This window comes from Schistocerca americana, chromosome 8, assembly GCF_021461395.2.
Source record: "Schistocerca americana isolate TAMUIC-IGC-003095 chromosome 8, iqSchAmer2.1, whole genome shotgun sequence".
Taxonomy (NCBI): Eukaryota; Metazoa; Arthropoda; class Insecta; order Orthoptera; family Acrididae; genus Schistocerca; species Schistocerca americana.
Window position 1 is genome coordinate 189,825,305 of NC_060126.1, and position 72,089 is coordinate 189,897,393.

General features: G+C 45.6%; 1 non-coding gene across 1 annotated transcript; it reads left to right on the forward strand.

Moving 5' to 3' along the window:
- The first annotated feature begins 39,051 nt into the window (after positions 1-39,051).
- On the forward strand, positions 39,052-39,126 carry Trnat-agu. Its single transcript has one exon. It is a non-coding gene; the product is annotated as a tRNA-Thr (tRNA).
- Positions 39,127-72,089: the final 32,963 nt, after the last annotated feature.

Sequence of the window (72,089 nt, forward strand, 5' to 3'; positions counted from 1 at the left end):
AGCGCATTTTGTTGATTAAAAAGCGCTGCGAGTTGTTTTCACAGCTCTAACAGTTAAATAAAATAACATAAGGTCCGCACCTGGGGGTCTTGCGGTAGCCTTCTCGCTTCCCGAGCACGGGGTCCCGGGTTCGATTCCCCTGCGTGGTCAGGGATTTTCACGTGCCTCGAGATGACTGGGTGTTGTTGTGTCGTCTTCATCATCATCATTCATCCCCATTACGGTCGGAGGAAGGCAATGGCAAACCACCGCTACTAGGACCTTGCCTAGTACGGCGGTGCGGGCCTCCCGCATCGTTCCCCTGCGATCTGTCACGCAGTATTGGACGTCATCATCATCATCATCATCATAGTTGTACCAAGACAATAACGGTGGATATACGACGTTTATACTGTTATTTATTAGTTGTACGGATAGATGACGGAAATGTGCGTCTTGTTTTTCGCGGTATTTCTTTCGTTCTGAGCCATTGTTTTCGCCTGCGGATGGAGCACATTATTGGTATTCTGTGTAAGAGAGGTGCCGCGACGTGGTTTATCTGATGAAGAAATTCCCGACTTGCTGCATTTTGGAGACATTGTCCATGCTCTACGTAGTGAAGATGATTTGGATGAGACAGGTGTCTTTGAAGGCATCTGCAGTACGATGTGTTCAGGCACAGAACTATAAAATTGTGACGGAAACTAATTTTTCATTTGCTCTTACTAGGAGTACCGAATGCAAATTCGTCACACAGTTCATTTCAGACCAAGAACATGACAATAACTAATTTCATTATCAATCTTGCCGAGCCGGCCGGTGTAGCCGAGCGGTTCTAGGCGCTTCAGTCTGGAACCGCGCGACCGCTACGGTCGCAGGTTAGAATCCTGCCTCGGGCATGGATGTGTGTGATGTCCTTAGGTTAGTTAGGTTTAAGTAGTTCTACGTTCTAGGGGACTGATGACCTCAGATGTTAAGTCCTATAGTGCTCAGAGCCATTTGAACCAATCTTGCCAACAGTCCCAAATAACCAAAATGGACTTGTAGGCTGACTGACTTAAAGGAAACTTCCTGAGACATTTACCATCGAGAACCAAAAAAATATGCCTCCCTTGTGTGTCATGTTGGTTCTTCAAAATCAAAGAAAGAAACTGGGAAAGCAATCTCGCAAGGCGACATGTTATCAGTGCGAACAATAATTGTGGTGTTGTGTATGGAACGCTGTTTTATAATATTTCATACGGAAATCGATGCAGAAACTATTATTGTAATTAAATACGATATTCATCACTGGTTATCGTGTATTTATGTACACATTTACTGTAATTGTATGAACGACTTCTTCAACTGAACGAAAACTGGTGTCATATTCAGGGTGTAAATTTTAAGTTGACAAACCAGAATAACTCGAATAATAAGCTTCACTCGAAAAAATGTGTAGAATCCAAAGTTGATTACTTTCGAGGGGGACGTCTGCTGGTGCTAAAATTAGCCCGCCACCCCAGCCCCCTGCGGGTGGGGCGGGAGGCAACTTTAAAATTTCAAATGGGAACACCCATTTTTTATTGCAGGATCAGTTTCTATACAAAAAATTACGTACATTTTGTCTTAAACATTTGTTTTGATTCTTGGTAGTTGGCGCTGTAATTCAAGAAAATCCATGTTCTCATTTTTACGTGGAAAATGGTTACGGATAAACAAAAGATACTTATTTACTTCGTAAATTTTGATTCGCTAAAACTAAAACTCTCCCTCTCTCCCCAAAGGGTGGGGTTAGAGACAGAGGAATTAGAGTTTTACAAATGTTGGCCCAAATGTTAATTTTTTCCGCAGATTCGGATATTTGGGTCAACATTTATAAAACTCTAATTCCTATCTCTCAAACCCCACCCTATGGGGAGAGAGGGAGAGTTTTAGTTTTAGCGAATCAAAATTTACGAAGTAAATAAGTATTTTTTGTTTATCCGTAACCATTTTCCACGCAAAAATTAGAAGATGGATTTTCTTGTATTACAGTGGGAACTACCAAGAATCAAAACAGATGTTTAAGACAAAATGTACGTAGTTTTTTTTATGTAGAAGCTGATTCTGCAATAAAAAATGGGGGTTCCCATTTGAAATTTTGAAGTTGCCTCCCGACCCACCCGCAGGGGGCTGGGGTGGCGGGCTAATTTTAGCACCAGCAGACGTCTCCCTCGAAAAAAATCAACTTTGGATGCTACACATTTTTTCGAGTTATTGTGGTTCGTCAACTTAAAATTTACACCGTGTATAATAATATAATTTGTCCATGTTATATCAGGGAAGATTCTGTTCACAGTTACTTATTAAAGGAGACAGATTGGGCTTAAATCGGCGTTAATTTGTTATTTATACGTTCGATATCTTCCAAGCTATAAATGTTTGAACACAGCTAACACTGCACGGATTCTTCGGACATGGACAAGTGCTGGCCCGGCACTGCCAGTGTTAAGCGCCGGCCCAGCTTGTCAGCCACGTCCGCGGCGTCGTTTTCTATGCGAACTTCCGCTGCCTGTGCTCGTGTGTCGACCGCCCGTGCGGAGGCCGTGTCGCGGCGTTATTTATACCGGTGACCTGCGCGCTGGCTGCTGGGATCCGCTGCCCAGGTGTGGCTGGCTGCACACGCCGTTGACTCACGGGCCCACTCAACAACCTGGTCCCACCAGCCGAGTCCCCAAAGCAAGCGCCGTCACGCCGTCTCACCTCGCCCTCCGCTGAAGCTTTTTCTTCTTTTTTATTTGTTATATCCCCTCTTTCTCTATATGGAGGATGGTGTGGGGGAAGAGCAACTGGCAACGGCCACTGTGCCGCTCTCCAGCTTTCGTTTTACAACGAAAAAAATGCAAGCGTACACTTTCCAGTCACATTAATGTGACCACTGCCTGTGGTCCACGGACGTCAGCGTGCAATAACCACTCACTGACGGCAGGTGGAATCACTGGTTGTGGAGGGTATATGAAGTGTGTCTGGAGGACGCGGAAAACACTGCAGTCGTTGCCGTCATGCGGAAATGGAGCGATTTATCTGTCCAAAAGAGCATGATCATTGGCTTTACCACCAAGGTTTTAAACATTTCCAAAACAGCTTAGCGCGTAAAATGTTCACGTGCCGCCTAGGTTGAAGTATACCGTACATGTTGTGAGGTAACGGGCGAGTTGCGGTGCCCTGGAAATATTCTAAGCTCGGGAGCCTCTCGGCGGACCGCTGCCCAGCAGCAACCACGTGCTGCCGTTAGCTGAGCATGAGGGGCAGCCCCAGCCCGTTTTTCCAGCCGCGTGGGTGGGAATTCCATGGAGTCGCTGTGTCGATGAAGGAGACACGCCGGGAGTGCCAAAGATGGTGGTCTTGGTGAAACCTTAATGGCAGACATTTCGCTGTTCGTATAGAAATTAATAGTAGCCAGACGAATGATGATACCTCAAAAAGAAAAATGTATATTACCATTATTTGGACGATGATTCTGATGGTGTAATCAGATTTTCAATATCTTTATTAGTTTAAAGTTTAGTATGTGACTGTAAATCATACAAGTAACACCCAACAACGAATTTCCAAAATCTTAACGGTTCATAAGATTTTGTCGATCGACATGTGTTTAGAAAGCTATTCACGTAAACCTAAATCGGTATAAATTACAGACATGTAACTTGAATGGTACATGAGTTATTGGAGGTCAAAGTGGCCCATTACTATCAATCGCGTCAGGCCATAAGTACTCCGCAGTTACACGAAAAAACGGTAGCAGCATGCTTATAAATATATTTATTCGTCTATGTCCTTGTTTATATCCGATATACAGGGTGTTACAAAAAGGTACGGCCAAACTTTCAGGAAACGTTCCTCACACACAAATAAAGAAAATATGTTATGTGGACATGTGTCCGGAAACGCTTACTTTCCATGTTAGAGCTCATTTTATTACTTTTCTTCAATTCACATTAATCATGGAGTGGAAACACACAGCAACAGAACGTACCAGCGTCACTTCTAACACTTTGTTACAGGAAATGTTCAAAATGTCCTCCGTTAGCGAGGATACATGAATCCACCCTCCGTCGCATGGAATCCCTGATGCGCTGGCTCTGAGCACTATGGGACTTAACATCCATGGTCATCAGTCCCCTAGAACTTAGAACTACTTAAACCTAACTAACCTAAGGACATCACACAACACCCAGCCATCACGAGGCAGAGAAAATCCCTGATCCCGCCGGGAATCGAACCCGGGAACTCGGGCGTGGGAAGCGAGAACGCTACCGCACGACCACGAGATGCGGGCCCTGATGCGCTGATGCAGCCCTGGAGAATGGCGTATTGTATCACAGCCGTCCACAATACGAGCACGAAGAGTCTACATTTGGTACCGGGGTTGCGTAGACAAGAGCTTTCAAATGCCCCCATAAATGAAAGTCAAGAGGGTTGTAGTCAGGAGAGCGTGGAGGCCATGGAATTGGTCCGCCTCTACCAATCCATCGGTCACCGAATCTGTTGTTGAGAAGCGTACGAACACTTCGACTGAAATGTGCAGGAGCTCCATCGTACATGAACCACATGTTGTGTCGCACTTGTAAAGGTACATGTTCTAGCACCACAGGTAGAGTATCCCGTATGAAATCATGATAACGTGCTCCATTGAGCGTAGGTGGACGAAACTAAAATGAGCTCTAACATGAAAATTAAGCGTTTCCGGACACAAATCCACATAACATCTTCTCTTTATTTGTGTGTGAGGAATGTTTCCTGAAAGTTTGGCCGTACCTTTTTGTAACACCCTGTATACTATTCATGAAGAAGTTGGTCTGTTATTTACCGTGTTTTAGAAAGCACAGAGACATTAGGCTACTAGCCTACTTTTGCTTGCTATTCCTTTGACATATGTTTATTTAATTTGTTTATGTATTTAATAATTTTATAATATAATATTCTGAGGCATCAAGGGATCACCAATTTAGTATTGGAGGGCAGCGTGGAGGGTAAAAATCGTAGAGGGAGACCAAGAGATGAATACACTAAGCAGATTCAGAAGGATGTAGGTTGCAGTAGGTACTGTGAGATATAGAAGCTTGCACAGGATAGAGTAGCATGGAGAGCTGCATCAAACCAGTCTCAGGACTGAAGACCACAACAAAAATTTAATAATGTGTGTTAGAGCGTGTTTATGGTCCAGCTGTAGGAATATTTATTTAATTTCAAGTTATTTAAATGTAAATCCAGTATTTCGAATGTGTTTCGAAATGTTTGTGAGGGTGCATTGGTTTGGACACATGACGGGAGCACTATCGCCAATCACAGTGCGCCTGTGATTGGGGCGACTATTAAGGGAGGCGACTACCGAAGTGAATGGAGGGGGAGTTCTCGATAGTGCGGCGCGAGGGGGAGTGTGGGACAGGACACGGGAGGTGCTGAACGCGACGGCGCGACGGACGTACAGTCGCAGGAAAGACTTGGAGAGTGTGGAGTGGTTTGCGCGTGTTTGCGGGAGATAGAAATACTTCGGAGTGCCGACTTGTGCACTTGTGAGATTTCCGTGGTGTCTACAGTGAAGACGAAGTATGCGTTTAGAAATGAATATCTCGCGAGCTATGTTGTCGTTCATAACTAATTACGTGAAGTAGGAATCTATTGGTTATCACTGTTAGCATTCAACCGCGATTCTTATACATATATTTTAACAACGCGTTTCGAGAGACAATGCTCTCATCATCAGGTTGTAAAGTCTATGTCATGAAATTAAACGGACTAAAAGGACAAAATACCATCACAAATAGTTGGGAAGGCTATAGAGTAAAACAGAATTAAAAGTATATTGGACTGTGGGTCCTCGTCCTACATTGAAGTTGTTGACACAAGTCGATGGCCGTCCCATAGCCACCAAATATGCTGTCGCACTGTGCCGGCTCGGGAGCTGTTGTGGACTGACGTGCCTCGGTGTTGTGGCGTGGTTACAGCCGTGTGCTTGACGGTAACGCTATGCTATTGGGCGCCTTATTTCCTTATTGTATTGGTCTGCCATCGTTAGCCTCTCGCAACTCCGTCAGTGACATGCTACAAGTTTAAAGTCGCATACCTACCCTAAAATAGTTCTAAAAACCCGCTAAAAAATCTCATTTCTTTAAAATTATCTTGTGCATTTAGAATATTGCTTTGTTTCTTTTCATCGATTGCTATCTCGAATTCCTCTAGTAAATCAAGATTCCTCCTTTTCTTTTCTACATGCAATATTTCTACGTTATCTTCTATGCTATTAAGGGGATGGCCTGTTTCATATATATGGTTCGCAACAGCTGATTTGTCATAATTTCCTAACCTGAACGCATCTTTATGTTCTTTTTATACCGGATCGCGAATGATCTTTCTGTCTGCCCTATATATTTTGCATCACAAGTTCTGCACTGAATCTTATAAACTCCCGATCTTTCAAACTTATTTCTCTTCTCGCCAATGTCGTGCTTAAGGCTATACCTCACTACGTTATTAGTCTGAAAAGCTATTTTAACATCGTAAGGCTTAAAAATATTTGCTATCTTTTGTGAGACTGTTCCGTAGTATGGCATCGTGGTAATTTTCACTTTCTCTCCATCAGGTTTTTTCTTTTTGCGCTTATTACTTTTCCGTAACAGTTTTTTAACCATATCTATTTGTGATGATATTTTGTCTTTTTAGTCCGTTTAATTTCGTGACATAGACTTTACAACCTGATGATGAGAGCACTGTCTCTTGAAACGCGTCGTTAAAATATATGTACAGGGCTATTATAAATGATTGAAGCGATTTCATAAATTCACTGTAGCTCCATTCATTGACATATGGTCACGACACACTACAGATACGTAGAAAAACTCATAAAGTTTTGTTCGGCTGAAGCCGCACTTCAGGTTTCTGCCGCCAGAGCGCTCGAGAGCGCAGTGAGACAAAATGGCGACAGGAGCCGAGAAAGCGTATGTCGTGCTTGAAATGCACTCACATCAGTCAGTCATAACAGTGCAACGACACTTCAGGACGAAGTTCAACAAAGATCCACCAACTGCTAACTCCATTCGGTGATGGTATGCGCAGTTTAAAGCTTCTGGATGCCTCTGTAAGGGGAAATCAACGGGTCGGCCTGCAGTGAGCGAAGAAACGGCTGAACGCGTGCGGGCAAGTTTCACGCGTAGCCCGCGGAAGTCGACGAATAAAGCAAGCAGGGAGCTAAACGTACCACAGCCGACGGTTTGGAAAATCTTACGGAAAAGGCTAAAGCAGAAGCCTTACCGTTTACAATTGCTACAAGCCCTGACACACGATGACAAAGTCAAACGCTTTGAATTTTCGGCGCGGTTGCAACAACTCATGGAAGAGGATGCGTTCAGTGCGAAACTTGTTTTCAGCGATTCTTCTGCGAAAAAAACGTTACAGGACACGTGTATCTGGACATGCTGGAAAATTGGCTCATGCCACAACTGGAGACCGACAGCGCCGACTTCATCTTTCAACAGGATGGTGCTCCACCGCACTTCCATCATGATGTTCGGCATTTCTTATACAGGAGATTGGAAAACCGATGGATCGGTCGTGGTGGAGATCATGATCAGCAATTCATATCATGGCCTCCACGCTCTCCCGACTTAACCCCCATGCGATTTCTTTTTGTGGGGTTATGTGAAAGGTTCAGTGTTTAAACCTCCTCTACCAAGAAACGTGCCAGAACTGCGAGCTCGCATCAACGATGTTTTCGAACTCATTGATGGGGCCATGCTGCGCCGAGTGTGGGAGGAACTTGATTATCGGCTTGATGTCTGCCGAATCACTAAAGGGGCACATATCGAACATTAGTGAATGCCTAAAAAAACTTTTTGAGTTTTTGTATGTGTGTGCAAAGCATTGTGAAAATATCTCAAATAATAAAGATATTGTAGAGCTGTGAAATCGCTTCAATCATTTGTAATAACCCTGTATAAGAATCGCGGTTGAATGCTAACAGTGATAACCAGTATAACGACAACTGCTACCTCGACTCCATAATGGATTATATTAAAAAGGAATCTGTTGTTTCCCTGTTATTCAACTTTTATTTAATTGCTGGTCCATCTACACCAATAACTGTTTTGCAGAAATATACCACATTGTCAACAGTACTTCTACAATCGTACTAGTCATTTAAAGTCATTAAGATAGTACATGCAGATTTTATTTAATTGCAATCTTTCATTTATAAATTTCTACGTTACATTCGCAATTGCTGAGTGATAGGAACCTTTGACCATTTGATTCATGTGTATATTCATATTGTATACTGTAGACTCACCAGTATTTGGCTTGTAATGCGGCAACTACGTATCCCAGCCCCTAGACAGCGAAACCAGCCAAAACTCTGAGTCAGAGGGTACGTAGTTGAGGGCCATCAGCATCATTTCATTTTTCTGTTTTGAAAGCCCGCAATGTCAAAAGGCACCACAGGCCATAGATTGCAGAGGTGGATGACAGATGCGGAGATGTGTACGAGAAAATAGGTGTCAACTATTGGGCAACTGACTGGCCAAATGAACCAAGGGGCGACCAACAGTGTGTCCTCAACGACCGTTCAGCGAACGATGTTGCGTATGTGCCTCCGAAGCAGGCGTCTAGTTCGTGCAACATGCGAACTGCTGTTCTTCGACGACAAGGGCTGGAATTTGGACGTCAATACTCAGAAGCTCATATCAGCTGTAAGGTGGGTTAATGACGTCACGTTGACACAAAATTTCACTGCAGTTCTGCCCAACGCCATCGTGGGCGTGTCACGCCATGGGATGGTCGTTACACCACCTCTTACCACATTTCATGCCTTCTTTTGAGGCCCCGCGATAGAGTTCGGATCCTCGTCCCGCAGCATTGAAAGCACGCGCTTTTCTTATGGATGGCCGAGGAAAATATTTCAGACTCCCCGCCGCTGGGAATCGACACAAGACGACCCGAGGTGGTGGCATAAAGGGCGTAAATACACTGAAGAGCCAAAGAAACTGGTACAACTGCTTAATATCGTATAGAACCCCCGCGAGCACCCAGAAGTGCCGCAACACGACGTGGCATGCACTCGACTAATGTCTGAAGTAGTTCAAATGTTCAAATGTGTGTGAATTCCTAAGGGACCAAACTGCTTAGGTCATCGGTTCCTAGACTTACACACTATGTAAACTAACTTAAACTAACTTATGCTAGGAACAACACACACACCCATGCTCGAGGTAGGACTCGAACCTCCGGCGGGAGGGGCCGCGCGGTCCGTATCAGGGCGCCTCTAACCGCGTGACCACTCCGCGCGGCTCTGAACTAGTGCTGGAGGTAAATGACACCATGCAGGGCTGTCTTTAAATCCGTAACAGTACCAGGGGGTGGGGATCTCTTCTGAACAGCACACTGCAAGGCATCCCAGATATGCTCAAAAATGTTCATGTCTGGGTAGTTTGGTGGCCAGCAGAAGAGTTTAGACGTAGAAGGGTCTTCCTGGAGCCGCTCTGTACCAATTATGTGGGTTGTCACATTGTCCTGCTGGAATTGCCCAAATCTGTCAAAATGCACAATGGACATGAATGTGTGTAGGTGATCAGACAGGATGCTTACGTACGTGTCACTTGTCACAGTCGTATGTAGACGCATCGGGGGTCCCATATCACTCCAACTGCACACGCCTCCACCAGCTTCAACAGTCGCCTGCTGACATGCAGGATCCATGGATTCGTGAGGATGTCTCCATATTCGTACACGTCAATTCGGTCGAAAAAATTTGAAACGAGACTCGTCCGATCAGGGAACATGTTTCCAGTCATCAACAGTCCAATGTCAATGTTGACGGGCACAGGCGAAGCGTAAAGCTTTGTGTCGTGCAGTCATCAAGGGTACACGAGTTGGCCTTCGCCTCTGCAAGCCCATATCGATGATGATTCGTTAAATGGTTCGCACGCTTCCAGGCGCTTCAGTTTGGAACCGCGTGTTCTAATCCTGCCTCGGGCATGGATGTGTGTGGTGTCCTTAGGTTAGTTAGGTTTAAGTAGTTCTAAGTTCTAGGGGACTGATGACCACAGATGTTAAGTCCCATAATGCTCAGAGCCATTTGAACCATTGTGTGTGTGTGTGTGTGTGTGTGTGTGTGTGTGTGTGTGTGTGTGTGCGTGCGTGCGTGCGTGCGTGTCAGTGTAAACTGAAGCCCTCGGGGCTAGTTAATGGAAAGCTACACACTGAGCAACATTGAGATTTCTTTCGTTATGATATCTACCAGACGATGACAAGCGAATGGTAGAATGGTTCAAATGGCTCTGAGCACTATGGGACTCAACATCTGAGGTCATAAGTCCCCTAGAACTTAGAACTAGTTAAACCTAACTAACCTAAGGACATCACACACATCCATACCCGAGGCAGGATTCGAACCTGCGACCGTAGCGGTCGCGCGGTTCCAGACTGTAGCGCCTAGAACCCCTCGGCCACTTCGGCCGGCGCGAATGGTAGAGGAGTATTTGAAGAAACCAAGAAAAGGCCGCTCACACTCTGTTGTTATGGTCAGTGAGGTGACAAAAGCCGTGGGATGCCTCCTAATATCTTTTCGGACCCCGGTTTGCCCGGCGTAGTGCAATAGCATGGGCTCGGGACTCATCTGACAAGGCCAGGATTTTCCAGTCGTCTCGGTCCAGCCGATATGCTCACAAGCCCAGGCGACACGCTGCGGGCGATATCGTGTTATTAGAAACGCCACTCGCGGTGGTCGTTTGCTGCCGTAGCCTATCAACGCCAAATTTCGCTGTACTGTCCTAACGGATGCGTTCGTCGTACGTTGCACATTGATTTCTGCGGCTATTTCACGCAATGTTGCTTGTCTGTTAGCACTGGAAACTCTATGCAAACATCGCTGCTCCCGGTCGGTATGTGAAAGTCGTCGTGAGAGGTAATGCCTGAGGTTTGGTATTCTCTCCACACTCTTGACACTGTGGATCTGGGAATATTGAATTCTTTCACGATTTGCGAAACAGAATGTCTCTAAATCCAACTACCATTCAGCTTTTAATGTCGATTAATTCCCGTTGTGCGGCCGTGATCACGACGGAAACCTTTTCGCATGAATCACCTGAGTTCAAATGACAGTTCTGCCAATGTACTACCATGTGTACGCAATACTGCTGCCATCTGTGTGTGTACATATCGCTATCGCATGACTTTTGTCACCTCAATGCATAGCTGTAAAATTGCTGTATTGTTCACTGTAGTTTCGTAGGTTCATGCTATTCGTAATCTCTCAATTTTTTTTCTTGTAAGGAAACAGACATAACTAGTAACATAACAAAAAGCCCGCCCGGCTGGCCGTGCGATCTAACGCACGGCTTTCCGGATTGGGGTGGAGCGCCTGGTCCCCGGCACGAATCCGCCCAGCGGACTTGTGTCCAGGTCTGGTGAGCCGGCCAGTCTGTGGATGCTTTTTAGGCGGTTTTCTATCTGCCTCGGTGAATGCGGGCTGGTTCCCCTTATTCCGCCTCAGCTACACTATGTCGGCGATTGCTGCGCAAACAAGTTCTCCACGTACGCGTACACCAACATTACTCTACCACCACGCAAACATAGGGGTTACACTCGTCTGGTGTGAGACGTTCCCTGGGGGGTCCACCGGGGGACGAACCGCACAATAACCCTGGGTTCGGTGTGGGGCGGCGGAGGGGTGAAGTGGACTGCGATAGTCGTCGTGGGGTTGTGGACCACTGCGGCTTCGGCGGGGACGGAGCCTCTCTGTCGTTTCTAGGCCCCCGGTTAACATACAATACAATACAACATAATAAAAAGAAATGCTGCAACAGATGGACATCCTGTTACCTTTCATACATTACAGTTTCGAAATATTTTGCCTCAAATCCTGGTTCAGTTTCCCTGAATCACTTAATTCACGGAGACGTCTGCCTGCCTGATGGCATGACCTGCTTTCGTCTGTAGCTGTGGTGGATCCAACAGAACAGGTTGATGAGTCTGAGTTAGTTGTTGGCTGTATCTTAGATTAAGCTGAGGGAAACGTTAATTGTGGTCAGTGAAGCCATATGTTGGCACTGAAACTTCAGTGGTATACAGTAAAAAGCCAGAAAATTATTTATATTCCTCGTATAGTTAAAATGGTTTAAATGGCTCTGAGCACTATGCGACTTAACTTCTGAGGTCATCAGTCGCCTAGAACTTAGAACTAATTAATCGTAACTAACCTAAGGACATCACACACATCCATGCTCGAGGCAGGATTCGAACCTGCGACCGTAGCGGTCGCTCGGCTCCAGACTGTAGCGCCTAGAACCGCACGGCCACTCCGGCCGGCTGTATTCTTTGAACTTAATATTGTTTTTCTCTATGTGCAGTGGTCAAAAAATGGTCTATTTTAAGTGACAACGAAATCTTTATATATGTTGTAACTTACAGTGCAATAAGCATACCTCCTGTGTCCATCACTTGTTTTATGAAATTTTTTGAGTATTCATATGTCTCTCGTGTAAAATTTAGGTGAATACCCTTCAATAAGTATTGCAACACATTTTTTTTCTGAAGGCAAGTTAGCTTTATTCAGGATTCCAATATGTCATATTATTCCACACGTCTTTGGCTCCAAAACCTTATGTTTCACCATAATCTCCGTTTAAAGCGATGACCTTATGTCGCCTTACTTTGTGGGCCTTTGTGCCCGCATGGTATCACCCTATTGGTTGACGTCACAGACAACGTGTTCCTTCATCAATAGCCTCCCCGTTATCCATGTACTGACCGCCGCGGTGTGCATCTTCCATTGCGCCGAACAGATGGACGTCGGAAGGTGCCAGATCCGGGCAGCAGGATGGATGAGGAAGAACAGCCCAGTGCATATTTGTGAACGCCTCTCGTATTCGCAATGCTTGTGTGAGCGTTTCGTTGTCATGGACTAGGAGAAGTACGTTCCCATTTTGTGGCGACGAACACGCTGTTGTCGTTTCTTCATTTGCTGAAGTTGCGCAATACACTTCCAAGATGGTCATTGCACCATGATGGAGGACATCAAACATTAGAAACCCTTTTGAAAGTCCCAGAAGACCGTTGTCGTCACTTTATCAGCTGGGGCTGCAACTTTGAACTCATTCTTCCAATGAGGGGTTCGAAGTGATGAAGCCCTGTTTCATCGCCTGTGACGATATTCGATAAAAAGATGTCACGATCAGCCTCGTAACGCGCAAGTAATTCCGCACAGATGGTCCTTTGTCGCTTTTTATGGTCTTTTGTTAGGCGACGAGAAACCTAGCGGACACACACTTGTGAGTGCCCCAAATGGTTGACAATTGTGTCAGCACTAGCAACAGAGATGTCCAGTTCAGCAGCGAGGTGATCGATTGTGATCCGTCGATCACTTCGAATGAGAGTGTCCGCACGTTCCAGCAATGCAGGAGTCACAGCTGTGTGCGGCCAGCCGGCGTGCGGAGATCTGACGGTTTTGCGTGACGTTGCGATAGTGACAGATGCCTCGGCCAATGACTCATAATGCTTTATTTACTTCCAGGTTTCCGCAGATATTCTGGAAGGGTCTACGAATATCTGCGTTGCTCTGGTTTTCCGCCAAAAGAAACACAGTGACTGCTCTCTGTTTAGAACGCACCTCCAGTACAGACGCCATTTTGAAAGCATAGCGACACCACCTGTCGTAAGCTAATGAAACTAAAGAACTTGAAGTGGGAATATTCCACCTTGTCGTAAAACAGCTTCCGCATATTTTCAACGGAAATTGGTCGAGGAACGCCGCTCGTACTTAATGTGGCTACCATTATCTAGCCCCAAGCGCCTCATTTTAAGAACGAGTAACGTGTGGATTGTCTTTTGTCACAGCTCCTGCTACGAAGCGAGAGCCGTTAAGAAAGAACGAGCGAAGGAAACAGAGCAGACAGCGAGGGCAGAAATAACAGAACCCGACCGCCCTCTGGCTTCCTGTGCAGCGGATATGCGCCGCTGGAACAGCTGTAGCAGCAGCAGCAGCAGTAGTGTAAAGAACACGAGCGCTGTTCTGCTTCGTAGACCCTGCCTGCGGGCACTCACGGACGAGGTCGCAGCTTCCGCGACTGACGTCAGCTGCATGTCTACCGGAGAACCTGCCTCTCCGTACGACTATTTCTGCAGTATCTAACTTAAGCAAACTATACAATTTCGCAGAGCACTTAGAATAAACTGCAGATGTCGCCCTTCTGTAATAAGCGTAAAAGAACGTACGCGCAGAATTACAGACCAGTATTCTTAACCTCGGTTTGCTGCGGAATTGCCGGCCGAAGTGGCCGTGCGGTTAAAGGCGCTGCAGTCTGGAACCGCAAGACCGCTACGGTCGCAGTTTCGAATCCTGCCTCGGGCATGGATGTTTGTGATGTCCTTAGGTTAGTTAATGAATGAATGAATGAATGTCCCAGGAAGGGGAAACTTTATTGACACATTCCTGGGGTCAGATACATCACATGATCACACTGACAGAACCACAGGCACATAGACACAGGCAACAGAGCATGCACAATGTCGGCACTAGTACAGTGTATATCCACCTTTCGCAGCAATGCAGGCTGCTATTCTCCCATGGAGACGATCGTAGAGATGCTGGATGTAGTCCTGTGGAACGGCTTGCCATGCCATTTCCACCTGGCGCCTCAGTTGGACCAGCGTTCGTGCTGGACGTGCAGACCGCGTGAGACGACGCTTCATCCAGTCGCAAACATGCTCAATGGGGGACAGATCCGGAGATCTTGCTGGCCAGGGTAGTTGACTTACACCTTCTAGAGCACGTTGGGTGGCACGGGATACATGCGGACGTGCATTGTCCTGTTGGAACAGCAAGTTCCCTTGCCGGTCTAGGAATGGTAGAACGATGGGTTCGATGACGGTTTGGATGTACCGTGCACCATTCAGTGTCCCCTCGACGATCACCAGTGGTGTACGGCCAGTGTAGGAGATCGCTCCCCACACCATGATGCCGGGTGTTGGCCCTGTGTGCCTCGGTCGTATGCAGTCCTGATTGTGGCGCTCACCTGCACGGCGCCAAACACGCATACGACCATCATTGGCACCAAGGCAGAAGCGACTCTCATCGCTGAAGACGACACGTCTCCATTCGTCCCTCCATTCACGCCTGTCGCGACGCAGCCCGCACGATGTTGGGGCGTGAGCGGAAGGCGGCCTAACGGTGTGCGGGACCGTAGCCCAGCTTCATGGAGACGGTTGCGAATGGTCCTCGCCGATACCCCAGGAGCAACAGTGTCCCTAATTTGCTGGGAAGTGGCGGTGCGGTCGCCTACGGCACTGCGTAGGATCCTACGGTCTTGGCGTGCATCCGTGCGTCGCTGCGGTCCGGTCCCAGGTCGACGGGCACGTGCACCTTCCGCCGACCACTGGCGACAACATCGATGTACTGTGGAGACCTCACGCCCTACGTGTTGAGCAATTCGGCGGTACGTCCACCCGGCCTCCCGCATGCCCACTATACGCCCTCGCTCAAAGTCCGTCAACTGCACATACGGTTCACGTCCACGCTGTCGCGGCATGCTACCAGTGTTAAAGACTGCGATGGAGCTCCGTATGCCACGGCAAACTGGCTGACACTGACGGCGGCGGTGCACAAATGCTGCGCAGCTAGCGCCATTCGACGGCCAACACCGCGGTTCCTGGTGTGTCCGCTGTGCCGTGCGTGTGATCATTGCTTGTACAGCCCTCTCGCAGTGTCCGGAGCAAGTATGGTGGGTCTGACACACCGGTGTCAATGTGTTCTTTTTTCCATTTCCAGGAGTGTAGTTCTAAGTTCTGCTGCTAAGTTTTGCTGCAGAATTCTTGAGCATAAGGGGGGAAAGTTTCTATCTACAAATTAATACGGATTTAGAAAGAATCGCACATGCGAAACTCAAGTAGCCGCTTACTTAGACGATATCCTGTGGACTATAGATGAAGGTCGCAGGCAGATTCCATACTCCTACATCTACAGAAAGCGTTTAAAGCATGCGTGGGAAACTAGTTCTTATATGTGGGAGTGGTTCGAAGACTTCCAAAGTAGTAGAACCTCGTACGTTGTGGTGGACAGCGAGTGTTCATCAGAGGCGAGGGTTTCATCACAAGTACCACGGGGAACTGCGGAGGTAGGACCTTTTAATACTGGCAACTATTTATTTAGAGCTCGTACGAAGTAGATACGTGTTTCAGAGTTTTACTCACCTTCAAAGTAGTCACCAGCATTGTGTATAACCTGTTACCAGCGATGTGGAAGTCGTAGGATACTCTTAGCAGTGCCAGTTGTGTTCACACTTCGAGCGGCGCGGTCTATTGCCCGACGAATTTGTAGCAGTTCTGAAGCGAATGCCGATAAGTGTTTCCTTAAGTTTAGAAATCGAGTTGAACTCACGAGGGCTTAAGTCAGCGGAGTGCAGTAGGTGGTATAGCACTTAGCAGCCCTATCAGTCAAACAAATCAGTAACAGCTTGCTCTGTACGTGCTTGAGCATTGTCCTGCAAAATGATGGTCAGGTCCTGCAGAAAGTGTCATCACTTCTGTCTCTATGTTGTTCATTTTTGGAACACAACCTACAGCCAGCTTAGAGACAGAAGTGATGACACTTTCTGAAGGATGTGACCATTATTTTGCAGGCAATGCTCAAGCACATACAGTGCAAGCTGTTACTGATTTGTCTGTCTGATGGGGCTGCTAATTGCTATACCATCTACTGCACTCGCCTGACTTAAGACCTCGTGAGTTCAACTCGATTTCTGAACTGAAGGAAACACTTCTCGGCATTCGCTTCAGAACTGCTACAAATTCGTCAGGCAATAGACCGCACCGCTCGAAGTGTCAACGTAATTGGCACTGCTAAGAGTATCCTACGACTTACACACGCTGGCAACGGGTTATACACAATGTTGGTGATTACTTTGAAGGTCAGTAAAACTTTGAAACGCGCATCTATTTTGTACGAGCTGAAAATTAATAGTTGCCGCTATTGAAGTTTCAACTCTCGTATAATAGGCCTGCTCTTGTTCTCTATACTGAAGGCTCAACAGCCTCCACCCCCCCCCCCCCAACGGCACCGACCGACCGCCGCGTCATCCTCAGATCATAGGCGTCACTGGATGCGGATATGTAGGGGCATGTGGTCAGCACACAGCTCTCCTGTCCTCATGTCGGTTTCAGAGGCCGGAGCCGCTACTTCTCATTCAAGTAGCTCCTCAATTTGCCTCACAAGGGCTGAGTGCATCCCGCTTGTCAACAGCGCTCGGCAGACCGGATGGTCACCCATCCAAGTGCTAGCCCAGCCCGACAGCGCTTAACTTTGGTGATCTGACGGGAACAGGTGTTACCACTGCAGCAAGGTCGTTGGCTCTCTATACTGCGTGTTTCACAATTCTTATTACAGGCTCGTAAGGGCTGTAGAGGAGAATTTGTAGAAAGGCTTGATAAGAAACCTTCGTCCGGAAATGTACCGTTTGGATGTAAAATGATATTCAAGAAGGGCTCACTTTCACATCTCTCTCTTCACGGTACGCATACAGCTGAGGGAACGAGTTTTGACCTGTGTGCTCTACTGCGCTTGCTCCATGTTGTGATCCTGCTGTTCATTGCATTAGGTGTATCTGTGACACACTCTTTCGTACACACGGTCCACAAACCCTGGTGCACGTCCATGGAACACCACAGTCAATCCTCTTAGCTGTGAACTTACCAGTTTCTCGTAGCTGTTTTCGTAGTCAGACGAAGACTACGGTGGCGTTCAAAGTGAAAGGAACAATGAAATTGTGCAATATTGCGCTTATTTTGCCACAAAACAATATAAACAGGTGACAATAAAGTAGAAACAATGTAAAGAATACAGAACGTAAACAACTGCAACATTTATAACGGTAGACAAAATTGTACTTCTTTTTTCCCAACTTAACAGATTTGTACACACGTTCCGACAACTGGTTAATGTGCTCAGTATAGCGTGTGACCACTTGTGGTAACAGTACAGGCCTGGCAACGACAAGGCATGCTGTGAATGGTACCATCAATCTCATTTTGAGGCAATAACGTCCATCTTTCCTGCAGACCTGCTCGCAAGTCTTGGAGAGTGGTTAGTGGATGCTGACGTGATGCATTGCGTCTCCCTAGTGCATCCTATACATGCTCTAAGGGATTCGAACCTAGAGAGCGAGCAGGGCACGCAATGTGTGCAATATCATCCGCTTCAAAGAAAATATCAACCACCCGTGCTCTATAAAGTCGAGCATTATCATCCATCAGTACAAAGTCTTGGCCCACGGCACCTCGCAACAGCCGCACATGAGGTGCCAAGATCTCATACGATACCTTACAGCAGTCACAACTTATCGATTCACTCGTTAAATTTCATGAAGAGGCGCTACAGTGTCAACATAATCCCTACCATTAGAGATCCTCCTCGAGATCGGTATCTTTCCACGATGTTTACGTCCCGGAATCGTGTTCCACGTTCTCTCCAGATGTGAATCTGTCGAAAAACACTCTCCAGACCAAATCGGGACTCATCTGTGAAGAGAACATTGGCCCACCGTTCGACCTTCCGGGTGGTATGGTGACGACTCCACTCTAGACGTTTCCTCGTGTGAAGAAGTGTCAGAGGTACTCATACAGCAGGTTTCTGACAATAAAGGCCATTCTGCCGAAGCCTCCTGTACACCGTTTGTCTCTATTCAGCACGTCCAGTGGATACTGCGAGGTCAGATACTGCGAGGTCAGATGCGAATTACCGTGCAATACCAAGGCGGTGTCGTCGTGCCCTTTCTGCAAAGTAACGGTCCTCTTTTCCTGATGCCACACGTGGTCGGGCCTGCCCTGGTCTCCGGGATACAGTTTCGGTCTCTATGAACTGTCGCCACATCCGAGAAACAACAGAACAATACACATTAAGCTATTGGGTCACATCAGTTTTCGTCTGTCCTGCTTCCCTTCTTCTTCTGGCCCTCTACCGCAGTGTCTGGTAGGCGTCTTCTCTGTGCCATACTGCACCGTCTGTGACTGTGTACACAGCGCTTTTGGGTGTGGCACTACCCATCAAACACTACGCCGTTTGATAGATGTCCTGACGTCATCGTTGTCATGGTTATCCAATGACCGGAACGCTGATGACAGTGTGGCTATATCGTGAATTAGATACATGGTTTGTTCCAGATAGTACATTTCTGGATATGGGTTTCTTTGCCAGATTGTATCTCCTTCACCTCCTCTACAACCCTTAGAAGCCTGTGATAGGAATTGTGAAACACCCTGTACACATAAACAATCTTCCAGAGGGGGATACCTGGAATCTCTGAGCTGGAATCTCCTCCTCTCCCTCTCTGTGTCCACCTCTTCCTCCTAAAATTCCAGCCTTAATAGTGAGAGCAGGGAAGCACTTTAATTACCACTGACGCTGAATGAAAAAATGTACAGTATCTCAAGTTCTTACTATAGTAGGAAAGTGGTAATAGTGAATTCTCAATCATACCATTGGAACAACTTAGTAATTCTGGCCTCAACCATTCACAAGTACGGAGACGAGTGAAACTAGAAAATTTCAGTCACAGTTAATGACAGTTGACATAATAACTTAGCTGTTCCATATTATGAGACATTCGGGGGTTGTTTGTTGCTTCAGGAAGTCCTCGGTCCTTGCGTCGCGATAGTACCAATTTTCAAATAAAACATACTCTAATACTTTTCTTGTCATATATTGTGACTGATTACCAAGTACATGGAATATACACTGAAGCGCCAAACAAACTGGTGTAGGCATGCGTATTCAAATACAGAGGTATGTAAACAGGCAGAATACGGCGCTGCGGTCTATATAAGACAACATGTGTCTTGCGCAGTTGTCAGATTGGTTACTGCTGCTACAATGGCAGGTTATTAAGATTTAAGTGTGTTTTAACGTGGTGTTATAGTCGGCGCACGAGCGGTGGGACACGGCATCTCTGACGCAGCGATGAAGTGGGGATTTTCCCGTACGACCATTTAACGAGTGTATCGTGAATATCACGAATCCGTTAGAACATCAAATCTCCGACATCGCTGCTGCCGAAAAAAGATACTGCAAGAACGGGACCGACGACGACTGAAGAGAATCGTTCAAAGTGACGGAAGTGCAACCCTTCCGCAAACTGCTGCAGATTTCAATGCTGAGCCATCAAAAAGTGTCAACGTGCGAACCATGCAACGAAACATCATCGATATGGGCTTTCGGAGCCGAAGGCTCACTCTTGTACCCTTGATGACCCACGACACAAAGCTTTACGCCTCGCCTGGGCCCGTCAACATCGACATTGGACTGTTGATGACTGGAAATATGTTGCCTGATCGGACGAGTCTCGTTCAAATTGTATCGAGCGGATGGACGTGTACGGCTCTGGAGACAATCTCAAGGATCTATGTACGTGCATGTCAGCAGGGGACCGTTAAAGCTAGTTGAGGATCTGTAATGGGATGTGGCGTGTGCAGTTGGATTAATATGGGCACACTGATACGTCTAGATACGACTCTGACGTAAGCATTCTGTCTGATCACCTGCATCACGTCCATTGTGCATTCCGACGGACTTAGACAATTCCAACAGGACAATGCGGCGTCCTATACGTCCCGAATTGCTGCAGATTGGCTCCAGGAGCACTCTTTTGAGTTTAAGCACTTCCGCCGACCACCAGACTCCCCACACATGAACATTATTGAGCATATCTGGGATGCCTTGTAACATGCTGTTCAGAAGAGATCACCCGCTCGTACTCCTACGGATTTATGGACAGCCCTGCAGGATTCATGATGTCAGTTCCCTCCAGCACTACTTCAGACATTAGTCGAGTCCATGGCACATCGTGTTGTGGCACTTCTGCGTGCTCGCGGGGGCCCTACACGATATTAGGCAGGTGTAAGGTGTACCAGTTTCTTTGGCTCTTCAGTGTACGTTGGCGATCCGACAGCCTCCGAAAGACTCTCACATAAACAGATTCCGAAAGACAGTAATGCAGGAGACGGAGCTCTTGGCTCATGCGCCAGTTTCTTTTATATATATATATATATATATATATATATATATATATATATATATATATATATATATATATATATATATATAGTCTTATACATTAGTGAATTTGAATTTACTAAATAACAATTAAAAGTCATGAGATAATTTTGGTTACATGTATGAAAAAAATTGGCCACATATTTCCCTATCAGTTTTGGTATATAACTAGGAAAAGTTTACATCAAAGAACATGAAGTACGATAATATAAATTACATTTTGGTTAATTGCAACCCAGTTACTTTGAATAAAATATTACTAACAGTATTTCAGTTCGCTCTCAAGCAGAGCTATTGTTTTAGTTGATTATAATGAATAAACATCTAGCTTTTCGGAAATAGGGGAGATTTAAATTTTCAAGAATATGGGTTGCAATATGACTGCACATTTCATGTCACGAAATATCAAAGTTGGATTATTAACAAATGGCTTATTCCCCTTAGTTGCTAATGTAAGTCGGGTAGTATATTAATGTGAAAAAGAGCAGTCTTCTGCTGGAACTGGGGATAGACATAACAGTATGAGGTCCAGAAAGTTAAAAATCTGATCCAAAATGTCCTCTTCAGAGTGAAGTTGACATGAGGAAGGAATTTCAGATAGGGATTGTAAGGTAACTCCCTTTCACTCCCTCTGACTGTCCACCTCATCCTCCTAAATCTGTCAACCTTCTCCACCCCCACTTTCTCTGTCTCTTCATTTCCTCATCTTCCTCTTCCTCCTCCTCTCTTTGTGCATTTCTTCACCCCCTCTCTCTTTGACCATGTCTTCCTCCCTCTGCTTCTGACCACACCGTCCTCACCCTCGCCCTCACTCTTTGCAACTCTGCCTCCCCCTCTTCCTTTTCCACCTTACCACTATCTCTCTAAACTTTCCATCTGCCTCATGCATTTCCTGCTCCTCCCTTCCCTCTGAGCATTTTCTCCTCTCCTTACTCTGTACACCCCCTCCTATATCCTTGTCAACCTGTCCCCAGCCATCCTTATCGGTGTGTGTAGCCCCTGCAATACAGTTCATTAAAGTAGGCCAATATTACTCCCACAACACACTTGTGATACAGGGCAATGTACACATCAGGGGCTTGAAAATCATTTATTTTCCCCTGGCCTACTCAAAAATGCTCAAATGTGTGTGAAATCTTATCTATGGTCATCAGTCCCTAAGCTTACATACTACTTAACCTAAATTATCTTAAGGACAAACACACACACCCATGCCCGAGGGAGGACTCGAACCTCTGCCGGGACCAGCCGCACAGTCCATGAGTGCTGCGCCGTAGATAGCCTGGGCTACTGGCCACAATACAAAGCATGTCAGACACTACTCCAATACAGCACACCTGTCATGCAGGACAGTCTAGATGTCAGGGGGCTTAAAATCGTTTCTTGATGTTAACATATATGCTGTGCTGCAAAGCAGATTGATTTGGTAGTCCGATATTGTTCCCAAACAATATGCCTGTCATGCACAGCAGGTTATATGCCAAGGGCTGGAAGAACTCGTTTTTGGCCATTTCTCCGTTCATATTGGATCTAAGTGGTTAAAAGTCCCACAGTGCCGATACCCCTGAGGTCTGCAGCTTCAGAGCTGAATTTGACTGAAATCGGTGAGGGGTTGGAAAGAGATCCTAGACTTATACATTCAGCTTTGTATATACAGAGAGGTCAGAACCAGTATGAAAAGCTTGTAATGGTGTCACAGGGTAGGTTGTGTTGAGAAATATTTGTTAAGAAAAATTCTATATGCTCCGCTGTTTCTGACTCAATTAGCAATGAAATGAGCCAATCATGGCTTTGCATGTGCAAATTCAAGATGCTTGTGAGATAAAGTTAGTGTCTGCAAGCACGGTTCGATTACCTGTGGGGTCACGAATTTTCACCTGCCTCGAGATGATTGGGTAATTGTGTTGTCCTTATCATTTCATCATCATTCATAAAAGTGGCGATATTGGACTGAGCAAAAGGTTGGGAATTTGCACGGGCACTGATAACCCGCAAAGCAATCATCAACATCATCATCATCATCATAAAGTGAGTGTCAGCTGTTCTCATGGTGTAGATGATAATGCAGCGGACTGTTCAGCCTTTGAGTCGGGTTTAATCGTTACTTCCGTCCCATGTCTAATTTTTGTATTGCTGTGTTGTTCGGTTTTAGGAAGCCAAATAAAGAACGCATTTGGCGACACTGTCTCTCGCCAGCGGCTAGGATCGGCGGGTGCTATGGCCTGATTGGCTAGCTTCAATGCTAATTAACTCGCGAACGGCGCAACATATCGAGTTTTGTTCTTAACAATTATTTTTCCGCACAACCTGCCCTGGGACACCCTTACATGCTTGTCAAGCTGTTTGTGATCTCCATACATAAGAGATTATGTTTATATATACTCAGCAGCTTGTTGTCTGCATAGTATTCGTGTGAATTTTATTTTATTTATTATTAAATTTCTGGTGTAATTTCAAGTGCTGACTTGTTCCATGACTGTAAATATTGGCTCCTCAGTTTGGTCTTACGGAACTAGACGCCTACATAAAAAAATTAATGAGATTTAACAACAATCTGGGTGCGAGAAGTTAAAAAATAGAAACACGAAACATAAAAGGAGAAGATGCAGCTGCGAGAGATTCTTTCAGAATAAGAGCGGTGCTCCCTAGTTGGCGAAGACCAAAAAACCTTGACTACGCTTCCGTGTGAGCGTTTCATGAAAAAATGAAGGAAATTACAGCGTTCAGAATTTGTATAAATTGAAATTTGGTCACTCCTTCAGTTGCGTGTGTTCAGAGTCGTATTAGCACTGATGGCACTGCTCACAGTTGGCGGCCACCGCTGTCCCAAACTGTTGCTGCTACAGCGGTCGCCACGCGCTTAGCTGTGTACATTGCGTGCTAAGCCGCCGGCTTTTAACGAGACAGCGCCACAGCGTAAATTCTTATTCGCACCCAAATAACGGTCATTCATTAAAAAAGCAATCACTTTTTATTGCCGCCGCTAGCAGCGGCAGCACGACAACACTTACACCGTGCGCGCTGTTTATCAATTTATTGCTATTGAAAGCGAACGACATTTTTTTTGGTGCTGTATGCTGTGGATTATTTTGTATTTCCCTGACACTTACTTTCTGCCCCCTTCCCCCTGGCTCCCCTTCCGCCACCACCGCCCCTTGCTATGTGATATAGATCGTGCTTTCGGTCGATACAGCGATCACGAGCAAAATGCGTTTTTAATCCGGTGCTCATGCAGCCGGAAAATTAGTTTACACACAGCACCGTAGGGCCCAGTAACAGAGAAATATTCACTCTCGTTCTATACACCTACATCTACATCTGTGTACAGGACCTACTATGGTGTGTGGCGGAGGGTACTTGGTCCAGTATTGTCACGGTCCACCTTTCGTGTAACAGTCACGCGATGCGTGGGAAGAACGATTGTTGGTTAGCATCTGTATTGGCTCGAATCTCTCTGATTTGGCTTGCAGGTCTTATAGACAGATTCTCGCTATCTGACGAAAAAGGGGAATACCTATAAGAGGAGAAATGAAACGATATGAAATGTAACGGACTGATATGTTTTGTGATGTTATTTCGGTGATCATAAACTGGAATTTACAAAGACTTTTGAAGTAAGAGCCCACGTATCAGTACGACGTTGCACCCCCTCTGACGTGTTCATGCTCTCATTCGGTTGGAAAGGGCGCCATACAGCCGTTGCATCGTCTTCCGAGGTAAGCGGGCCCACAACTGTAGTATACGTTAAGTGGTTCATGTCGTGGAGACGATCACTGGGACGGAGTTCACGTCTGGAGTGTTCTGTTGGTAACGCGTCTGGAGATTGTGATGGTCAGTGGAGTACCTCAACATCGCACAGATAGTTAACAGACATACAAGTACGTATCATACAATGAAGGCTTTCACGACTGGATGTTTCAGCTGCCGAGAATTCTTCCGTGTTGTACGGCCGTGGTCCATGGAACTCTTCTATCCCTGACGTTTCGTCCAAAGCTACGTTGGACATCTTCGGAGGTGCTCCTGGTTGTGCTGAGTCTTGCCGACTGATACTCATCGATGTGTGAGTACACGGTTGAAGGAACATAAAGTCTTTGCCGATTATGGAAAACAGACAAGTCAGCCGTGGCGGAACATGCTCATCAGTCGGGTGATCACGTAGTGAAATTTTCGGAAACTGAAGTTTTATGTACTATGACGAACTATTACCCACGGCTATATATAGAAGCCATCGAAATATATAAACATGGGGATAATTTTAACAGAAAAGAAGAAGCCATGAAACTTAGCGATATATGGACAGTGGCGCTACAGAATCGATGAGAAGTTTTTATCTTTGTCGTACTATGATCGATAGTTATATTTTATCATTGACAAGGTTTATCTCTGCTATCACGCGAAATCCAGACCACGCCCACTTTCCACGGTACTTAGGCCGTTCTTCGACGTGCGACTCGGCAGTCGTCAGACTCAGCACAACCAGGAGTACCTCCGAAGATGTCCAACATAGCTTTGGACGAAACGTCAGGGATAGAAGAGTTCCATGGACCACGGCCATACAACCCGGAAGAATTCTCGGCAGCTGATACACGTACGTGCCGTGTGTGGGCGGTCGTTGTATTGATGGAAAGTGGCACCACGATACTGTCGCATGATAGGTAACAAATGAAGACCATAGGGTGTCTGTGACGTGGCGTTGTGTCTTCAAAGTTCCCTCAGTTACTATCAGTCGTGACCTGAAGGCATATTCGATGGCTGCCTACTCCATGACACCAGGCGTAGCACCTCTTTGCTTCTCCAAAATATTGGAAGACTGGCACCTCTACCCACGTCTCCACCAAACTCGCCGAAGATGGTCATATGGGGTAGTTCAGAACTTCCATTTATCGCTTAACACAAAACGTGACTACATTCGTCAAGCAGTCCATGCCTCCCACTCATGGCACCACTCCATATACAGCCATTTGTGTTGCTGTGTTAACGGTAGTAATTCCCCAGTCTGACTGCTGCTTGTATCCGACTAGTGGTGTAGGGTTACACGGAATTTTCTCCAATGGTAGGTGCGGATGTCAAGGGGTTGCGATTCACACGGTCCACATTTCGACAATCGTCCCTTGTGGTGGTCAGATGTCGTCGACTGGAATCTTCACTACGAAATGCCTGCCGTTACGTTCAAATGCACTCCAACATCGGGCCACAGTCACGTCGAAATCCTCACAAATCTGGATAGTGCCCGATTCGACCAGATAGCCAAATGAATACCCACAATCCAGCTCTGTCAGATACTGAAAACGCTGTCTCACACGAGTAAGCGGTATCTACATTTTCTTCACAGTAATCATTCAACATCTGACGCTGTTCACATCTCTTTTGTACCGTCCTATGCCTGTTAATAACACCAATCGAGAACAGTACTAATCCACTCCGGTAGCTATTCTACCTGACAAAGAGAACTGTAATGTGTACATGTATGAATTTATGTTGACATACGGCCGTGTCTTCTTGGTTATTACTTTTTTCAGGTAGCGTATGCAGAAAAAATCGGATAAGTGTGAGTAGAACTCGGGTTCTGAGAGTTCCATAGAAACTTTAAAAAAATGGTTCAAATGGCTCTGAGCACTATGGGACTCAACTGCTGAGGTCATTAGTCCCCAAGAACTTAGAACTAGTTAAACCTAACTAACCTAAGGACATCACAAACATCCATGCCCGAGGCAGGATTCGAACCTGCGACCGTAGCGGTCTTGCGGTTCCAGACTGCAGCGCCTTTAACCGCACGGCCACTTCGGCCGGCCCATAGAAACTTAATTACACTCCTGGAAATTGAAATTAGAACACCGTGAATTCATTGTCCCAGGAAGGGGAAACTTTATTGACACATTCCTGGGGTCAGATACATCACATGATCACACTGACAGAACCACAGGCACATAGACACAGGCAACAGAGCATGCACAATGTCGGCACTAGTACAGTGTATATCCACCTTTCGCAGCAATGCAGGCTGCTATTCTCCCATGGAGACGATCGTAGAGATGCTGGATGTAGTCCTGTGGAACGGCTTGCCATGCCATTTCCACCTGGCGCCTCAGTTGGACCAGCGTTCGTGCTGGACGTGCAGACCGCGTGAGACGACGCTTCATCCAGTCCCAAACATGCTCAATGGGGGACAGATCCGGAGATCTTGCTGGCCAGGGTAGTTGACTTACACCTTCTAGAGCACGTTGGGTGGCACGGGATACATGCGGACGTGCATTGTCCTGTTGGAACAGCAAGTCCCTTGCCGGTCTAGGAATGGTAGAACGATGGGTTCGATGACGGTTTGGATGTACCGTGCACTATTCAGTGTCCCCTCGACGATCACCAGTGGTGTACGGCCAGTGTAGGAGATCGCTCCCCGCACCATGATGCCGGGTGTTGGCCCTGTGTGCCTCGGTCGTATGCAGTCCTGATAGTGGCGCTCACCTGCACGGCGCCAAACACGCATACGACCATCATTGGCACCAAGGCAGAAGCGACTCTCATCGCTAAAGGCGACACGTCTCCATTCGTCCCTCCATTCACGCCTGTCGCGACACCACTGGAGGCGGGCTGCACGATGTTGGGGCGTGAGCGGAAGACGGCCTAACGGTGTGCGGGACCGTAGCCCAGCTTCATGGAGACGGTTGCGAATGGTCCTCGCCGATACCCCAGGAGCAACAGTGTCCCTAATTTGCTGGGAAGTGGCGGTGCGGTCCCCTACGGCACTGCGTAGGATCCTACGGTCTTGGCGTGCATCCGTGCGTCGCTGTGGTCCGGTCCCAGGTCGACGGGCACGTGCACCTTCCGCCGACCACTGACGACAACATCGATGTACAGTGGAGACCTCACGCCCCACGTGTTGAGCAATTCGGCGGTACGTCCACCCTGCCTCCCACATGCCCACTATACGCCCTCGCTCAAAGTCCGTCAACTGCACATACGGTTCACGTCCACGCTGTCGCGGCATGCTACCAGTGTTAATGGTTCAAATGGCTCTGAGCACTATGCGACTCAACTGCTGAGGTCATCAGTTGCCTAGAACTTAGAACTAATTAAACCTAACTAACCTAAGGACAGCACACAACACCCAGCCATCACGAGGCAGAGAAAATCCCTGACCCCGCCGGGAATCGAACCCGGGAACCCGGGCGTGGGAAGCGAGAACGCTACCGCACGACCACGAGATGTTCAGGTACCTAGACTACTCATACGCAGGTTGCCACAGTGGGTCGTCGACATGGCTTATCTCAACATCTGTGTCTTCGCCCGAGGTGTTTGTACTGCTATCCATCTCATGGGCACTCTGTGGTTAAAGACTGCGATGGAGCTCCGTATGCCACGGCAAACTGGCTGACACTGACGGCGGCGGTACACAAATGCTGCGCAGCTAGCGCCATTCGACGGCCAACACCGCGGTTCTGGTGTGTCCGCTGTGCCGTGCGTGTGATCATTGCTTGTACAGCCCTCTCGCAGTGTCCGGAGCAAGTATGGTGGGTCTGACACACCGGTGTCAATGTGTTCTTTTTTCCATTTCCAGGAGTGTATATACAACAGTTATAATAATAGTTATAATTATAGTAATGATAAGAAGAATAATTTCGTATGGCTCAATGGCCTCGTGGAAGTCTCTCTATCGGACGCCATTTCGGCGATTTGCGAATTTCTAGCCTACCCTATTTGTCCAGTTGAGGACAGGGGACTAACGGTTTAACGTAGAAGCAGAAGCACGTTTCGTATCTGGTGACTCCTCATATCGTTGACATGGGAAGGCCAGGTTAAAACGAAAAATCCGTGTTCCGACTGAGATTCCATCCGGTGACGTGTCAGTTTACAGGCACGCACTTTAACACTAGACCACTAGCCTCGACATGTATACCTGGATACTGGGTGTAAAAATCGGCGACGTACTTTAGGAATAGGTTCCTTACACAAACACAAGAAAAATATCTAATAAACAAGTTCTTTAAAAAGCGCATATACCGATCGAGTTAGCGCAGTGGTAGCACATTGGGCTCACATACGGGAGGACGTCGGTTCAAACCCGCATCCCGTCATCTTGATTTAGGTTTTCCTCGATTTCCCTAAATCGTTTCAGACGAATAGTGGGATGGTTCCTTTGAAAGGACACTGCTGACTTCCTTTCCCATCCCTCCCTATTCCCGTGGGACGGATGACCTCGGTGTTTGATCCCCTCCGCCATATCAACCGATCAAAGCGCATACCTTAACAGATATAAGCACTTGTTCATCTCCGGTACTATCTTACACATATCTTCTACAGCAAACTATTTGTTTTTCATATTTTGGGAGGCAGTAGTTTGAACCAAAACCAGAAAGAAATCTACTAAACATGGGCTCTAAAATGCATATGTACCTTAAGAGCTATGAGTACTTGTTGATTGGAAGAGATGTGTTTCACACTAGAGAAGATAAACAAGTGCTCATAGTTCCTAAAGTACCCATTTCAGACCCCATATTTACCAGGTATTCTTTTCTTGTTTTGGTCAATATTTGTTCCTCCCAAAAAAATGGAAAGCAAAGACCGTGCAGTTGAAGAGATCTGTTTCATAGTAGCGAAGATGAACAAGTGCTCGTACCTCTTAAGGTATGCATTTTACAGCCGCTGTTTGCAAGACATTGTTTACTTCTTTCTACACAAGAAACTTGACCCTACAGATTGTCGGAGTTTCTTTGGGACACCCTGTAGAAAGTTCATCTGTGTGTCTATGGCTTCTAATGGGTAAGTCTGCGAGTATCGCAGTACATAATGTACCCACGAACATCTATATCTTTTGAGCGCATTGACCTTGAAGCTTAAATTATTTACACCCTCAAGAAACGGTAGACCTTATTAGTTGACTTAAATTACAACTTAATTCCTCTACCCGTTCCTAAGAAAAAGGGGTTTTTATAGACGGCCGTATGGTTTTTTGCATTGACTTAAAAGCTATAATTTTTTACTCCACCAAGGGACCGTAGACCTTAGAAATTGACATATATTTCGACGTGACACGTCTACTCGTTCCTGAGAAAAAAGGGGTCTTAACTGAAGATCAGACAGACAGACAAGAAATGGCAGAAAAATGTAATGCAATGTAATTACAAATTAACAGTTTTCCGACTTTTTCCTTTATTTGTACTGTGCAACCTTTCTTCTTCCCAAATTTTATGTTTCTAGGTCAACAGTAGGTTTTGACGAGTGATTATGTGACATATATGAGTGAATGTGTGACATAAATGACCTTATCTTTTGAATGTAAGAAGTTAAAAGTTTAAATTTTCATACCGCCATGGAATCTTAGACCTTAGTACGTCGCACAAATATCATCTTGATACCTCTACCCGATCCTGAGGAAAAGGAGTCTTCACAGTCGGACAGAGACACAGGCACACAACAAAGTGATCCCATGAGGGCTCCGTTTCTACCGATTGAACTACGGAAGCGTGAAAAGCAATATATTGCTCCCGTATTCTAGGAACATACACACCGGATTTTTAACACTAAACCGCACTGCGATGCACAGCGCCTCTCTTGCAGTGTTCACCACTGGAATTGACTCAGCGTCTCCGTGACGCTTTCGCGCTTACTTAATGACCTGTTACGAAAAGTGCTGTTCTTCTTTGGATCTTCTGCAGTTTCTCTGTTAGTCGTACCTGCTAAAGTCCCAGACTGAACTGCAGTACTCAGTTAACTATCGAACTGTGGTGTTGCAAATCACCTTCGTCGTGGTTGACCTACAAACCTTGAGGATCGCAGTCAGACATCTGCCTTTCCTACGATTAGTTTTATAAGGTAGCTTCAACTTGCGAGCAAAGTGGCTTCGTATGCATTATACTAGATATTTAATGGTTAGACTATTTCTAGTTATTGTTCCCCTATGTCGTATACGCAGATCACGATGGGTCTTTCCGCCTAATGTATTCGCAGTAGTTACATTTTTTTTATGTTTGGGGTCAGTTGACAATCCCTGCACCAAGCGTTGGTACTCAGCACGTCTTCCTGCATTTCACTAGAATTTTCTAGCGCTGCGAGGTCTGCATGTACACTAATGCTCATAAATTAAGGATAATGCTGATACATGGTGAAACAACGCTCTGGTGGGCGGTTTGCGGGTTTAAATCACCTCGTGGTATGACCATGCAGTGCATTTGATCTGCAGTCGTCGCACGGTGGCGCTGGCAGCAGTCCACATACGCAGAGGTGTGTTGGTGAATGTCAGAGAACGGTGCAGTGAGTAAGTGTGCAGACGTTTTCTTACGTGCTAATGCTAACTGTGTGTTGAAAATGGCTCAAAGAACACATACTGATGACGTTATGAGGGGTAGAATATTAGGGCGACTGGAGGCTGGTCAAACACAGCAGGTCGCAGCACGGGCCCTCCGTGTGCCACAAAGTGTGATCTCAAGATTCAAGCAGACAGGAAACGTGTCCAGGCGCCACAGTACGTGACGTCCACAGTGTACAACAACACAAGAAGACCGATATCTCACCATCAGTGCCCGCAGACGGCCACGGAGTACTGCAGGTAGCCTTGCTCGAAACCTTACCGCAGCTACTGGAACAGTTGTCTCCAGACACACAGCTTACAGACGACTGAACAGACATGGTTTATTCGCCCGGAGACCTGCAAGGTGCATTCCACTGACCCCTAGTCACAGGAGAGCCCGTAAAGCCTGGTGTCAAGAACACAGTACATGGCCATTGGAACAGTGGTCCTACGTTATGTTCACGGAAGAATCCAGGTATAGTCTGAACAGTGAGTCTCGCCGGGTCTTCATCTGGCGTGAAGCAGGAACCAGATACGAATCCCTTAATGTCAGTGGTGCAGTGGATCCCACCTTCCTCCTGATGGATGATAACGCACGGACCCACCGAGCTACCATCGTAGAGGAGTACCTTGAAACAGAAGATATCAGGCGAATGGAGTGGCCTGCCTGTTCTCCAGACCTAAACCCCATCTAGCACGTATGGGATGCTCTCGGTCGACATATCGCTGCACGTCTTAAAACCCCTACGACACGTCAGGAGTTCCGACAGGCACTGGTGCAAGAATGGGAGGCCTACCCCAGCAGCTGCTCGACCACCTGATCCAGAGTGTGCAGACCCGTCGTGCGGCCTGTGTACGTGTGCATGGTGATCATATCCCATATTGATGTCGGGTTCAAATGGTTCAAATGGCTCTGAGCACTATGGGACTCAACATCTGAGGTCATCAGTCCTCTAGAACTTAGAAACTACTTAAACCTAACTAACCTAAGGACATCACACACATCCATGCCCGAGGCAGGATTCGAACCAGCGACCGTAGCGGTCGTGCGGTTCCAGACTGAAGCGCCTAGAACCGGTCGTCCATAGCGGCCGGCTATTGATGTCGGGGTACATGCGCAGGTATCAGTGGCGTTTTGTAGCACATGTGTTTCGGGACGGTTTTCTCAACTTATCATCAATACCGTGGACTTACAGATCTGTGTCGTGTGTGTTCCCTATGTGCCTACGCTATTAGCGCCAGTTTTGTGTAGTGCCACGTTGTGTGGCACCACATTCAGCAATTATTTTTAATTTTTGAGCATGAGTGTACAACAACATCATCTTGTAATATCCTAGGTCTTTTTCATTTACTGACGAGCAAAAATACAGTGACCAACTGCGTGGTGTATTGGTGTGTCTCTGGAAGGCAGTGCAGCAGCTGTTCTACTTGCATGGATTCGACGAGTCATTGCTAGGTTTCCGGCGGTATGTGGCACCAGAAGTCTACGCGCAGATCACGCGATCCCCGTAAATTATAGACAAATGATTTCTGGGCGTGGATCTGCCGCCGTTAGCATCCCGAATGTGTTCCTTCGGCTTCAGATCAGGCTGTTTTCGCTGCCAAGACATCAGCTTAAGTTCACTGTCATGCTCCCCGAACCACTGTATCACGGTTCTGACTCGTGGCACGGGCTGTCATCCTGCTGTACTGTAAGATGCCGTCGCCGTCGGGGAAGACATAAAGCATGAAGCGATGAAGTTGGTCGGCCCAGGTATGTGTCCCTCACAGCATACACTGATGTGACAAAAGCCACTGGATAGCGGTATGCGCACATACAAATGGCGGTAATATCGCGTAAACAAGGTATAAAGGGCAGTGCATTGACGGAGGTGTCGTTTGAACTCAGGTGCTTCACGTGGAAAGGTTTCCGACGTGACCACGGCCGCACGACATGAATTCATGAATTAACAGACTTTCAACGCGGAGTGATAGTTGGAGCTAGACGGAACGGTAACTCCATTTCGGAAACCGTTAGGGGATTCAGTAGTCCAAGATCCACAATGTCAAGAGTGTGCCGAGAATACCAAATTTCGAGCCCGCCCAGTTAGCCGAGCGGTGTAACGCACGGCTTCTGGAGTGGGAAGGAGCGCCTGGTCCCCGTCACGAATCCGCTCGGCGGACTTGCGTCGAGGTCTCGTGAGCTGGCCAGTCTGTGGATGGTTTTCAGGCGGTTTTCCATCTGCCTCAGCGAATGCGGGCTGGTTCCCCTTATTCCACCTCAGCTACACTATGTCAGCGATTGCTGCGCAAAGAAGTTCTCCACGTACACGTACACCACGATTACTCTACCACGCAAACATAGGGGTTACACTCGTCTGGTGTGAGACGTTCCCTGCGGAGGGGGGGGGGGGGGGGGGTGTCCACCTAGGGGCCGAACCGTACAATAACTCTGGGTTTGGTGTGGGGCAGCGGAGGGGTGGACTGCGGTAGTCGTCGTGGGGTTGGGGACCACTGTGGCTGCGGCGGGGACACAGCCTCTCCGTCGTTTCTAGTTCCCCGGTTAACATACAATTCAATACAATACAATAACTAAGTTTCAGGCATCACCTTTCACTACGGATAACTCTTTGGCCGACGGTCGGTCTTCACTTACCGACCGAAATCAGAGGCATTTGTGTAGAGTTATCAATGCTAACAGACAAGCAAAACTGCGGAAATTAACCACAAAAATCAGTGTGGGACGTACGACGAACGTACCCGTTAGGACAGTGCGGCGAAAGATGCTGATAGCGGCTAATAGCAGCAGCGACAGAGTCGAATGCCTTTTCCGTTAGCATGACTTCGCCTGGAGCGCCTTTTCTGGGCTTACGATCGTGTGTGTTGAACCCTAGACGACTGGACAACAATGGACTGGTGAGATGAGTCTCGATTTGAGCTGGTAAGAGCTGATGGTAGCTATCTAGTGTGACACAGATCCCACGAAGCCGTGGACCCAAGGTGTCAACAAGGCACTGTGCAAGCTGGTGGTTGTTCCATTATGGTATGGGCTGTATTTACGTGGAATAGACTGAGTCTTCTGGTCCGACTGAACTGATAATTGACTAGAAATGGTTATGTTCAGCAACTTGGAGACCATTTGCAACTACACTTCGATTTCATTTTCCCAAACAATGGAATTTTTTTGTATGACACTGCACCATGTCACCTGGTCACAATTGTTCGCGATTGGTTTGAAGAACGTTCTGATTTAGCCACGCAGAACGCCCGATATGAATCTAGCGAAACACTTCTGGGACATATTCGAGAGGTCAGCCAGTGTGCAAAACACTTTCGCAATTGTGGACGGCTGTAGAGACAGCATGGCACGTTAAGTACACCAGTGGCAAAAAACAGTCAATACCGTCACTGCGCGATAGTGATGGAAATATTACCGATGATAGTGTCCCCGATGCTATTCAATCTTTATATTGAGCAAGCAGTAAAGGAAACAAAAGAAAAATTCGGAGTAGGTATTAAAATCCATGGAGAAGAAATAAAAACTTTGAGGTTCCCCGAAGACATTGTAATTCTGTCAGAAACAGCAAAGGACTTGGAAGAGCAGTTGAAAGGAATGGACAGTGTCTTGAAAGGTGGGTATAAGATGAACATCAACAAAAGCAACACGAGGATAATGGAATGTAGTCGAATTAAGTCGGGTGATGCTGAGGGAATTATATTAGGAAATGTGACACTTATAGTAGTAAAGGAGTTTTGCTATTTGGGGAGCAAAATAACTGATGATGGTCGAAGTAGAGAGGATATAAAATGTAGACAGGCAATGGCAAGGAAACCGTACCTGAAGAAGAGAAATTTGTTAATGTCGAGTATTGATTTAAGTGTTAGGAAGTCGTTTCTGAAAGTATTTGTATGGAGTGTAGCCATGTATGGAAGTGAAACGTGGACGATAAATAGTTTAGACAAGAAGAGAATAGAAGCTTTAGAAATGTGGTGCTACAGAAGAATGCTGAAGATTAGATGGGTAGATCACATAACTAATGAGGAGGTATTAAATAGAATTGGGGAGAAGAGGTGTTTGTGGCACAACTTGACTAGGAGAAGGGATCGGTTGGTAGGACATGTTCTGAGGCATCAAGGGATCACCAATTTAGTACTGGAGGGCAGCGTGGAGGGTAAAAATCGTAGAGGGAGACCAAGAGATGAGTACACTAAGCAGATTCAGAAGGATGTAGGCTGCAGTAGGTACTGGGAGATGAAGAAGCTTGCACAGGATAGAGTAGCATGGAGAGCTGCATAAAACCAGTCTCAGGACTGAAGACCACAACAACAACAACATGGTGCCACTAAAGCGGAGTTACTAAATACAGTTTTCCGTAATTCCTTCACGAAAGAAGACGAAGTAAATATTCCAGAATTCGACACCAGAAAAGCTGTTAGCGTGAGTGACATAACAGTAGATATCTTAGGTGTTACGAAACAACTCAAATCACCTAAGAAAGGCCAGTCTTCCGGTCCAGATGGTATACCAATCAGGTTCCTTTCAGAGTATGCAGACACAATAGCGCCTTTCTTAGCAATCATATACAACCGCTCACTTGACGAAAGCCTGTTGCTTAAGACTGGAAAGTAGGACAGGTCACATCAATATTCAAGAAAGGATATAGGAGTAACCTATTGAATTACAGGCCCATATCACTGATCTCAATTTGCAGTAGGAGTGTAGAGCATATACTGTACTCGAACATTATGAATCACCTTCAAGAAAATGACTTATTGATAAATAACAAACACGGATTCAGAAAACATCGTTCTTGTGCAACACAGCTATAGCTCTTTATTCCCATGAAGTAATGAGTGCTGTCGACAAGGGATCTCAGATCGATTCCATATTCCTAGATTTCCAGAAGGCTTTTGCTGCCGTTCCTCAGAAGCGACTATTAATCAAATTGCGTGCATACGGAGAATCGTCTCAGTTGTGTAACTGGATTCGAGATTTCATCTCAGAGGGGTCATAGTTCATAGTGATAGACAGTAAATTATCCAGCTGAACAGACGTGATATCTGGCGTTCTGCAAGATAGTGTCATAGGCCCTCTGCTGTTCCTGATTTATATAAATGATCCAGGTGATGATATGAGAAGCCCCCTTAGATTGTTTGCAGATGACGCTGTAATTTACCGTCTAGTAAAATCATCAGACGATCAACTCCAGTTACAAAATGATCTAGAGAGAATTTCTGTATGATGCGAAAAGTGGCAATTGGCACTAAACCAAGAAAAGTGCGAGGCTATCCATGTGGGTACTAAAAGAAATCCGATAAATTTTGGGTATACGATAAATCGCACAACTATAAGGGCTGTCAATTCGACTAAATACCTAGGAATTACAATTACGAGCAACTTAAATTGGAAAGACCACATAGATAGATAATATTGTGGGGAAGGCGAAACAAAGACTGCGCTTCGTTGGCAGAACACTTACAAGATGCGACACACCCACTAAAGAGACAGCCTACATTACACTGGAATATTTCTGCGCGGTGTGGTATCCTTACCAGATAGGATTGACGGAGGACATAGAAAAAGTGCAAAGAAGGGCAGCTCGTTTTGTGTTATCGCGCAAAAGAGGTGAGAGTGTCACTCATACATATGATACGCGAGTTGGGGTGGCAGTCAGTGAAGCAAAGGCGGTTTTCTTTGCTGCGAGATCTATTTGCGAAATTCCAGTCACCAACTTTCTCTTCCGAATGCGAAAATATTTTGTTGACACCCACCTATGTAGGAAGAAATGATCATCACAATAAAATAAAAGAAATCAGAGGTCGAACGGAAAGACTTAGGTGTTCCTTTTCCCCACGCGCCATTCGAGAGTGGAATGGTAGAGAAGTAGTATGAAAATGGTTTGATGAACCCTCTGCCAGGCACTTAAGTGTGAATTGCAGAGTAACCATGTAGATGTAGATGTAGATATTTCTGCAGGGGATTTTCAACGACTTGTTGAGTCCATGCAACGTCGAGTTGCTGCACTACGGCGGACAAAAGCACGTCCGGCACGATACTAGGAGGTACGCCGTGACTCTTGTGACCTCAACGTAATACTGCTCCCATCGGCCTACAGCTGTTCCGCTAGATGACGCGCGCTGTCCTCACCTCAGGGTCACACCTTTGCGGAGGTCGAGGAGAAAAAGGAGAAGCAGGAGGAGGGGTGGCGTGGAGGCGGATGGAGGTGAGCGCCAGGATTGGCGTGATGGAGCCCCGGGTCGTAATTGCTGCTGCAATGTTAATGCGGACCACGCAGCGGCGCGGCTTCTAAATTCACCGCTAAGGTCAACGACTAGGCCTTGTCTGCGAGGGCGAGAAGAAAGTTACTCGACCTTGCTGTGAAAGACCGTGTTCTCTAGGTCAAAAAACGCCCTTATCATTCGGCGTAGTGCCCTTTTAGGGCTTTCACTTCCTGCACCGTGTTTCCAGTGAGTAGGTTAATCACTGGAGGTCAGCGAAATAATCGTGTACCTTCTGTGTTGATGGGAGATACAAAGACGATAATTAATTAGCGTAGCAAAACTAAATATATTTTTTAAAATTATTGTCCCTCTTTTTTCTTTTTTTCTAGCACTTCTCTGTAAATATTTATTGAAGTTAAATTTACATGCTACTACAATTTCACTACTACATAGCTCCATTTTGTGGCACTTTACAATATTGTGGCAAAAAATGTAAATTTCGTGTGACTAGGGCCTCCCATCGAGTAGACCGTTCGCCGGGTGCAAGTCTTTCGATTTGACGCCATTTCGGCGACTTGCGTGTCGACGGGGATGAAATGACGATGATGAGGACACCACAACACCCAGTCCCTGAGCGGAGAAAATCTCCGACCCAGCCGGAAATCGAACCCGGATCCTTAGGATTTACATTCTGTTGCGCTGACAACTTTTTTCTTTTCTTTTTAAATTTGTTCGGTGCGGATGTCCCATGACACCCGTTCAAGTTCAGTGTTGAGCCGTCGACTCAGTTTTTTTATTACAGAGGGCAGATAAACCTCTGACCAAACACTCTGAGCTACCGTGCTGGCACAGCTCAGCTACCGAGGACGGACAATATTGTGGTGGAAGTGGAAATGAGAGTATCGCATCTTTGGCCGTGCGTCCCCATGCGGGCAAGTTCGGCCGCCAAGTGCAAGTCTTATTTCATTCGACGCCACATTGGGAGACTTGCGCGCCGGTGATGAGAATGAAATGATGACGAGGTCAACACAACATACAGTCCACGAGCAGAGAAAATCTCCAACCCGGCCACGAATCGTACCCGGGCCCGCTTGCATGGGAGGCAAGCACGTTACCACCCAGCTAAGCAGGAGGACACAATATTGTGGTGATTTTTCTAAATCCGCTACCTACACTGTTTGGTCAAAAGTATCTGGAGAAACGTCTGTAATGGGAATTGACCGCCAGACGCCATGAGAAGCAGACCCTCCAGTTTTAAAGAATATATGAAGATGGTATCTGTTCTTCCGGACATGTCCGAAAGAACAGATACCATCTTCATATAGTTTAGGCTAACCGGCCATTGACCTTCTCTTCTGCGCGGATGCACACGCATTGCCCGAACTCCTACGGGACTCGGTAAGATTGTCTGCCGCGAGTAAGGAGTGCAGTGGGCAGGGGCACTACGAATGTAGTGTGTGGATATTAAGTTGTGGATGTGGGTCTCACGGGGAGCGTGCAAGGGATAAATCCCTGCAGTCGCGCTATCCTCTGTGCCCTCGGTGGCTCAGATGGATAGAGCGTCTGCCAAGTAAGCAGGAGATCCCGGATTCGAGTCCCGGTCGGGGCACACATTTTCAACTGCCCCCGTTGATGCACACTCCTGGAAATTGAAATAAGAACACCGTGAATTCATTGTCCCAGGAAGGGGAAACTTTATTGACACATTCCTGGGGTCAGATACATCACATGATCACACTGACAGAACCACAGGCACATAGACACAGGCAACAGAGCATGCACAATGTCGGCACTAGTACAGTGTATATCCACCTTTCGCAGCAATGCAGGCTGCTATTCTCCCATGGAGACGATCGTAGAGATGCTGGATGTAGTCCTGTGGAACGGCTTGCTGTGCCATTTCCACCTGGCGCCTCAGTTGGACCAGCGTTCGTGCTGGACGTGCAGACCGCGTGAGACGACGCTTCATCCAGTCCCAAACATGCTCAATGGGGGACAGATCCGGAGATCTTGCTGGCCAGGGTAGTTGACTTACACCTTCTAGAGCACGTTGGGTGGCACGGGATACATGCGGACGTGCATTGTCCTGTTGGAACAGCAAGTTCCCTTGCCGGTCTAGGAATGGTAGAACGATGGGTTCGATGACGGTTTGGATGTACCGTGCACTATTCAGTGTCCCCTCGACGATCACCAGTGGTGTACGGCCAGTGTAGGAGATCGCTCCCCACACCATGATGCCGGGTGTTGGCCCTGTGTGCCTCGGTCGTATGCAGTCCTGATTGTGGCGCTCACCTGCACGGCGCCAAACACGCATACGACCATCATTGGCACCAAGGCAGAAGCGACTCTCATCGCTGAAGACGACACGTCTCCATTCGTCCCTCCATTCACGCCTGTCGCGACACCACTGGAGGCGGGCTGCACGATGTTGGGGCGTGAGCGGAAGACGGCCTAACGGTGTGCGGGACCGTAGCCCAGCTTCATGGAGACGGTTGCGAATGGTCCTCGCCGATACCCCAGGAGCAACAGTGTCCCTAATTTGCTGGGAAGTGGCGGTGCGGTCCCCTACGGCACAGCGTAGGATCCTACGGTCTTGGCGTGCATCCGTGCGTCGCTGCGATCCGGTCCCAGGTCGACGGGCACGTGCACCTTCCGCCGACCACTGGCGACAACATCGATGTACTGTGGAGACCTCACGCCCCACGTGTTGAGCAATTCGGCGGTACGTCCACCCGGCCTCCCGCATGCCCACTATACGCCCTCGCTCAAAGTCCGTCAACTGCACATACGGTTCACGTCCACGCTGTCGCGGCATGCTACCAATGTTAAAGACTGCGATGGAGCTCCGTATGCCACGGCAAACTGGCTGACACTGATGGCGGCGGTGCACAAATGCTGCGCAGCTAGCGCCATTCGACGGCCAACACCGCGGTTCCTGGTGTGTCCGCTGTGCCGTGCGTGTGATCATTGCTTGTACAGCCCTCTCGCAGTGTCCGGAGCAAGTATGGTGGGTCTGACACACCGGTGTCAATGTGTTCTTTTTTCCATTTACAGGAGTGTATATCAACGCCTGTCGACAGCTTAGGGTTTTGATTTAATTTTCATTTCAGTTTTAAAGCAGGGTGCGGGGTCAGTAAGCAGGTGGGAGCACTATGAGATTGAGGTGACAAAACTCCTAATATCGTGTCGGATCTCCTTTTGCCCGGCGTAGTGCAGCCTCTCGATGTGGCAAGGACTCAACAAGTCCTTGGAAGTCCCCTGCAGAAACATTGAGCCGTGCTGCCTCTACAGCCGTCCACAATTGCGAAAGTGTTGCCGGTGCAGTGCCGGCCACTTTGGCCGAGCGGTTCTACGCGCTGCAGTCCGGAACCGCGCTGCTGCTGCGGTCGCAAGTTTGAATCCTGCCTCGGGCATGGATGTGTGTGGTGTCCTTAGGTCAGTTAGGTTTAAGTAGTTCTAGGGGACTGATGACCTCAGATGTTAAGTCCCATAGTGCTCAGGCCCATTTGAACCATTTTGCCGGTGCAGTATTTTGTCCAGGAACTGACCTCTCTGTTGTCAGTAGTTAAGCAGTAACAGCAGAGTGAGTCTTTCAGGAGAGTTCAGTGACATCGAACGTTGATTAGTCCTTGGATGTCACAAATGGTTCAAATGGCTCTGAGCACTATGGGACTTAACATCTGAGGTCAACAGTCCCCTAGAACTTAGAACTACTTAAACCTAACTGACCTAAGGACATCACACACATCCATGTCCGAGGCAGGATTCGAACCTGCGACCGTAGCGGTCGCGCGGTTCCAGACTGTAGCGCCTAAAACCGCTCGGCCACTCCAGCCGGTGGATGTCACATGAGTGACATATACATCAGGGACATCTGAACTCTTGTAAAGCTGGCCGTGTCGAGTTCTGGTGATCTGACTGAGAAACACAGAACGACAAGCACAGCTAAACAACGACGAGACAGAGCTCATGTGCTGTGGGAAAGGGGCTGTCGAGTATTCAGGAGTCAGGTTGTAAAAGATCGCATGAAATCACCGGAAGGGATGACTCGTGACTCCCACAGTCCTATCAGCAGTCCAGCTCGCTCAATGGCTGTGTGTGGGAAGTTAAAAAGAATGAGATAGAATGGCCGAACAGCTCTCCATAGGCCACAGGTTTCTACAGTTAGTGCTAAGCGACGCGTGAAGATGCGTATAGAGCGAGGCTACTGGACAGTGAGGCTACTGGACAGTGCATGACTGGAAACGACTGATCTGCAGTGATGAATCACTCTTCACCCTGTGCCAATCCGACGGAAGCCTTTGGCTTTGGCCAGTACCTGAAAATGTTACCTGCAGTCATGTACAGTGTCAACAGCGAAGTACATAGGAGGCGATTTTACGGTGTGGGGGTGTTATTCGTGTTTATGTGTGGGCCACTTATTGCCCCTAAGAAACCTCTTAAGTGCGGAAGGATATGAATACATTTTTCATCATTGTGTACTACATACAACAGAAGACTTCTTGGACGATTGTTTGTATCAGTGCGACACTGAACACTGTCATAAAAGAGCATCTTTGAGGCAATGGTCTGTGGACAACAACATTCCTGAAATGGACAGACCTTCTCGGAGTCATGACGTGCTGGAACAGCAGACTCCAGCGTACAACATCTCTACCTTCTCTGTTGCCCGCCCGGTTAGCCGAGCGGTCTAATGCACGGCTTTCCGGAGCGGGAAGGAGCGCCTAGTCTCCGGCACGAATCCGCCCGGCGGACTTGTGTCGAGGTTCGGTGAGCCGGCCAGTCTGTGGATGGTTTTTAGGCGGTTTTCCATCTGCTTCGGCGAATGCGGGCTGGTTCCCCTTATTCCACCTCAGCTACACTATGTCGGCGATTACTGCGCAAACAAGTGCTCCACGTACGCGTACACCACCATTACTCTACCACGCAAACATTGTGGTTACACTCGTCTGGTGTGAGACGTTCGCCGGCCAGAGAGGCCGTGCGGTTCTAGGCGCTACAGTCTGGAGCCGAGCGACCGCTACGGCCGCAGGTTCGAATCCTGCCTTGGGCATGGATGTGTGTGATGTCCTTAGGTTAGTTAGGTTTAGTTAGTTCTAAGTTCTAGGCGACTGATGACCTCAGAAGTTAAGTCGCATAGTGCTCAGAGCCATTTGAACCATTTGTGACGTACCCTGGGGGGAGGGGGGGGGGGGGGGTACACGGGTAGCTGAACCGCAAAATAACCCTGGGTTCTGTGTTGGGCGGCGGGAAGTGGACTGCGGTAGTCGTCATGGGGTTGTGGACCACTGCGGCTGCGTCGGGAACGGGGCCTCTCCGTCGTTTCTAGATCCCCGATTAATATAAAATACAATACAATACAACATAAGGACATCACACATATCCATACCCGAGGCAGCATTCGAACCTGCGACCGTAGCAGCCGCGTGGTTCCGGATTGTAGCGCCTAGAACCGCTCGGCTACACTGGCCGGCTGCAGTCATGTACAGTGTCAACAGCGAAGTACATAGGAGGCGATGTTATGGCGTGGGGGTGATTTTTGTGGTTAGGTGTGGGCCACTTATTGCCCCCAAGCAACCTCTAAGTCCGGAAGGATATGAATACATTTTGCGTCATGGTGTACTACGTTCAATAGAAGACTTCTTGTACGAAGAGCATCTATGAGGCAATGGTTTGTGGACAACAACATTCCTGAAATGGACATACCTTCTCGGAGTCCTGACGTGAATCCAATGGAACAACAGACACCAGCGTACAACATGACTACCTTCTCTGTTTATGGCTGTTGAGAATAATGAGCATGGACAATCAGACACCTCATTAAAAGTGTCCCCAGCGGTGTTCAAGCCGTCATAAAGGCGAAGGGTGGACACAGCCCATACTAATGTCCGCTACTCGGTTTCCGGTCACTTTTAAAATGGTTCAAATGGCTCTGAGCACTATGGGACTTAACATCTATGGTCATCAGTCCCCTAGAACTTAGAACTACTTAAACCTAACTAACCTAAGGACATCACAAAACACCCAGCCATCACGAGGCAGAGAAAATCCCTGACCCCGCCGGGAATCGAACCCGGGAACCCGGGCGTGGGAAGCGAGAGCGCTACCGCACGACCACGAGATGCGGGCGGTCACTTTTAATCAGATAGTGTAGATGCTCAGTGTAGTTACGTGAAGATGATCGGAAGGAAGGCTACGATACTCTTGCAAAACCCTGCTGGACAAATTCTGAGAACAAGTTATGAGCTGTCTAGGGCATCTTGCCACGGTTCGCGCGGCGCGGCTCCCCCCCCCCCCCCCCCCCCTCCCGTTGGAGGTTCGGAGGTTCGGTGGAGTCCTCCCTCGGGCATGGGTGTGTGTGTGTGTGTTTTGTCATTAGCGTAAGTTGGTTTAAGTTTGCAGTGTTTAAGCCAAGGGACCGATGACCTCAGCAGTTTCGTCTCATAGGCACTTACCACAAATTTTCAAGTTATGGGGTAGACTGTTCAGCTACGAAGTGCTTGACAGTAAGCGCGTAATTCGTAATTGTCGGTAAACGCGAAATGTTACTGTCGAAAGTTGGATGAAAAGTCGATGAACTCGAACATTTTAAATTTTTGGGAATGTGGCTAGATAAAAAGTTTCCTTGCGCAGAAACTGAATGCTGCTACCTCCGCTATAAGAATAATCTTACTGTCTATGGCACGGATATTTGAAATCTTGGTTATTGTGCTTGCTTTCAGCTTATTATCTACCGTGGTATCCTATTTCGGGGAAAATTTGTACACTCATCAAGAATATTTTTAGCCTAGAAAATATCTGCTGTGTCAAAACGCGAATTTCATGTTGAGCCTTGTTGAGATGTATTGGAATTCTAACTCTGTCGTCCCTATAGAAATACTCCGTTACAGGATATTTTGTTGGCAATATTGAGTAACTCAAAAAAATGGAGCATTTATTCCGTGAAAACTTGTTGGAAAAGCTATTTGCACTTGGCTACCGCTTCCTTAAGCATTCTACGAGAGGGCGGCACTATTCAGCAGGTTTCATTTCCAGTGGACTTACAGCGGAACTGAAATAATTATTTTTAATTTTTTTTAATATAACACGTTTTTAAAACGGACTAAAGAATATAAAATAATTGCTCGTAGACCCATACAGTTTCCTAATCCCACACAGGAAGTCCTGAAAATGTGTGCTTGTTAATTTTTAATAGCTATGAAAAAATTTGTAGGACGAAAAACCTGGGGCAATACATAACATATGCATGCATTGTTGACATCCTTACTTTTATGTGTTACATGCACCCTACGTTTTTTGTTTAAAATTCTACAAATATTTTAGTAGCTATTAAAAATTCGCAGGTATAAATTTTCAGGACCCTCCGTATGGGCTTAGGAATCTGTATGGGGCTAGTAGAAGTTATCTTATACTTCTTAATCTATTTTAAAAAGGTGTTACATTAAAAGCTTTTATATTTGAGTAATTACTTTCTGCTTTTTAGTCTTCAACTGATTTCAAATATTTTGGTGAGATTACAACAGAGGCGTGATAAATTTCAGGATTATTGCAGTTTCTTTTCCCATGAGTCAACCCACACACTGCTTACTCCTACGATTATCTGACGAAAAGACGTCGTTGGTAAAAATTAGAGAGAATCGATCTCGTACGTGGCCTTACCAGCAACCTTTCTTACGCCGAAAAACTCGCAAGTGCGACAGGAAGAGGGCGAAATAGCATTGGTACACGAAGTACCTTCCACCACACATTATTCTCTAGCGGTGTACAAACACACAAATAATAAGTTAATATTAATCTGTCCTACGTGGATGTAGGGATCTGGAATTAACAACATAACATCATTTAGGTCGTTTATCAAAAACTTGTGCATCATGTTAAACAGGCTTTCTGCCAGAAGTATATATATAATTCTGCATCCTTACTCCTAATTGCTGATCGTAACCAGTTCGTTTTCCACAACACAGATTCTTTCTAGTCCCTCCATAGCTTCCATGATACGAACAGCACTCTCTTAAACCAGTCACAGTTACTCTCACTGGTATAAACTGCAATAACCGCAACCAAGTAGCAGATAAATAATAAACATTCCGCTCAAGTGGTAGTCTATTAACAGAAGCACAAAATTTAAAGACAAAACACAAACACGCTCTGCAAGAATAATACATTTTCAGCGTTTTCGTTACAGGTGATTGGTTTTTTGGTTTGCTTATAATTTCAGCTAGAGCCGCGCGACGGATTCAGCAGACTCCAATATCAATAAGGCGACCATCCATGTTTTTTCCCTGCAAAATTGAAACTTTAAGGTCAATAAGATAATCCGATTCTTGTTTGTAGATCCGTGAACTGTCTCGGTTTGCGGAGAAAAATCTGCGGAGACGTGAAAAAAGGCGGTAGCGTTAACGGAAAAGAAAATGTTATTGTCGAGGGCAACACGCAGTGTCCGGGATTTTTCCCCTGTTCTGGGAACGGCAAATGTTTTGTAAACAGCCGCCTGCCTTCGTAGTCAGCCCAACCTACGTTCGTGTAAGGCGGGCAGGTTTATACGATAGGGGCCGTGCCTGTAATGCCCTGGGGCCAGCCACACAGTTCCCGGCTAAAGCTGCCCCTACACGCCACACGCTACTGCTCTCGGGAATAGCCGTAACTCTTCACGTGATTATAGTCGCCGCCGGCGTCCTCCGTGCCTGTACGCTTTTTATATGCAATGGCGTCGGTACTCAACCCTTAGTCTCTTTTGACGTAACTCCGTTAAATCTTTTATGAGCATCCGCACTAAAATTTTTTATTGCTTCAGATTTTTAATAAAGGAAAAGGGAAAGTTTACAATGAAAAGTAAACAGAAAAAAAAATTATGTGAATCCAGCTTCTCCTGTTATACAGACAATCTTCTTCTTCAATCTCTTGACATGTTTCAGCAACTTTGCCCCATCATTAGCAGGTGCTATTATTCAGTTCTTATTTTTCTATAATGGCAGGTTCCGTAGAAACATTTTCACAATACGGCATAGTTTGCCATAGTTATTTTTGCAGTATCTTTATACGCCTCTGTAGTGGAAATACACACAAACACACACACACTCACTCACACACACACACACACACACACACACACACACACAAACGAGGTACCTGTTTTCTTTTTGGAGATGTATAAGTATAGATTAAACTTTTGAACTTCACAGAACACACTGTTTGTGTTGCTGCTGTGTCTTGGTTCCTGTAAATGTTCCCAGGGTGTAGCCTGCGAATGTATTTCTTTAGAGACCTCTATCAGAGGAGCAGACAGATGAGAAATAATACTACAAAATAACAATTTCAGATTATACACATTTCATGAATTGTCCTTTATGACTCTCCGTACGTCAGTGGTGTATTTTAATTATTATTATTGTGCAGGGACGGCTTCCGGAACTCGGGAGCCGAGCCTGTCGCGGATCGAATCGTCCTTGCGGATTAACGACGTGGGCTGGGCAGCCAGCCAGCCTGTATGCGGATTTTAGGCGTTTTCTTACAGCCCACTATGTGAATACCTGCCTGGTACCCACGTTCCGCCTGGGAGACAGGTTACGGAAACCTTTAGAAAACTTCCTCGCAGTTGCATATAGGATTAACTCTATACGTGGACAGGTGGAGTACGCAGATTCGGTCTTAGGGCTGAATAAGAGACTGAATATCTTAGATGTTTGCCCTCTTCAAACCCTTAATCAGCATCAACAGCAGCGTGTTGCGTTTGTCGTTATAGTTTGGTTTTAGAATTTATCGTTGCGCTAATATATTTTAACCGTACTCGTCTGAAAGGTCGGTAATGACCTTGCAGTTTAGCGCTATCAGACACTCAACTCTATCGTTCTAAATATGTAAAGAAGGTTCTACGGAGCGTAATACTTAGGAAATAAGGACTGAGTGAAAGTACCTACTGATGATGGCGCAAAGGAGCTGAAAGATGTTTGTACGTTTATAATCATAAGTTGTCTGCTATAAGATGTGTATCTGAACTCTAGTAATTTAGTCTCCAAACACGGTTGGTGTAAGAGCTTGATAACCAAACGGTGATTACAGCATAAGTAATATTACTTTATATGAAAAAATAAGCACGAAATAATCAAAATTATGGTTGATTAACCTTTTTGAGTATGCCAACTTGACTTTACCAGACGAAAAGTAGTTTTGGAGAGATAGGCCTTGGAGTGATCACCAGAGTAATCAGATAGATCATGGAGAAAAGAAGGCAGCAAACTGTAGAACCTGACTTAACGTTCCATTGATTGTGAGGAGGCCCTTGATCTATTTCTCACAAATACTACATAGAAAGTATAGAAAACAGTGTTATCCTCGCTATAATGGACTGTACTTAAGGATTACGCAGGATGGAACGAAAACGTTCGGCCAAAATTTCTGTGCAAATTCTTCACACAAAGCACAAGGAAATATACACTGTCTGACAAAAAAGTGAAAAAAGTGAAGCACCTGAAGACATGGTCGGACGACAATGTAACTTGGTACACGGACATACCATCGCAGGCAGGTAAATGGTTATTGTTAACAGTTCTGTGTGGCAGCTAGGACGGCTATCAGACTGCGTTAGTGTTCTTCGTGTTGACTGTTGTCACCAAGCCTGCTACTGGATCTAATCGACATGAACAGCGTCAGATGTTGACTGATCCCTCTGAAGCACACGCAGACGCCGCATACTCGTATGAGACAGCGGTATCAGCGCCTAACAGAGTTTGAAAGGGATCTACTTGTGGATCTCCATTCGGTCTGCTGCTCGAATCGTACAATATCCAGACTGGTGGTGTATCCGGATGTGGCAAGGGTCCATTGTTGGACGGCACGGTATGGGAACGAGAGTGCAGGCATATTCGTCGTCAAGATACCAGTCGACCACATCTGGATGACACAAGGGTGGTTCAGAGTGTAGTGCACCAAACACACTGCAAACCATTCACATCTGTGCCTGCCATCCGAGAACAAGTAATGGAACCCCTATGGGGCCTCCCGGCCAACAATGCCATACGATCATTTCATTTCATAACATTATGTGTCATCTTGCACCATCGGTTGGGGACTAGCACAGTTCTGACTCGGGAATTGAGTGGGCTGACTTAACACCATTCGCCTGAGTTTGCAACGAAGGAAGGAAGATTAGGTTTTAACGTCCCATCTGTATCGAGGCCATTATAGACGGTGCAGAAGCTCGGGTCGTTGCAAGGATGGGGAAGAAAGTCGGTCGTTCCCTTTCAAAGGAAGCATTCCTGCATTTGCCTGTAGTGATTTAGGGAAATCACGGGAGAGCTAAATCAGAATGGTCGGACGGATTAGAACCGTTATCCTTCAGTCCATTGGTTACCCATAGTGACACCTTGCTCGGGGTGCGGTGATGTCGTGACAGGAAAGCGCGGACTGCTGATGAGTGACGACGCGTTGTGTTCTATAACTAAGCGTAGTTCTGCACTAACCCGGATGGTCATCGTCGGCAAGTATGGCGGCAAACTGCGAATAGGTCCCATTGTTCCAATGTTTTGGAGAGTCACAGAGTAATCAGGAGCCATTGGCTGTTGGGTTGGGCTTGGGTTGTTTGGGGGAAGAGACCAAACAGCGAGGTCATCGCTCTCATCGGATTAGGGAAGGAAGTCGGCCGTGCCCTTTCGGAGGAACCACCCCGGCATTTGCCTGGAGCTATTTAGAGAAATCACGGAAAAGCTAAATCAGGATGACCGGATGCGAGATTGAACCGTCGTCCTCCCGAATGCGAGTCCAGTGTGTTAACCACTGCGACACCTCGCTCGGTCCATCGGCTGTCACTTCGCGTCATGGCTAGTAGTGATTGAGGGAACTTATTCGAATGGGTCTGAGCACTATGGGACTTAACATCTGAGGTAATCGGTCCCCTAGAACTTAGAACTACTTAAACCTAACTAACATGCCCGAGGCAGGATTCCAACCTGCGACCGTAGCAGTCGCGCAGTTCCGGACTGAAGCGCCTAGAACCGCTTGGTCGCAACGGCCGGCTTGAGGAAACTCCGACGCCACATTGGTATGTTACGGACATGCCTCCTCATGTGTCACCTCTCGACAATATTGGGGTGTCACTTTTCAACAGAGTAGTGCTCTGGTGCATGTCTCTATGACCTGTCTGCGTGATGTTGAGGTACTCCCGTGACCAACAAGATTCCGAGATCTGTCCACGGTAGAAAAGGCGTGGGACTACCCGGATTTCACCTCCGTCCCAATGGCAGTATCCCAGATGTCAGGGGACTGTTACAAAGCTTGTGGGCCAGCTTGCCTCAGGAGGGGATACAATGGCTCCACGTCAGCCTTCCCACCAGAATGAACGCGTTCATTCAGGCCAGAGATGGTCCAACGTCATACTAATAAGAGGACTCCCGCTACCAAGTTCTTTGCACATTTGACTCGGTTTAGTAGTCACTGATATAGCATCACATATCGTCTCAGTCCGTGAATTTCATTTAGTTTCCTCTTTCTTTGTTGATTGGTTGGTTGATTTGGGGGAGGGGATCAAACAGCGAGGTCATCGGTCCCGTCGGATTGGGGAAGGATGGGGAAGGAAATCGGTCGTGTCCTTCCAAAGGAACCAGCCCGGCATTTGCATGAAGCGATTTAGTAAATCACGAAAAATATAAATCAGAACATCCGGGCCCGAATTTGAACTCGAATGCGATTCCGGTGTGCTAACCACTGCGCCACCTTGCTCGGTGTGTTTCCTCTTCCTCTTTTGGGTAAATCACTCTTTTGTCAGGTTGTGTACATGCACAAGTGTCACGAAACATTTCCTTTCCACGTTAGAGAACCCATTTTCTGCTCAATAATTGTGGGAAACACACAGGAAGATAACGTACCAGCATATCACGCAAAACAGTATCTTATGTAAAATGTTCTAAATGCTCGTACATACGCCATATGCCAACTGGCCATCACATGAAACTGGGATGGACTGACGGCTGTCCATCGTATTGTGTATTGTTTTGCATCCTTGCTCACGACGGGCACGGAACCCCCCGCATCTTATACCGTGATTCGATAGAAGTTTCACATTCCTCCATAAATAAAAGTCTTGTTGGTTGAGATGCGGAGAACGTGGAGGCCATGGAAACTTGTCCACTTCTTCACGTTCATCCGTCACAGAATCTGTTTTCCAGAAGCCGACGGGACACGCAAGTGAGACTTGTGGATGTAATCAAGAGGCTTCCACGGCACGGCGTTTCTTTTGCAAAAGGTGCTAGTAAGTAGTGTTAGTACACTCTGCGCCATTACAATTGCAGCGCCACGAAGGGTAGCAAATAGCGAAATTTTAGTTAATTTTGCTATAATACAGTGTGTTCAAAAAGTCTCTCCGCAATGCCGTATGATTGTTAGCCGCGCGTGCCGTATGATTGTTCGCCTGCCTGTGTTGCTTTCCTTCAAGTGGACTCTCCCCACATTCCACTGTTTCGTTTATCTCAGCCAGCGTCAGTAGTGTCACTGTTAAAATGCTAACCATTGAAGAACGTGTGTTTTTAGTCGAACAACTGTTCAAAGCTGGCGGTAAATACAGAGTTTCAGTTCGTCAAACATTTCATTCAGTTTTCCCGGAGACAACACTCCCACATCGCGATACTGTGCGAGATTTGATTAACAAATTTGTAAGAACGGGTTCAGTGACAGATGCACCGAGAAGTGGTCGTCCTTGCGTTTTGTCTGAGGATAAACTATTTGATATTGCTGATAAAATGTTCTTGAGTCCGAACAAATCAGTAAGAAAACTCTGTACACATACATGATCAAAAGGACAGGGAGAGCAGCAATCTGCCGCTGTTTGCTGATGATGGTGTGGTGTGCGGAAAGGCCTCGTCGTTGACAGGCTATAGGAGTATACAAGATCACTTAGACGATTCTATAACGTTCCAGTGCAGCGTTAGTGGAGTCGTGCTTTACAGAGTCACATCGATTAAATATCTAGGCGTAAAGTACAAAGTGATGTGAAATGAAATGAGCACGTAGGGTTGGTAGTCGGGAAGGCAAATGCTCGATTTCGTTTTATTGGAAAATTTTAGGAAAGTTCGGCTCATCTGTAAAGGAGAAGGCGTATAGAACGCTTATGCTAGCCATTTTTGAGTACTTCCCAAGGGTTTGGGGTCTCCACCAGGTCGGAGTAATTCAGAGGCGCACCGCTAGATTTGTAGGTTCGATGAGCACACAAGTATTACGGAAATGCCGCGCAGGGTAGCCGTTCATAGATAGTCTTTTTTTTATTTCGCTCCACTTCCTAGTGGAACAGGAAAGAAACTGACTAGAAGTGGTACACTCTTCCATGCACCGTGCGGTGGTTTGCGGAATATGTAAGTAGGTTTAGACGTAAATGCAGATATGCAGTGTAGTAGGGAGAATACATGCCTACCTTTGTAGATTATCAGGGTTGTACGGAGTTTGACAGCTAATACTCACCTAGGACTGGGCAGCCAACAATCGCCTTCGAACTGATTCGAGATTGAAACTTTCTGGCAGATTAAAACTGTGTGCCGGACCGAGACTCGAACTCAGGACCTTTGCCTTTCGCGGCAAGTTCTCTTCCTCTGAGCTAGCCGAGCACGACTCACGACCCGTCCTCGCAGCTTTACTTCCGCCAGTACCTACCTTGCAAAATTCACAGAAGCTCTCTTGCGAAACTTGTAGAACTAGCACTCCTGGAAGAAAGGATATTGCGGAGACGTGGCTTTGGTAGAGCACTTACCCGCGAAAGGCAAAGGTCCCGAGTTCGAGTCTCTGTCTGGCAGACGGTTTTAATCTGTCAGGAAGTTCCATATCAGCGCATACTCCGCTGCAGAGTGAAAATTTCAGTGTGTTTCGAGATTTCTGGATATGCAGAAGAGATCGGTACAGAGTCGAAGCTGCTTGAAAAGTCTTGTGACATTTGACTCGCTCTGCGCGAGTGCAAAGGATAGGTAAGAAATTAGGAACTAGCCAAAACAAGATGCTACAACTATGCTTAAAATTTGACAGCTTTGTCACAGACAGGAAGAAATATCATTAAATCCTATCGTCGTACAAACCCGTGTATTTAACAAATTTGCAGTAACAGTTCTCTTACAGCACCGTTAACATGATATGTAAACATAGATGCTGATCTTTAAGTAAGACTAACACCCAAAGTCGAAAAATAAGGAAATTACTTGGTTCCCACTTGCTTCTCGTTATGTGCAGTGGCGGCGCGTTTCGTTTATTTATTTTTATGAGTTTTCATGTTATTAATTACATATAAAATAATAAGGGGTATCCATTTAGAAAAACATAAGTTTCGGCTGAAAATACATTTACTTACGTTTTAAAATGTCTCACACTACTTAATTTCATGAACCCTGCCTTACTTTCATACCCGTGGATGTCGGTTTTCAAGATCCATTGTTGTTCCGGAGATATTTGCGAGAAACGTTTAAGTGGACGTAAACGTTTCACGCAAATTATATATGCGTTAGTGGAAAGCAAAATAAGTAGCACTATTTGACATACAGTGGTTCTGTTTGATGTGTGAATAAAATAGTCACGAAATACAAGTTGGTGTCAAATTAAACATCGTCCGAAAACGACTATCTATGGTTGCATGAGTGATAAGATATATCATATTTCGTACTTAGCTGTCCCGTGTTCTTCAAATCTTCGAGTTTCGTTTCACTGTCTTCTTTTATGAATGCAAGAGTCTTAGGGAACAAATTTGCCACGAAAGCCATTAATTAGCCGCCAAGAATCGATACTTCTTCATAAAACTAACATTATCAGCCATAGACGAGACGCGTTCACAACAGTTAGTCGTGACGTGGTGACTTGCTCCGATTGCTCCTCCTCTCTTTACACTTTCCGTCACGCGCCGTGAGCCGGCCGGCTGCTCAGTGCTGAGGCGTGAGCACTAGCCAGCTCGCACGAGCAGATTGCTGAGCAGGCCTCCCTAGAAGTAATCGCATTCCATGTTTCACAGGTATTTTTATAATGAAAACCCTTAAAATATTAACCCTAGATCACTAAATCCTCGCCGGCAGGAGTGGCCGAGCGGTTCTAGGCGCTTCAGTCTGGAACCGCGCGACCGCTACGGTCGCAGGTTCGAATCCTGCCTCGGGCATGGATGTGTGTGATGTCCTTAGGTTAGTTAGGTTTAAGTAGCTCTAAGTTCTAGGGGACTGATGACCTCAGATGTTAAGTCCCATAGTCCTCAGAGCCATTTGAACCACTAAATCCTCGTAAAATTTACGATTGCGGCATGGTATAAAACGGGACATTTTGTGCTTTGTTTGGTATGTTACATGACACTGGAGGGTCTAATAATTGTAATTAACTAATACATAACCTATAAATTACGACTTCCTTTGAATAAATCCGGAGTAGTAAAATTCACGATGGTTTAGGAGCGACGTATCATTTTCCCCCGTTCAGTGTTCTAGGGGTAACACACTAAGGCAAGTCGTGAAGATAGTATCAAATAGTAGTCGCTAGATTTCTCGACTTGCGACATAAACTGCTCGAGCAGTTCCAGGCACGATCGAGCACAGCACTAATGGCAAACTGAGGTATGACGTTCCAAGGTGCACCAGCGCTATGCTAGTGTCTATATGTTCGAAAGAACGGACATCACTCGTATACAAATACATGCGCCGTGAATGATCACTTAGTGTAGACCACTCTTCGAACGGCCTCGTGCAGGACTTCGCGTGAAGCAACGAGCAGAAACAGGAAAAACGGACTAGGGGACGCTAGTTTGGTAGTGTGTGGCAAATGAGAATTTGGATTGAGGGGGAAGGCGTGCTTCGGTAGTTCGTGCAGTTTTGTCTGACCACTGTGCCAAGGTGAAGTAGATACTTAACGCATCTGCATAGTAAGCAGGAGACCTGCTTCCGAATCCCGGCCTTGTTACAAATTTTCATTTGTCACCGTTGAGTTTTTTCATTGCCCGAATGCGGCAGAGATCGGAATTTATCTTTTCTCAACATATTCTGTGCTAGCGCATGTCAGTCTTATCAGTTGTCGTGTGGTGATGTTCCAGTCTCGAGGCACCCAATGGCCAGATATTTTCAGTGGGTGAGAAATCTGGAAAACCTGTTGGCCATGGCACCAGTCCAACACCCTTTATGTCGAGGTAGGCCAGGACAACACGAGGGACGTTATCTGGTTGCCAATGCCATCATTCCACTTCGTATCCCTGTAAATCGTTATACGTAGGTATGTGTATTGTTAACTGATTTTAATCCTGAATCACTGATATTAATAAAACAAGTCTTTTTCCATTTTTGAAGTATAGAATTTTACATTTCTGCACATTTAAAGCAATCGACGACGATTTTTAGACAAGCTTTCCTAAAAATGTAAAGGAAACAATCTCTGTCGACAGTGTTGCGGCGCTGGCCATAGTGGAACAAAATGTGTAAAGTAAACTCTTGTGCCAACTTGTAATTCGTGAGACGTGGTTAAATGAAGTAGAACTGCGCAAAATGTAGTCTCACAAAGTTGTAATATAGACGCAGTTTTATATCAGTCACCTGGCATTTACACGGTTTTAAATATACTGCAAAATCTTGCGCACGTCATCCTGCGCGGGTGGACGAAGCGCATAGCTCGTAGTGCGTACTGCTTTGATAAACTGCTCCTGGCGGTAACAATGTCTGTCGCCCCCTTCCTTGTGTCATAAGCGTACGATGCATAGCGAAAACGACTGCCAGTGAACCTCCATATTAGCTCTAATTTCTGATTTCCTCGTCGTCGCCATTTCTCGAGACTTATTCTGGAGAAAGCAGTCATGTGGTCCTGATTCTGCTTGGAACATAACATTCTCTGAGTCTTAATAGTAAACCTCTCCGTTTTACACAACACTTCTCTTGTACAATGGATCAGTCAATGTTGTCTCACATCAGTATGGACTATTCCAAGCCCAGGGGTATGCTTTTCAGTGAAAAAAAGTGGTCAAAATATAGTCGCCCTTATAAGTAATAGCAATTCTATCCTTTTCTTGTTATGACCGAGTGAAATTAAAAATAGTTAATGTATGTCACCATGTGAAATACGTATTATAAAGCAACTGTAATAAAAATATACGAGTTCCATTAAAATTCTTCCTCTCAATGTCCAAGTCAGAACAGAAATTCTATGTAAATGACAAATTTTACAGTTGTAGCGACATAAAATTCATGTCAGCGAAATTATATCACTTTCATCTACGGATGGGAACAGTGACCTTTGTAAAGGATTGGATTGCAGATTACTTTCTCAAAATTCAAGACTAGTCGTTCGACCAAGACACTGATGTGTGTACTTCAAAATTCATGTTATTGCGATAATTGGCTGTGAGTTACTATAGTTCCGATTTCTCGCGTCATGTTCATAACTAACACATCTGTATCACGTTTGACTCTTTCTCACCTTCATGGAAATTTTCTAGTTTATAAATTTTGATACAAGAAGTTGCTCAAGGGGGGACGTTCGTGAAAAACACACGCTATATAAAAGGTGCACCAAATCCCCAATTCTGAAGATACGGCAATGAAATTTTGTACCATGTCTTACATGACATCAGCACGTCTACTGTTAAGTTCTTTGGATTGTATATATTTAACTTTTTATTGAATTTAAAAATTTTATTTCAAAAACATAATATACGTATTAACCTTTTTCTTAGAAACGATTCAAGAGATTCATAACGTGAGATTCAAGATTTCTGTAAAACTTTGTCTGTTTAATCTCTTTGCAAATCGTAAGTTTCTCACATGAGGTATTTTGAATACATTGAATAGAAGAATTTTAATATTTTTTAAATTATAATTCTGTAAGTATAATATAAAAATCATGCAAAATTCCAGACACTTTGTTTCGTATCTCAGAATTCCAAAATTTATTCTTGATACAACATTTAGAGGGTTTATTGAAATAAGTGTACAAAATTTCGTAGTTCTGGACTTCATAGATTCTGAGAAAAAAGTGCATAAACACTAAAATATATAATTTTCAGGAAATATAATTTAAAGTCCAACCCAATGTTTTTTCTTATATCAGCTCTTCATAAGGCCCCAGATTTGTACTCCGTGTTCTCTTTCCCTTGAAGTTCTCTCTTTTGAATACTTGTTTTCTGCCTTCTTTCCTTTACCAAGCGTTTGACCGACTTTTCAGCTGCAAAAATGGTTCAAATGGCTCTGAGCACTGTGGGACTCAACATCTTATGTCATAAGTCCCCTAGAACTTAGAACTACTTAAACCTAACTAACCTAAGGACATCACACACACCCATGCCCGAGGCAGGATTCGAACCTGCGACCGTAGCAGTCCCGCGGTTCCGGACTGCAGCGCCAGAACCGCTAGACCACCGCGGCCGGCTTTCAGCTGCAGAGAGGCGCCGTGAATCGACTTTTGCCAAGATGTGTTGAGTGAAATTTCCTATCTTAAGGCTAGTTATCACTAATATATTCACCCTGCCTGCGTTCCTATCATTAAATTACATACAGTTCGGCCGGCCGCGGTGGCCGAGCGGTTCTAGGCGCTTCAGTCCGGGACCACGCGACTGCTACGGTCGCAGGTTCGAATCCTGCATCGGGCATGTATGTGTGTGATGTCCTTAGGTTAGTTAGGTTTAAGTAGTTCTAAGTTCTAGGGGACTGATGACCTCAGACGTTAAGTCCCATAGTGCTCAGAGCCATTTGAACCATTTTTTGAACATACAGTTCTGGCAACTGTAGCAGATGAAAATGTGGTTTTAAGACAATGCTTTTTCATAAACAAAGCAGCTGGTTTGTTACTGCTTCAACGATACAAAACAGAGTCACAAGTGCTCTATAAAACCAAAGACTAGATATCACAGCCATCTAGATATATCCCACTCAAGTCTGGTTGAAAGCAATCCACGGAATCGTTGTTCACCGAGCTACTATTACAGTGTTGCTTCAAAAAGTGGGCGTGGGAAGAAGGTTGCGTTACGCATTTAATTATTTTTCTTGTACTTTGGATGCCATTTCATTATTGGAATTTTGGGAAGTTACAGTCTATGGGTTGTACTAAAAAATAAAAAAATAAATTGAAAATCGAGATTTTCGGTCAGTTCCATGAACGCCCCCCCTTAAAGCTGTTCTGCAGGTTATTGAATTGTTGTCTGTATTATTCATCACTCTGCGTTCGCAAGATATTATCTGTATTTACTTTAAGCATTGATTCGCCCGCCATACTTTTATTAATTTTTTTATTTATCTTTTTCAGAGCTCACTTCGACACCACTGTTCCACAGGCCTGTCCCGTAAGTATAACGACTTTTACGTCAAACTCACTCCGTCATACCTTCAACTACGCACTGTTTCTCTTAAGGGGCTCCGGAAAGGCTCAAAATCATGAAAAGTTCAATTTTTACTTTTCTGCGTTTTCTGAATCTGCAGACTATTACCTTTTAATAGATATATAATTTATTCAATTCCGAAGACTACAACTATTTTTAAATTTTTTTAAAAATGTGTTCTATATGGGCGTGACCCACTGTGGCGCTGTTAAACTGCTGTCAAATGGTGTTATTATTAACGTCCGTGTTCATCAGGTACATTTTAGTGATGTGAGATAAAGTATGTGTTGTGGCTAACCTGTGATAGTTCGATATATATCGCTGGTGTGATTGTCGATTGTTTCATGTGTATTTACTCTGTCGTTATCTCGAAAATATTCGTAATTAATTCTGTTTCTTGAGTCTCTGTTTTGTTGAAGTATAATAATGAGTAAAAGTAAAGTTATTAGAAATCCTCTGAAGGCTTTTAAGAAAAGGAGAAATGTTGGAAAGCCAAAGGTATGTGTTATTACTGTAAACAATAAAGACGATAACCAAGTGAGTGAACCTAACCTCTCAAGTACACCTGCCCATAGCAGTCAAAGTGGGAAAGAAAATACTTCACAGAAGAAGCTTGGTTCAATGAGTGAAAACTATGAATGTTTTATGGGCGAATCGGATGTGAATGAAATATTTGATATGTCGGTTCTCAAAGGAATTTTTTCAAACTGTGTAAGATGTATTCATTGTAGTGAAGTTGGTCTGGAACTCTCCATAATAAAGCACGTAGGACTTGCTAGTGAAATACAACTGAAATGTGATAAGTGTTCATACATGACCACCTTTTGGAACAGTGTTGCTGTAATTGCAACTGAAGAAAATGGTAGCAAAATCTACGAACACAACAACGAGCGATGCTTGCTTTAGACAAGGAACGCCTTCGGGCTGCAGACAGGGCTGTAAAGAGTCTAGAAATACAAGCAAGAGTAAACAGGAGGAGGAACAAGAGGAAGCTGGAGGAGGAGTTTGCAGAGGATGAAGATAATCCATCCTAAGGACCTGGAATGCACTAAAAAGTTAATCCAATCTTTGTCGCTCGATTCCCAAAACTTTTATTTTCTCATACTAATTACATGTTTTCTAAGGATCTTCCAAACATATTTGTTTCAAACTTCCAGTAAATGTTACTCAGTACCTTCTGCATAATTTAACACAGCCTTTTTCCAAAAAACTGTATATTTTTGAATATATAAATAAAAAATTGCAAAAAAATGTTGTGAATTTTCATTACAATTGAAAAAAAATCATCTTTGATAACTGAACTAAAATTTTGTAAAATCCCTGTGTTAAGTTGTAGCCCATATTCCAATAAATAATCTGTAAAAAGTTCAACTTCCTACCTCAAATACTTTGTGAGGAAAGATGTAATTTATAAGCGTTATTTTAACATTGCAAGTATAGGGCGTTCCGGAGCCCCTTAATCTTTTCTTCAAATCAACCCGTTTTTGTCCATTTTCCATTGTGAGAGTTTGACTAATTATCCATGAAAGCCTGGTGCAATGTCGGGGACGGTCTCGTGATCATATACTAAATAAAAAACCGGTTTGCCGTTAAAATTCGAAGGGCATACTTTCCTAGAAGTCAGTCAGTGTATTTTTTCTTCCTGCTTACATCTCGCGATAATTCCATGACGATAAAATAAGAGAGATTCGAACTCGCACTGAGGCCTACCAGCATTCCTTCTCCGTGCGCACCGTTCGCGACTGCAAGAGGAAAGGTGAGTAGTAACATCGTGTAACACTCTCGCTCGATATTGCCGACAGCGCTAAATTACTGATCCTCTTCTATCCATCTTCGTTTTTCTATTATTCTTGCCTAATCAGCGTATCATAATTACTTAATTCAATTGAGCGATTGAATTAATTTAGTACAATAATGTTTTCATATTTCTGAAAGAAGTAGATTTTGGTACGGGTAATAAATTCCGTAATTGATAGCAATTAATTACGGGTCACAGCCTGCATTGTTCACTTTCTCAAAAGTTTTTAAAATACTTTTTGATTCAGGAAATTGCCGCACGCCACATATATTAATTGTTTCACACTGAAAGTGGAGGTATACTGTAAAAGCGGCTCGAATGATTTAACTGAACATTATTTTGAGAAGGATGCAATTTTTTCCGGTCATCCCGAGCACACACGCCAGCGCACCCACAACGCATGTTTGCTGCCGATCAGCTGGTTCTGGTTATGATATTACACCCAGCGCGAACCACAACGACCATTCACAAAAAAATTTGCCGGCAAGCAAACATTAGCGCTGGGTTCAGCGGAACTAGCTGTTGCTGCGTTAACTATCGATACTTCACGGTTCGATGTCCAGCCACACGAAAGAATAAGCCTGGGAAAAGCGTCATAATTAGTTAATAACTGTGTTTGTGAGGATGTAGCTTGACTCTTACACTCTTGCAACGTGTCATTCGCCATGTGACCAACTAACGTCGCTGCGGCATACAAAGAGGCGAGATGATGGAAATAATACTTGGCAAAACTTCATAGCTGTCCAGGAGAACAAGGCATGGGCAAAAACGTAGTATTGACGAAGATATAAATGTATAACGCCAACTGGAAATGGATGGAAACCCGAGACGCATTTAGGGGAAATAAAGCTGTACCGGAAGTTTGTGTTTGCTGAATGTTTTCAAAATCTGATGGACTCTCTCCAGTTCCATATAGTAAAGTCGTATGGCGTGAATGGCTGGGAGACCCCGAAGGGCAGATTCAGCCACCGAATTGGAAAGTTTTTCCTTCTCCTTCGCGCCCGCACGCACCTCTCTTTCGCGGAGTATGAGAGCTGTGTGCATTAAGTGTGTCTGTGAAGTGTAGGTGACTGTAATGGGTGTGGGTGTAGCGTTAGCGAGCACGGCCGCGGAGGCGGGATCCAGTTCCATCACTGCCATTCACAATCTTGTACATGTATTGTTCTGCTCCTTGTCCTGATACTCGAAAGGGTACCACGCGTACTTGGCGAATACCTCACCGTTTGTGCCTCTCGAGTTCGTGCATAGCTTTTGGAATTCAGTAATAGGTAGTGAATATCTCACATCATCTTCTTATGCCTTGTTCTCCTGGACAGCTATGAAGTTTTGCCAAGTATTATTTCCATCATCTCGCCTCGTCAGTAAAAATTGTTTTCATCCACTTTACTAGTATTTGATACAATATTTCAAGGGACATTGCTCCTTTCATCATGTACGAGGCGTGTTTTTTTTTTTTTTTTGTTTTTTTTTTTTTTTTTTTTTTAAGTACGTACCGTTTTGAAATTACAAAATGACGTGCTATCTCAATAATTTTATTTTTATATGAAAGCCTGTACCTTAATCTACTTTTCTACATAATTTCCGTCAATATTGCGGCACTTGTCATAATGCTGTACCAGTTTTTGAATACCTTCCTCATAGAAGTCTGCCGCCTGACTTGTTAACCACGGCATCACCACTGTTTTAACTTCGTCATCGTCTTGAAGACGCTGACCGCCCAGGTGTTTCTTCAAGTGCAGGAACAGATGGTAGTCACTGGGCGCAAGATCGGGGTTGTACGGAGGATGATCTTGAGTTTCCCATCGAAAAGATGTGACGAGATCTTTGGTCTCATTCGCCACATGCGGACGGGCATTGTCTTGCAGCAAAATGGCTCTAAGCACTATGCGACTTAACTTCTGAGGTCATCAGTCTCCTAGAACTTAGAACTAATTAAACCTAACTAACCTAAGGACATCACACACATCCATGCCCGAGGCAGGATTCGAACCTGCGACCGTAGCGGTCGCTCGGTTCCAGACTGCAGCGCCTAGAACCGCACGGCCACTCCGGCCGGCTCTTGCAGCAAAACGATGCCCTTGCTCAACTTCCATGGACTGTTGCTTTGATTCTGATGTGACGTAGGCCACCATTTTTCTTTGCCCGTAACAATTTGGCTTAAGAAATCATCACCGTCGTTGTGTAACCGCTCAAGGAAAGTCAATGCACTGTCTCAACGTTTGGTTTTGTGCACATCCGTCAACATTTTCGGTACCCAACGTGCGCACAATTTTCGGTAATTCAAGTGCTCGGTCAGATTGCCATACAAAACACTACGAGAAACATTAGGAAAGTCATCCCGCAAGGAGGAAATCGTAAAGCGTCTGTTTTCTCTCACCCTATTGTCCACTTCCCGCACCAAACTTTCATTAACGACCGAAGGACGCCCACTCCGCTGTTAATCATGCACATTTGTACGGCCATCTTTAAATCCTTTCACCAACTTTCTTACCATTCCATCACTCGTAATGTTTTGTCCGTAATATGCACAGATCTCATGATGAATATCGATCGCTTTTAGGCCTTTAGCACTAAGAAATCTTATAACAGACAGTACTTCACAGTCGGCAGGACTCACGATTATCGGAGGCATCTTAAACACTCAGTACACAACGTAAACAAGGAAGAATCAGACTGTAAAGGCGTCAGCGAGTAGATTAAGGTACACGCTTTCATGTAAAAATAAGATTATTAAGATATCTTAGCACGTCTTTTTTAATTTAAAAACGGTACTTACTTGAAAAAAAACGCCTCGTACTATTAAAATACTTGAATGCAAATAATCATTATTGATAAAATATGACAGCCGCTGCCTCACACACGAAGAGGAATAACATTACCTATTTTCTGCTTGCATTACTCTATCACCTTTTTCATCTGCAATCACTGTGCTTCTTGGCCTGAGCTCCGTATAAAGTGGTCGATAGCGCCGGTCAGATTCCTTCCACAGCTACCCCTTTCCACTCTCCACTCCTCGCTGTCAACGTTCGGTCAAACACGTGTTTCCATGACGCCGAATCGGACCGTAAATAATACATGAGGCGCATTCGACTAGCTTTCCTTAATGTCGCGGGGCACTCGCTCTTCAGTAAGTTTCGATAACCTGCTGCCTCGTGGCATTTATTGATGAAATCGTTCGCGAACGACGATCAATCGCTCCGTGGTTGAGGCGTGCTGTCTGGCAGCACGATGTGCCTTTACGTTTTCCGTAAATTGCTGTGATGTGCTGAGTGACGGCCGCGCGAGGCAGCGTCACTGCCGAATGTCGGGCGTAAAGCAGCACCGGGATAAGCCTGCTCCATCTGCTGACGTTTGTGAACGCCGCTCTCGGTTACAAACTTACTTTTTATTACAGCCCTTCTCCCGGAGGACGTCAGCAGTCATGGTTTTCAATTTCGAAACAGTCCTCACGAACAATCGTAAAACATTCAGGTTGTATTCGTCTACCACACGTACACCGGGAGGGAAGAAGAGGAAATGAAATTAAAATCACGATCTGGGAGGATATGTGATATTATTTCAGTGATTACAATATCGAGCCAAATTTACAAAGAACTTGGCAATATGGACCCACGTATTAGTATGAAGTTGCACCTCTCTGGCCTACATTACGCATACATTCTGTTGGGAATCGTGTCAGAAAGCCGTTTTATCCCATCCTGAGGCAAGCTGGCCCGTAAGTGTTGTAACTGTCTCCTGGTATCTGGGATACTGACTCACGGACGGAGTTGGCCACCGAGCTGTTCCTACCGGGAACAGATCCCAGGATCTTGCTGGCCACGGAAGCACCTCAGCATCACGCGGACAGTTCACAGAGACACATCCCATATGCGGAAGAGCATTGTCCTACTGAAAATGGCACCACAATACTGTCGCTTGACAGGTGACACATGCGGACCTAAGGTGTCCGTGATATACTGTTGTTCGGCCAGACCCGGCCTCTGTGGCCGAGCGGTTCTAGGCACTTCAGTCCGGAACCGCGCTGCTGCTACGGTCGCAGGTTCGAATCCTGCCTCGGGCATGGATGTGTGTGATGTCCTTAGGTTAGTTACTTTTAAGTAGTTCTAAGTCTAGGGGACTGATGACCTCAGATGTTGAGTCCCATAGTGCTTAGAGCCATTTTTTTGTTCTGCTAGAGTTCCCTTACTCATTATGGGGGGGAGGGGGGGCGCCGCCGTCTGTTTACGATAGCCTAATAACTATTTTGTGGTCAGCCAGAAAGCGATGGAGAACATACTGACCACACTTTCCAGTCTGCGACTCTGCAGTCTTCTTCTGTTCACTGAAAGAAATGCTCTACTCTCTGCTTACTCAGCGGGATCAGGAACTATAATTATAAATAAAGGTTTTGAGCTCTAAATGATTCAATTACATTTAAGAAAATTTCACACGCACAACATCGTAATATTCCTGATAATACCAATAATAAGAATAGTAATAATGTTTTATCATAAAAAGGACTATAAGCAGTTCAGAGGCGAGCTCTAGGTAAGGTATCATTAAATGGTCTTACGCACTGACTTCTGATAAAGTTAATTGCTCACCAAAAAAGAGGAAAAATAATATCACCACTTGGCACGCGGTTTTGCTAACATTTGGGCGGCACACTAACAATTATTTCCGCGAAATCTGAGAGATCCAGGACAGTTCACTTCCTATTTCTGGCAAAAACACACGTTTAGTTGTAGCCTGGTAATGATGTCATCGAAGGCAGCGCGTAAGTCGGCGTTTGAGTGACGCGGACCGATTGGTAGCTGGGTATTTATTGTATGATTTATATACGGGCGCAGCGGACAGCCGAAGGGCACACCTCCCGTCATCCGCTCTATGCCCTGGTAGCAGCTTCTAAATGGCAGCTTTCTCGTACATATATTATTTTATAACACTTCCATGAATCAAATTAGAATCTTCGTAATTTTTGTACGAATGCAGCTGAGTTGGCTTCAATCACAGAAAAAGTTTGAATGGCCAGCATTTCAACTTTGCCGTCTAGAATTTTTAGAACGGAAATGACAGTAGAACATGAGGTCTGAACTACATCTTTATGAGACCTTGCATTGATTGGTATTTCCATCAAAGTCTTGAAACTTTTTACAGTTCTATTACTTAATGGGCTTCATCAGGTGCGGTAATCAAAACTTTCTATCATTAATATAAATTACAAATAAGAACGTTTTTTTCCAAATTTCGTTTTCAGTAAATTACTCGAAAACTATTAGAGGCCGGTAAATGGGGTCCATTAGTTAATGTTTTTATATCGAACTAAAGTTTCATAGAAATTTTCATATTTCTAAGTCTAATATTGGCGTCTTCAATTTTTAGTAAAAACTACGATTTTGACCAAAATATTGTTCTGATCAGGTTGAAATTTGTAACAGTTCAGTCTGACATAGCCGGCCGCTGTGGTGGAGCGGTTCTAGGCGCTTCGGTCCGGAACCGCGCTGCTGCTACCGTCGCAGGCTCGAATCCTGCCTCAGGCATGGATGTGTGTGTGATGTCCTATAGGTTAGTTAGGTTAAAGTAGTCTAGGGGACTGATGACCTCAGATGTTAAGTCCCATAGTGCTTAGAGCCATCTGATTTTTTTTTTTTTTTGAGTCTGGCAATCATTTGCACATTCTTAACCATTTTTGGTTTTCTAGTTTTATTATTTAGCGACTGACACGATGTACACTACTGACCATTAAAATTGATACACCAAGAAGAAATGCAGGTGACAAACGGGTATTCAAAGGACAAATACATTATACTAGAACAGACAAGTGATTACATTTTCACGCAATTTGGGTGCATAGATCCTGAGAAATCAGTACCCAGAACAACCACCTGTGGCCGTAATAACGGCCTTGATACGCCTGGGCATTGAGTCAAACAGAGCTTGGATGGGTTGTACAGGTACAGCTGCCCATGCACGATACCACAGTGCATTAAGAGCAGTGACTGGCATACTGTGACGAGCCAGCTGCTCGGCCACCATTGACCAGACGTTTTCAGTTGGTGAGAGACCTGGAGAATGTGCTGGCCAGGGCAGGAGTCGAACATTTTCTGTATCCAGAAAGGCCCGCACAGGGCCTGCAACATGCGGTCGTGCATTATCCTGCTGAAATGTAGGGTTTCACAGGGATAGAATGAAGGGTAGACCGACGGGTCGTAACACATCTAAAATGTAACGTCCACTGTTCAAAGTGTCGTCAATGCGAACAAGAGGTGACCGAGACGTGGAGCCAGTGGCACCCCATACCATCACGCCGGGTGGTACGCCAATATGGCGATGACGAATACATGCTTCCAATGCGCGTTCACCGCGATGTCGCCAAACACGGATGCGACCATCATGATGCTGTAAACAGAACCTGGATTCATCCGAAAAAATGACGTTTTGCCATTTGTGCACCCAGGTTCGTCGTTGAGTACACCATCGCAGGCCGCTCCTGTCTGTGATGCAGCGTCAAGGGTAACGGCAGCCATGGTCTCCGGGCTGATAGTCAATGCTGCTGCAAACGTCGTCGAACTGTTCGTGCATACGATAAACCGCAATCGCGATAGGCTACAATCCGACCTTTATCAAAGTCGGAAACGTGATGGTGCGCATTTCTCCTCCTTACACGAGGCATCACAACAACATTTCACCAGGCAACGCCGGTCAAGTGCTGTTTGTGTATGAGAAACCGGTTGGAAACTTTCCTCATATCAGCACCTTGTGTGAATGCTCCGGAAAGCTAATCATTTGCATATCACAGCATCTTCTTCCTGTCGGTTAAATTTGGCGTCTGTAGCGCGTCATCTTCGTGGTGTAGCAATTTTAATGGCCAGTAGTGTATTTAGGGAAAGAAATTCATCTGACCATTCTGAGATTTGACAATTTAAACATTAATATACTGAAGCATATGTTGACAAAATTTGGAAAAGCAACTTTAATTTTTAATTTGATCCTTAAATTATGGTGCAGTACATCTATGCTTCGCGCAGGCGCGTTATGGTGACGTGGCGCTAGTAGCAGTGAACTGGGGTACGTTCCGGCACACCGGCTCGCCTCTGTATCTTTCAAAGACAGCGCTTGTTTCGCCACAATTACCAGCCGTGACCTGAAGTCGCACCTGTCGGCTCCCGACACCATGATGCCAGGCAGGTGTGACACCGCTCCACAGCACTGGAGGAATAGGACCTCTCTCCAGGTCGCCACCATTCTCACTGACGACTGTCATCCAGCGTAGTGCAGAGTCGCCATTCACTGCTGGACACAACGCATCGCCGTTCATCTGCAGTGCATGCTGCCGACCACGGACACAGTCCAGACACAGCAGTTTGTCTCCTATTGTGAGCGGCAGCCTACGCTTGGAACAGTAATTCTCCAGGGCGGCTGGTTCTAGTCTCAGACCGATGGTGTGGAATGACTCAGGAGGTTGCAGAAAATCCATTAGTTCTCCTCGGATAACAACTGCAGATGCGAAGGGGCTCTCATATGGCTGTCGGGCATGGTCTACCGGATACTTGACGATGGCTGTGACTGCCTTGCATTTCCATGCAGTCCATCATCAGGCTACTGTAACATCCGGACGGCTCAGAAATGTGGACACTGCATGATTCAATCAGCCGGCCAAATGGAGACCCACAAGGTGGTCCCTTTCGAATACTGTCAGGGGCTGATAACGCTTTCTCGCATGAATACGTAGCACCTCCGTGTCCTTCATTGTGATCTCTCAACATTCGACGCTGTTCAAATCTCTTGTATCTCGACTAGGCCTGGTAACGACACTAAACACTGAAAGGATCCTATAATCCCCTTTCATTATCACTTTATTTGCTTTCCAGCGCACTTTGCATCCTACAGAACAATGCGGATGTTTTCATTGCTAAATTTCGTACCAGAGATGACTGAGCTATGATTCATTCTAGCCATAGCCTATTTCTTTCTACTATATATGACGGTAGTATCTGTTCCCGAAAGAACAGTTAGTGTAGATGACCATGCAGCTTTGCTAGAAACGAAATGATAATTAAATGGAGACCCTAACAGGCGTTGATTTACTTCATTGGAAACATGTTGGAAATGTGTGCCCCGACCGGGACTCGAACCCGGGATCTCCTGCTTACATGGCAGACACACTATGCATCTGAGCCACCGAGGGCACAGAGGACAGTGCGCCTGCAGGGACTTATCCCTTGCACGCTCCCCGTGAGACCCACATTCCCAACATGTCCACATCACTACATTCGTAGTGCGCCTAATTACTCGTGGCAGATTAATCTACCAAGTCCCGCACGAGTTCGTCCATAGCGTGTGCGTTGACACAATAAGGTCAATGGCCGGGAAGCCATATTTTAACTATATATGACGGTAGTATCTGTTCCCGAAAGAACAGTTACCGTAGATGAACACGCATCTTTGCTTTGAGTATGATGGGCAAACATCTACTAGGCGCACTACGAATGCAGTGGTGTGGACATGTTGGGAATGTGGGTCTCACGGGGAGCGTGCTAGGGATAAGTCCCTGTAGGCGCACTATCATCTGTGTTCTCGGTGGCTCAGATGGATAGAGCGTCTGCCATGTAAGCAAGAGATCCTGGGTTCGAGTCCTTGTTGGGGCGCACATTTTCAACATGTCCCCAATGAAGTACATCAACGCCTGTTTGCAGCTAGGGTTTCCATTTAATTATCATTTTATTTCTTTCTACGATTTGTAAGCGTCATATAGCTGTTATGTTGCTTCTCTTCAGACTTGCAAATGCGTCTGCATCGCCATTATAAGTCTTGCATGTTTTTATATGTAACCCAACTCGCGACTGTGATACCATTAAATGTTTATCCCTTGTTCGCCTAATCCAAAACTCTCTGGCATGCATGAGTGAATGAATGTGGGTGTGTTTTATTTTGCTGTACGGTGGTTTAGTCTGCTGCAGAGAACCAGCGGTCGTCTTACAGAATGGCCAACCCTTGTAGTTTTCAGGTAGGCAAAGAGGTTTGTCCCCTTCATGAGAAAGTTACCGGTGTTAGGTTGATGGCTGAAGCCTCATCTCTGGGTTTTGCTGTCCACGGGGTTGTGTGGGAGAAGTTTTAGGGTGGGATGGGCAGTCTGCCTCCAGCTCTCCGAGGGTCTGCAGCCGAGGTCTCTTCCAAGAGTTTTTGGCCCCGCGTTTTGTCTTAAAGATTATTTTGCTAGGTCGCAGCAAGGGATGCAAGGCTTTTGCAGAATTTCAGTTTGACTCCTAACGCAGACTTTGGTCCGTAAGAAGAACGTAGCACAAAGGTGTTGCATATGTTGAAGCGATCTCACGTAGGAAGTGCGCCCTCGGTTCAGTGTGAATGTTTGTGTCTCTGCGACTGCGTACGTATACATTCTAATCTTTTCCGAATCTTGATAATTTTTGCCTCCTTGTGAATTTTCTTTCTTTCATTTCTATATGTCTGTTGGAAACCACACATGGGGGTTAATATTAGAGTTGTTGGCCCTCTACCATTACTCTTTGTCTACTCAAATGTGTCCTCTATAAAATGTTAATTGTTCGCAGCTGCGTGGTTTAATGTTAGCTAAAATCTGGACACAGTACGTAGAAATTGTGTTTCCGCAAACCACTTGCCGCATGGGGTAGCCGCGCGGTCTCGGGCACCTTGTCACGGTCCGCGCGGCTTCCACCGTCGGAGGGAGAGGCATGTGTGTGTGTGTGTGTGTGTGTGTGTGTGTGTGTGTGTTGTCCTTAGCGTAGGTTAGTTTAAGTTAGATTAAGTAGTGCGTAAGCTTAGGGACCGATAACGTCAGCAGTTTAGAACCATAAGATCTTACCACAACTATCCTTGCGAACCAAGTGGCCACACGAGTTAACTGTGAGCCTAATTTTCCCGCTGTCTCTGTCCTAGAGTTAACTTATTGCTCTGATTTTGGAATATTAAATATTTCCTGTCCAGATTATTTAACTGTATTTGTGGTTTGTGATTTCATGTTAAAGCGCGTAAGCGTGTGTGCGTGGCCCTCGCTGAGGCGGTTTCTCCAAACCAAGGTTCAACTTTAAGTGCAACCGTGATATTCGGATTTACTCTTTTATTTAATGATTTCTCAACACAGCGGATCAAACCTCCTAGCTTCGTTGCATGTTGGTGTTGGGGCCATTCTTGCTGTTCTTTGAGTGAATGTGGATGTGAATGCGAGTATTAAACCTTTCCCGTTCCTCCCCCCAATTACGACTGCGGTTCTAAATTAAGAGATTCTGTTGTGAATCGTTTAGCGTTTCACAAGCAATCGTACGTAGTTACCAGGCAACAGCAGTTATATAGACGTCTTATATCAATGTCTTATGAAATAAATAATTTTGCTTCAAGTCTTATCCAGTGTACAGGTGTTACGTCTCCTTTACCTACTCCATTCACCTTGTAGTTCCCTCGTTAGCCCATCCATAACATTTCCATGCACACGGTCCAATAGCTAGTGTTCCCTTTTTATTTAAAACAAATTCCTTAGAATAGATCTCGTTTTCAGGAATGCTGCAACCTGCTCTTATACCCAGTGTTCACGCACTTTTTACTTTATTTTAATATTTGATTCGTGTGAACAATCCCTGGATCATATTAATAATTACATCCCATTCTTTATGAGTGATATTACAGTGAATGTTCTTTTATGAGTTTTTTCTTATGACTAAATTAATTAATTTTCCAACTCAGTCGAACCTCTTTATTTGTCGTGTCGCTAGAGTTAATGGCGACCCAATCTTTTACTTTGATTTTTAATGTCATATAGCATTTCCATTTGCATGTGGCTCTTTTATCCACCTGGATAAAGCTCAGAGCTCCAGTCATTTCATAAACATCACGTAAGTGCAAGTCGCTTACACATAGCGACCCTTTACCTACGCCACTTACAATACGAACAGCACTAATGCTATCTGATGCCGTTCTACGCTTCACACAGCATTGCAGCTCTAATCATTTTCATACCTGCCGGTGGTGTGTACGCGGACGAAGTTACATTCTCTTCGGACCATGTCTTCTCAGTGCTTCAATATTTGTGGAAATCACTGTGTATGTTGAAGGGCAAGAAAGAAAAGCTCGTTTTAAGACGTGCGTTTCAACTTACAGGCTAGCAACAAATCAAGTGAAAGAAAATTTCGAAAGAGGAATAAAAGATGTTGGGAAACAGACAGTAATGCTAAGTCTTCCAGATGACACAGTCCTCCAGGTTAGCTGTAAGGAAGACGCTCTGAAAGTAATGCATAGCATTCGTTGCACAGAGCATGACATAAGGTTGCAGAGGGCAAAGATGAATTCGATGAAGAGTGCCAGAATGGAGAGTAACTACTCGTCTAACGTCAAAACTGGGAAACATAAGTGGAAGAAGTGGAAGAATCCTCCTGTCCTGGGAACAAAGTCATTAAGGTCACACAGCATGGGCGTAGCAAGGAAATCTGGTACATCCAGAGATACCTTTCTCCAATAAAAGAGTTCTACTCGTATCAGGTATTAATACAAAAATGAAGACGTAATCCCGAAAGTGTTCAGATGTTCAAATGTGCGTGAAATCTTATGGGACTTAACTGCTAAGGTCATCAGTCCCTAAAGTTACACACTATATAACCTAAATTATCCTAAGGACAAACACACACACCCATGCCCGAGGAAGGACTCGAACCTCCGCCGGGATCAGCCGCACAGTCAATGACTGCAGTGCCCTAGACCGCTCGGCTAATCTCGCGCGGCGCCGAAAGTGTTCCTCTGAAGCACAGAGCATTGTGGAAATGAATGGTTGACCACTGGAAATGTGGAGAACAACAATCTCACAGTCGTCTATTTTTTTCTAGTGCTTCTTCACTTCGAAGGTTATCTCTACACCTTCTTTTTAACACATTTCGATAGCACCAACTCTCAAACACTTGTCCTTGCAGGAGATGAGGTTCTGGGGCAGTAACGCTGGGTGGTCAGGATGCAACTCAAGCTCGGTAGCTCACTTGGTACAGCACTTGTCCACAAAAGGCAAAGGTCCCAGAAAAAAATGGTTCAAATGGCTCTGAGCACTATGGGACTTAACATCTGAGGTTATCAGTCCCCTAGAACTTAGAACTACTTAAACCTAACTAACCTAAGGACATCACACACCTCCATGGCCGAGGCAGGATTCGAACTTGCGACCGTAGCGGTCGCGCGATTCCAGACTGAAGTGCCTAGAACCGCTCGGCCACACTGGCCGGTGGAATCTTGTTTCTCAGAAACAACCAATAAGAGGACTCATACTATCAAGTTCTTTGTACATTGTATTCTGGTTGTTAGTCACTGAAATCGTCTCAAGCTGGGAATTTCATTTAGTTTCCTCTTGCTTGGTTGATTGGTTGGTTGATTTGGGGAATGGGATCAAATAGCGAGGTCATCGGCCCCATCGGATTAGGGAAGGATGGGGAAGGAAATCGGCCGTGTCCTTCCAAAGGAACCATCCCGACATTTGCCTGAAACGAGTTAA